Source organism: Neopelma chrysocephalum, unplaced genomic scaffold (genome assembly GCF_003984885.1).
Source record: "Neopelma chrysocephalum unplaced genomic scaffold, ASM398488v2 Primary Assembly neopelma1_22, whole genome shotgun sequence".
NCBI lineage: Eukaryota > Metazoa > Chordata > Aves > Passeriformes > Pipridae > Neopelma > Neopelma chrysocephalum.
The window spans coordinates 6,453,777-6,525,092 of NW_020897689.1; the positions used below are offsets into that span (position 1 = coordinate 6,453,777).

The 71,316-nt window shown below is 38.0% G+C and overlaps 1 long non-coding RNA gene across 1 annotated transcript; it reads left to right on the plus strand.

Moving 5' to 3' along the window:
* The first annotated feature begins 31,836 nt into the window (after positions 1-31,836).
* Positions 31,837-58,682, plus strand: LOC113964442. The gene is made up of 4 exons (XR_003533245.1): positions 31,837-31,868; positions 44,883-44,887; positions 45,048-45,051; positions 58,588-58,682. It is a non-coding gene; the product is annotated as an uncharacterized LOC113964442 (long non-coding RNA).
* The last annotated feature ends 12,634 nt before the right edge of the window (positions 58,683-71,316 follow it).

Consider the following 71,316-nt stretch of genomic DNA (forward strand, 5'->3'; position numbering starts at 1 on the left):
TGACTCAGGGTGGCAGGTGGGTGCCTCAGTGCCCCTTAATACAGAGTTGCCTACTATGATAACCTGATGTTTCCTTTTATGGTAACCTTTGTGGGCTGATGGTGCAGGTTCTCATTGTTGGCCTTGCTCATGAACACCTAAAGCCTTTTAAATGTCCTCTGTGTTTTCGGTCTTGATGTTGGAGGGTATAGGTTGAATTGGAGCCCCACCTTTGTGGGTCAGCAGGATCCAAGGTGTCTTATGCTCAGTGGTATCCATTGTAGGTGTATGGTTCCAAAGACACACATCTCTCTTTGTTTCAGTTCCTCTTATGCTGCTCAGTCTTTTAACTATCTTGTGTAATCCAGCCATCTGCCACAACAGGTCATCAACTTGTGCCCACTTTGTGCAGATACTACCCTTTTCTACAGTAGAAGTGTCTGGCCATCCACTACAAGCTACCAACTACACTGATGCCTCCTTCTTTACCAGTTCCATCTGGTGGGAAGCATCAGATTTCTCAGGGGCTGACTCAGGAGACACACTGGTTTTGGCTCTGAGTTGAGTGCCTACCATTATGGCAGAGACCTAGGGGAATTAGCACTTGCCTGAACTGTGAGGCTACTTGCAGTCTGCAAGTACCTTCCCTGCATGCCCTGTCTGTGCAAACTGGTCTGTGCAGTCAGGTCTGCACTGCTATTTTTAGGACATCTATGGAGGTTTTCAGAATCTTATTAATTGCCCCTCTGACCATCAAGACATGCAGCGGAGTCCTGAGCTGCAGCTGGTGCTTTGTGAAGAAAGCAGAACAGCACAGGCTTCAGCAAGCACAAGCAGGATACCCAAAAGTTTAATATTACCCTAGGTAACATGGGAAAACTATTTACAGAATATCTTCAGACAGAGTTAGTCTTTGAAGCAATCTTGTAGATGGACAGAAGAGCTGCCCTTTCCACAACAGCTCTGCCCGCCCTAAAGGAGCAAGAGACACGAAACCTACCAAGCTTTCTCTCTCCTCCCAAAAGGATGACGCATAGGTATTGTGCATGGGATACCGAGTCCCTAACATAAAAGGAAACTCTGTTGCAGTCCAGACTCTCACGAGGCAGCCCATGACTAAAAGCAAATTACATTCTTAGTCATTCCCTGTCTCAATTTATCTATTCATGTAATTTGTAAAAAGAGAAGTGGACTGTGACTGTTCCACAGACCAAGTAGTTAATTTCTTTGATGGTACTTTGACCAAGAAAAGTGCAGGGACAGCAAAGGACACAGGGGAATTTTATCTATTTCACCTTTTAAAAATTCTGGTAAGAAAGTTATTTCAGGTTCCTTTGTGTCTCTGAATGCCAAACTGACTGTGCATAGGGAGAGGAATTAGCCTGATCTACTTTGTTTTTACCAAGGGACTGTGACTACTTACCACTGACTCCAACTTCTCTCTGCTTCTTAGTAGAGGACCTTCTTTTCTTTTGTGCCTCCCTTTCCCCCCCTTCTCCCAGATGATTTTTCTATTATTATTGGATACTTTGATTTTCCTGTCTGTGGAAAATGAGCTTGTGCAAAGAGTGCACTGTATGGGTTTGATAGTACTTCTAAGGCAGTGATAGTATTTTAATGTCTTGGTTTTACTGACTACTGAGTTTGGTAGCCTTAACCAGTAAAAGAGAGAGGGAAGAGGGCTGCAGACAGCCTGCCATCCTTCTGGATTCCTACAATGTGTATTTCTATCTGATGATGTATTTATTCCCAGTTTCTCGATGAGTAATATTTTACTTGAACAGTGGAAAAGGAGGTACACTTAAGAGTTCTTATTTGAATTCTTCAGATGAGAAATTAATGTCCAACTTTGATTCTCCTGAAGTTGGATGCAGCAAATGCATAAATGAATGGATGAATAAATAAATACAGATAGTAGCAGGTACAAGATTGATCTCTGAAGTATGAAACAGCATCATCTCACAGGAGGAGAAGATCTGTCAGGTTCCATGCTGTAGACATCTGACAACTGAGACATTTCCAGGGCCACACCATGCTCCAGGGCCAGGCACAGCTGATGGGCTCACCAGCTGGTTGCACCTGACACCCAGAGTTCTGCAAGTGCTGCAGCAGTGGGAGCTCTCTGAATTTGAGCTCTTCCTAGATACAGGTTGATGCTGTAGCCTTGCCTTTGTTTTCAAACCTGTCTCTCATCGTACAGCCCCTGTCCCATACCTTCTCCTCTCCTCAAGTCACATGTCCAAAATATGAAGACTTACAGACTGGGTGAAGAAATAGAAAGGCTTGGAAGTGGGATAAAATTCTCACAGCTTTGCTATTATTAATTTTTTGGGGAGATTTCATGGGAGAAACTGTACGCAACATTAGTTCCATCTCTCTCTATGAGCTAATTCTAAAGATTTGATCACATTCTAGAAAAATACTTTCTCTGAATGTCCAAACTTCTTAGGCAATACATATTCTTTTACACATTAGGAGTCCATTTATAGAATCTGTTTATAGTACTGTGTGGGCCAGTGAAAAAGAGTACTTCAGTGTAATTTAAACAAAAAGTATACAGTAAGCTGATTCTATTCAGTGTTTTACTTGTTAACTAGAGCAGGGTAATGGTAAACATTTACTGGAATATATAGGCCACCTACATTAAAAGGTAAATTAATAATAATAATAATAATGGCCAGTCTTCGCGAACGAAGATTTTGGGAAAGGTCTTTTATCTTTCCAGCCTGCGCAATGGATTTTTTAGGTGAGACACAGCGTGCACTGAACTGAGCCCACCCTTTAATCCTAAGGTTCATCTGCCGGGGCCAAGCAAGCTTGGACAATGGCAGTGAGGTCCTCAGGACGTAGGTTTGTTTAGAGTGACCTTCTCATAGATGGATGGCCTCACAGGGCTAACGAGCTCCATCTGCCCGGGGAGACCGAGGAATCGAACCTGGGTCGCAGCAGTGAGAGTCCTGCATGCTAACCACTAGGCCACCAGGGGTCCCAAAAAGGTAAATTAAATTCATAATAAATTGCCTTATTGCCTGCATTTCACATAAGGAAATGTGTGAGAGCAGTTAAATTTGCTGTACAGTTAACTATTTTATCTGTTTAGTTGAGAGGAAAGCTGAAGCACATTGGACTATATGTAGGCATTAATTAACACCTGAAAACCACAAATTTCTTTTTCTAGACAAATCTGTTGTTTCCACAGAGCAGAAAGTGCCTGGGATTCTACAACTGTGGATAAATGAACTTGTCTATGGATGAGGCTCTCTTTTTTGTAGTGAAAAAATAGTGATACTAGAACATAAAGAGGGGAAAATCGATACTAAAATTTGGATCCAGAATTAATAAGAAAAAAATTTTTTTTTGAGAAAGAGGATATGGTTAATGACTTAATATATAATATTGTAAAACCTTGGATTCTGAGCCTTTACAAATGATTTCTTGGTATTTTGTCGGGAAAAAAAATAAAAATCTTTAGCACTTCGTCCCAAGGTTGTTTTCTTGAGGCAATGGTTCCCAGATCTCTTATAAAACCTAAACCAGGGAACATTTTGCTTACATCTGCTGTGCCAAAGAAGAAACCTCTTTATACAAAACTCAAAAGAACTACATACTTTTTATGTTAGATAGTGTCCAACCTTTATTTAAGGTGTCTAGCTTATTCAACTAACATATCTAAAACACAGATATAAAGCGTTCACAGGACAGAATAATAATAATAATGGCCAGTCTTCGCGAACGAAGATTTGGGGAAAGGTCTTTTACCTTTCCAGCCTGCGCAATGGATTTTTTAGGTGAGACACAGCGTGCGCTGAACTGAGCCCACCCTTTAATCCTAAGGTTCATCTGCCGGGGCCAAGCAAGCTTGGACAATGGCAGTGAGGTCCTCAGGACGTAGGTTTGTTTAGAGTGACCTTCTCATAGATGGATGGCCTCACAGGGCTAACGAGCTACCATCTGCCCGGGGGACTTGGGATTCGAACCCGTGGTCGCAGCAGTGAGAGTCCTGCATGCTAACCACTAGGCCACCAGGGGTCCCCACAGGACAGAAGCTGAAGTAAATAATAACACAACTTTCCCCTTCAGAATTAATTAAGCTCCCCATGTCAGTATGAATTCAAACAAACCAATTTTCCATAGTATCTTCTCTTTAAACCTCTTCTCTCTCTTCATCTGATAGTACATCCAATTAGACATCTCCATCAGTTATAATACCCCAGGTTTTCCCTATACCCATCAGCAGGTCTGAGATCTGCCCAGTTCTTGACCCCAGTCAGTTGACTGCTTTCCCATTCCACTTTGTAAGACAGACTGCTCCCTCAAGTCTTTCTCAGTGTAGTTGATGTTCACAGTTCATCCACAGGAGCTTCAGGAAAACATATTAAAGTCAAAAGACTTTTCTGTTTAATAATTGACATACTTTTAAATTAAAATAAGATTAAGAATGTCTTTAACTGTACTAATTTTTCCTCTTGGAAGGAATTACCTTGAACAAAATATCCAAATTCAACCTGTAAATCAGGCAGCTATTAAGAAAGTTTCTTTTCAAATTTATACCAAGAATATGCCAGTAATATGTGGCTACAACCTCATTAACAGGAGCACATTTACACTCACCTATTACAAAGATTGCAACCACTATGCTCAAGTTCCTGATTCCCTTTCTCTTCCTCCAGACCTGGTTAGGTTAGCTCTGCATCAATGCAGAGCAAATTAGCTGGCATTCTGCATTCACTCTTAGAGAAAGCTTCTTGTGACTTAGCTCAGATTCCTATCTCATGCTAGAAAATTGTCTGAATTTCATTTATGCATTTGTTTTGCCTTTATCTAACTCTAGAACCTAAGCTGATTTTAGAAGAACTTTTAACAGTAATTTTAATTAGACAGTTTTAACACATTTATAAGGGCATAGCGCCTTTTCATATGGACAGAGGACTGATCTTAGCATGAAAGCATGAAAGGATAGAGGATTTTTTTCTTTCTCTAAATGAGTACTCAGCAGTCTAAAACTTGAAATTATGAAACAATTTATAGGCTGATTCTTTATCTACAGGTAATGATTCCTGTTAACAATCTATCTGCATTTTCACTTTCTCTGTGTTAGGATTAATTTCAGGCTCAAATATTTGGCTTTATCTGATGAATGTATGATGGACTGAAGTAGTCCTCCCAAACTCTGTTTCTAGTATCATGACTACTGATAAGGGAAGCTTTAGCATTAGAAACACAAAAAAGACATATTTTTATACTGGAACCCCTATATTGCTCTTTAATTTCCTGTGTTAATATTACTGTTTCATGTGGAGAACCAAATGTCGGACTGGGAACGATATAAGGCGTGGAGAGAACTTTATGGAAACTGAACGAACTATGAACTCTGAGTACACCAAATGGACCATGAACTTTGAGTACACTGAATGGATTTCTCACCACGGACTGACTGTTGTCTCCCCAGTTATATTGTGTTATTTGTTCTTACTGTTGTACCCCTGTTTACTACTGGTTTTTCATGAAATTTTAATGTACCACCATGTTAGCCCTTCTTCTCCCTCAGACTTTCCCACCTTAAGTTGTTTACTCCCCTGTTCTCCCCTGCTTTCCCGCTCCTCTGCCACTGATTGGCTAAGATTTGCCGCAGTGCAGAGTGAGCTCCCATTGGCCCCTTTCCCCTAGATACCCCAAAGTCACACCTACCTTTCCCTCATCTCCCAATCCTCACTCTCCCTGGACTGTCAGTCCCATGCTCCTCCCCGGTTCTGAATCCTCCCCTCAGATCTACCCTATTTAAGTCCCTGCCTCCCCTTAATAAAGTGGCATTGCTTCACCAACCTTCATCTGTGTCCGGACCCTTATTTGCAGTGCCGCGTCCCCATCTCCTTTTCCCCTCGGGCCGTGGCAGTTTCAGTTAGTTAAGGAACAGCACCTTTTTAATGAGGATTTTGCAACCTGCAAAAAATCTTTAATTTATCTAATCTCAGATTTCCTCCCAGTTACCCTTGCAGAAAATATGCCGATTTTTGCCCAAGTAAATCTTGTTTCAAAAAAACCAAGTTGAACAGATGGAGAATGTTAGTTATCCTTATTGTTTAAAATCTGGGCTTTAATTCTAATTTGGAGCTGAGTGGCTTCAGTTTCCAGTTATTGATTCGTTTTTTGTTGGAGCCATTCCTTCCCAAATTAAAAACTACACTATCATCTAATATTTTCTCCCCAGCACTGTACTTAGCTAATCATGTCAGGTCCTTGTATTCTTTTTGATAAGAGTCCTTTGTGCATATGCTTCTTCAAGTCAGAAACTCAACACCCTCCTGATTGCCAAGCAAATACGTACTACGTTCCTTTTGCCAAACAATTCAATTCAAACAACAAAGCTGCATTTTATTCAAATGCCAAAATTTCCCCTAAGGACTTCCATATTGCCATATGTATAAATAAACTTGAAAATCTGAGGGAAAAATATAAAAAAAAAATGAGTGTTCATGCAAAATTTTAAGAGATACTCTAATGTCTGAAGTGGAAGCAAATTCTGAAAGCAGAATTAAGACTTTTGTAAGAGTATGAGATATTACTACATTCTTTTTACTTTTCTACAGGGACTTACATGTATGTCAGTTTATCAAAAGATGAATACAGATTCCTCATTCCATTTAGTTTTGAAAAGAACAATAAATGCATGTGAGGTGTTGGAAATGTGGTTCAGTTAAGTGTGATCATTCAGTCATTAATATGGCAAATGTGAAGAGAGAAAGCTGAGGAAGTTAGGCTTGACATATGTCTTTAGAGTATAGTAAAAAGAACTACTTTCAGAGTGAAGATGATAGAATTCAATAAATCTATCATTATTTGGGGATTGGTTCATTAAAAGAACTATCAAGATTTCTTATTTGAGGAGTCCGTAAATTTGGGAAGTGAATAGACTGAATATCAACAAATGGCAAACAAGTACATGCTAAAGTAGGGGTCTTGCCATTTTTCGTATTAATAAAGTGCGTAGCATAGAAAAATTTTTGGGCCAAAGAAAATATAATTATCAGGCAGTCCCAGGGATCTGTATTATCCCTGCACTGCACTGTCTATGCAGAATATGCTAGTGATTCAGATAGTTTGGCCTTTACAGCTACTTCTCCCTTAGCTTCTGGAAATTTAGGTGGATTAGCTCAGGTGAGAGAGCACTGAAAGAAACATGGTTCCTATTTGCAGGTCATCACAAACTGAGTAAACTTTTGTCAAACCTTTTAGTCAATTTAGTCAGTTCCCCATCTGAAAAATGCCTCTCTGTCTGACTGGTTGCAAAAATGTAGATAAAATCTACAGAGGTCCTTAGCATATAAGATGCTCAGACACAATGGTGGTTAGTACCAGAATAGTTCTGAAGGAAATGAAGAATCTAGCTCAAGCTTTTTGCAAAGATTATGAAAAAGTCCTTTCATGATTATTATAGAGAAAGACAAAATGGAGGAGTGATGTAGACAGTGTGTTTCCCCCAAAGTTCTTGCGTGTTCCAATGTGAAGCATTAAGTTCAAGTCAGTTCCATAAGACATACACAGATATAGGCAAAATGTTAAATGTTTCAGCCAGCAGGCTTGAAAACTTCTGACCAAAATATTGTATTTTTTTACTTCCAGCTGTGCGTGTCTAATAACATATTTCATGATGTTTAAATACCAACTGCATCACTCTACTCCTTGATATTGAGTGCAAGAAAAATGACTTAATTTGTTGATGAGCAGCATGTTACAGGCTGGCAGTAACGTCAGTGGTGATTTTACTGGCTCAGTACTCCTACCCCTGCTGCACAATCTTTCCCCCCTCTCTGAACTTGGATGCCTATAGCACATAGCACACCACTGTCTGTGTTCCCTGGTTCAGGATTTCATTTCACTACATCATAAGCTTCTAACACAGCCTTGTCATTGCAATTTGTCACACTTTTTTGTGTGCTCTATATCTGACTGAATTCTCATCTCCCCAGCCCATAGGCTACTAGTCTGGAACAAATCTCTGAAACATAATGGAAAAGGATAAAAAAACCCAACAAACCAAAAAAAGAGAGAGCCAGCTGACACCTCTTCTCCTGACAGAAGCAGACACATAATCATGGGCAATAGTTGTTTCTCCTGGCTTTGTATTGTATCAGATCAGTCAACACTGGTTGTCAGGAATATATCCTGGTACTTGCTGCCACTTTGCCATGTGCTAGGGCTGCTGTTCAGGGTGCCCCAGGGCCAGCATGAAGGCACCCTATGAACAACAGTTTGGCTTCTCCAGGATTTAAAATTCTTTTGCTCCCTTTATCTTCTGGTCTTTCCTCTTGAGCAAATATGCAAAATGTTGCGGAGGAAATTCTTAGGGATCAACTGTGCTGCTTTTCAAGCTGAGCAGCATTTGGAAAGGGAGAAGGCATGTACCTCCAGGCTTTGAAAAAAAACGGGGGAAAAGCACCAGCTGCCATAATCAGTAGATAAGTGACCACAGGAGCAAAGCATGTAGCCCTACTTTGACCCACGTAGATACCTCAAGTTTTAGTGTTTGTGATGTATTTGAATTTGTTTTAAATAACATTACTTGAGTTTGCTACTGTGACCTCAAGCAGGTAATTTTGACCTACATCTCACTTGCTCTGTGAAATAAACACATTCTCATGAGAATAAAATCCCCAGATTCAGATGCATTATAAAGAATTTCTCTGAGGATGCATCAAGCACTTCAGCACTCACTGTAATACATGACAACAGAATTAGGACTTTTCCCTCACCAACCTGACAGAAATAGACACTGCAGCAAAATCAACTCCATAGTAATGGCGCAGCCTAAGATTTCAAATTTTAATTAATTCCTCTTGTACAACCTGTGCCCTCCATGTCCTTCAACCAATATATGACATCAGGAAAGCAAGATAAAACTACACATATATGCAATGTGACTCAGATAATGTTACTAGAAGAACCCTGACATCAAGTGGTTTTAGTTGCATAAAATCTTTCATTACTTTTTTTCCACACGTAATATATATTTTTGGCACTGCTGATCCATAAGAACTACACAATATATTCTGCTTTCTTTTTGCTAAAAGGAAGTCATAGAGGAAAAAACCAGTAGTGCTCTTAAGCAAATTTCTCCCTACTGCTCTGCTTGTCTGCATTTACTGGGTTTATTTCTTTTCTTCGGTTTTTTTTTTTTTTTAGCATCTACAGCCTTGTTGACAGGATTGGGCTTCCTATCAGTGTGACATGCTATTTTATCAAATGTCAGCTAGTCATATGCTGGTAATTAATTTACGTACTGTACATCTGACCCGATTTTGTTTGTTAATTGGTAGGTCAGACAACTCTTTCACTAAATTACTTACAACAAGTAATTTATTTTTTCTGTCACCTGATAAGCATTTTTAAATAGACAATTTCTAACTAAAAAGAAAATTTCCGCTTAGTTGCTAACTGTTGTACTTTGTTCTAAGCGTGTCGACCATATTTGCAAATATGCTGTATACAATAAAAGAGATATTAGCTCCTCCTGTTTGTAAATCAAGACCATCAGAAACTATGCATCTCATCAAGGAGATCCTTACTGTCCAAAAAATTTCTGTGTGTTTCACTGTCTTATATCTTCAGTGTAAAGTAACTCTTTGAGTGAAAAATCACATTATAACCCTGCACTGTATACTGCATGTAACTTGTTCAGAGTGTTTGTCTAGCAAGGGTTATGTACATGGTGAGCTGTTTTTTGCCATTCTCAGACTGGGGAAGAGTGACAACTAGAACAAGTGCGTCCACATCACCGAGCTGCTTCACCCAAGCAAGTCATTCTCAGAGGATTAGGACACACCTTAGGTTGCTGTAAGGACTCCAGGGACAGTTCCACAGTCCCTTAGCATGTTCTGTGCAGTGAAATAGAGACCCTCACCAACCTCTAACAAGGCCCTATTTGCACAGTAAAGATATAACCAAAGAAACCTGTCTTATTTCAAAATGATTTTTCACATGGGTGGTGTTTGCTCGTCAGTTTGGACTTTCAAGTTTGCACTGTGTGTCTTCACTAGGATGGATCTGAGCTACATAACGCACAGGTACATCTCTAGCATGTGAGGTTCATATATGTTTTCTTCCCAGAAATACAGGCCCACTAGAGTGAAGACCTTTACAAATTTAATTTTGGATATAGATCTTCAGGTTCAAGGGAAAGATGATACTTCATTTCTATGTGATTTGAAATAAAAATTAAATTTAATATATTACTTTTAAATGTAATGCACCATACTGGCTTCCAGCTCACAGAGTGACATGTAAAAGATGAATTCAAACTAACAGACTTGTCAATAAATACTACTCTACTTTTTTGAGCAGTTTCTACCTAGAATGAAATTTTCACTTGAGTTCACAATTTGTGATAGATTTACTTTATCTGCTGAGAGGAAATGTTCTGAAATAAGAAGCTGAACTGCTCTAACAGGGAAATTTTTCCTTGGGGCATTGGTAGTTAGCATAGCTGGTTTCTATATTGCCTTGAAACTGTGTATCATTTTAATGATGAATTTATAGTTCATTTCTTGCTGATGTTTTGATATGTAGAAGAGCAGTGCATGAGGGATAAAAACACATTAATCTTTATATTCTTGCTATTATATCTCACTAATTTTCATCAGGTGTGCTTTCTTATTTGGAAGAAGTGCAGAATCTAAGAAAACTGACACAGTGCAGTAGGAGGGCTAAACTAGCATATTTGTTTCTGCTTTATCTATGTAAATTAAACAAAGGTTAGCAAAACATAAGCTCAGTCTGGAAGTTTTTTAATGAAGTTGCAATAAGATCAAGTATTTGTTTTGTGATTAAGCTGAATTAAACATTTTTATTTTTTTTCACCAACTTGTATTAGGCAACCTTAAAACAGAAGTGCCACAGAGTGGTACAAGACCTGCTTCCTAGCTTTATTACTGGTTAAAATTGCCTGAGAGAGATTCAGTATTCAAGGAATTTCCTGTGACATGAACATGACTGCAGAAATAATTTTCGACATTAAATTTGGTGAACTGCTGAACTTTGTTAATATTTTTTGCAGTATTCAATTATTTTAATAAATTGCACAGCATTAGCGGTGCAATGAAGTCCAGAGTCTGAAGACAGAAAACCTGAACAGGTCAAAGAAAAAAAGTTGGCTGGCAATCTTGAGCCTGTTAAAATACTAACTAGAAAATTAGACAGGAAAAACAGTTACAAAAATATTGAGAGTATCTTTGATCAGCTGGTTGAAGAGAAGTAATATGACAAACAGGAAATTACAAAGAATAACTATTTTGACTGTAGTGGAAATAGCAACTTAGGTAGCTGTAGTTCAAACTAGATACAGAATATTTTCCTGGAATTTAAAGGGAAGGTATCCAGATGTCTAAACATTCTGCTCAATGTGGCTTTTATTTCAAGTTTGGCAAGCCTTCAGAAAACTGGTAGACAAGTTTAGCTGGAAGACGTTTTCCAGTGTATTTACATAATTTCATATATATTTTATGCTTCTGCATTACATCTTTTAGCAGTGGTCACATTTAATTTTAGATTCTTTTAAAACATTACATACAGTTGTATGAATTAATTCATTATTGCACATCAAAATGCTTTGCATATTAAATAAACCTTAAAACCTGTGAACAGCTATAGTAAGCATAAGCAAAGATAAACCATGGAGAAAGACATTACAGAGAATTCAGCAAACTGTCTTCATGTAATTTTAATACACTATTCAAGAATCAACTCTGGTGAAAGAAAATTGTTTCTCCTTTACACACAACCATATTTTTGGTACTGTGCATTTTAAAAGTAAAACCCCCTATAAACATTATTTGCAGATTCAACAAAATGGAGGCAAAGCATTTTGCTTGGAGTCTGGCACAGACCAATCATAAACTACAGCAAGATACAGCATGTCTAGACAATAAAGTACACATAGATATGAACTGTAACAGGTGGGATCAGCTGTGTACTCTTGAAGGCTGAATTTCTTAGCAGCTGCTGTTTGATGAACAAAAAGCGCAGTACAATACATTATAGCTAATCCTGCAGGATGCTGAGTGTCCTCTAATCACACCAGTATCAGGTTGTATAGGCGTCAGCATCTCCCTGCTTGTGGCTACCATCTCACCCCAGGGAGCCAGAGAGAACCTGCTGGAGATGCCTCCACTTTAGGCTATGAGTGTTTATCTTTCCTGTTTTAGCTAGACTTTATGCAACAGGAGTCGGTTGTCTGCTTTTGTTTACCCCTTTGTTTCAGGAATATTTCTGTGGTTGAAGCTAAATGATATTGTTCTAAAAATATATGAAGTTTTTTAGACCCAGAGCCTGTGTGCCATTCTGCCCACGAAAGAGTTATGGTTTTGAGGAAAATAATTATCCATATTTTTGTATACAGTGTTTTTAATTAAAAGTGTAGACAGAATGGCTTGTGTGCTGTGTGTATATGCAATTAAGGGTAGAAATAAAGTTTCATTTCTAACATAATCAGCTGGGAGATAGCAAATTATAGTTCTGTATCTTGTTCAGAACATAGAAAAAATCAGTAAAACAGCAGATACAAATGAAAACAAACTCTCTTTTCATTGTTTCTGAGAAAAGGAAAAATCAGACATAAATATATAGAAATAATGATAACTTGTGATTACACTTCATTATGAAGGTACAATACAGACACGGTGCTATCCATTTGATTATTTCAGCATATTTTATAAACATTATTTAACTTAATGTCATCAAGACATGTATTGTTTGCTCTGCTCACACATATCTGATGCGGTAGAGAGCTGCAGACCAGACTTTACTTTTTCATTCTGCACTCCTTGGGTGTTGGATGATCAGCATTCTGGAAAACAGGCTCAGATTGGTTCAAGGTATTACAAAACCTGTGAGGCATTAAAATTCAGTGACTGTGATTCATGGCACATTACTGTGATTAGATGCAAAAAACAACTCCATTGACACAGCATTGTGGCCAAACAATACAAACTAGCTCTTCTCTGGAAGGCACGTTGTGTTAGCATGACACCAACAGAAGATCATGTTAGTTCAAGCTGGATGTGAATACAGCTAAATGGCTTCCAGACGGTAGCTGACTCAGATCCAGAAAGATTTGATGGTTGATGGAAAGGGTATGTGTAGACATGAAGTAATATGGAGCACTCAGATTCTTTTCTGTGCCTTTCCTTGTGCTTTTAACAGTTGTTAGAGAATCTTTCCTCTTTTAAAATAGGTGCATGGAAATTAATAATAAAACCCGAAGTTCTCATAAATATATAAGAAGCAACATATGTCAGAAAACATATTTGTTTCAGTTTTAGACAGAGCAATTTTGTGATCCCATTCATACATCACTGTCTCTCTTCTTCATTACTGCTTAATGATGTAGAAAGATGTACCCCCAGGTACGATGTATTGAAAACAATCACTGAAATTTTGAGATGGAGGTGACCTCTACAAGGCAGGTATTCCATTTCTCTGCTTTTGTGGAAGACCAACAGTGGCTAGACTTAGACCTTAGTATTCTCTGCTCTAGAAACCCTTTATGGCCTGTATTTCGTTCCAACAATTATCTAATCTTGTACTCGGAAAAAGACTTCTTAATACCAAATAGAGATTTTTTTTGTGGGGTGAGAAAATGAAGCAAAGCTAGTCTTTCTCCTTCCTCTATGGATATGGAGAGTATTTGCTGATGTTAGAAGAAATAACTAGAATGTAGGTAGTAGCCCTCAATAGACCCAGGATACTAGAGAAAGGAGTTATGTTAACCATAATATCAAGTCAACCGTCTGACTTATGGAGATTTATCGCAAACCTAAGGGCTAGATTAAACCATAGTCAGAAACCAGACTGTAGTCAGAAAACAAATAATTCACTAAGATCAGAATGAACAGTGGGGGAGGAGTGCAGCAGTGCAGGACAAACAATCTGGTACTGGGAAAGGGCAGGAGCAGGAATCAGAGGCAGGCAGGAATCATTAGCAGAGATTGCTGGAAAGCCGTGGTCAAGACTGGGAAGAGCACATGGGACTGCATCACAGAGCTGGCACAGCAGCCAGGATGACTGGCCAAATCTTGCCTTTTCCCCACCTTGGCCGTGCCCACTGACTCCTTGCTGTCCAAGGAGACTGGCAACCAAGAACTCAGTGAGTAAATAGAAGAGGTATAAACGCATCATGTAGCACCCTCTTCAATCCACTTCCAGGGATGAGTCAAAACTAAGACAGATTGCTTTAGGGATTCCAGTTATGTGGTCTTTCAAGTTCCCTGAATTAACTGAGGATCCAGCCCTGGCAGGAGCAGCTCCATAGCAGGCTGTCATTTAAGGCAGCTGAGGCTCACAGCTCTGTGCAGTAGCTGCAGTGAACTCTTGGCAGGGTGAGAACCCTCTGTCTCAAGTTTCAAGCATGGGACTCCTTCTGTGCAGTATCGATATGACTGCAAAAAATCTGATGTGCTGCAATGCAACACATAAACTGGAGTAGAGGTTCAAAAGGAAATGGTAGTCACTGACTCTCAGTGCTGTTTGGAAAGCCAAATGCACCACAAACTCATTAATTCTTCTACTCTTATGTTCTTTGTGTACACTGCATTATAGCTCAGCATCTTCATGGCTATCCCCATTTTCCAGAATCCCCTTCAGAAAGCAGATGATCATTAGGATCTTTCTTTGAATTTAAAAAAGGTATATCATCAGCAAAAAAAATAAAAGAGAGAATCTGTAGCTCCGAAACAAATACATCTACAAGCTTCCAGAACAGGAAGTCCAGTGTCTTTCACTGATATTTTGACTTGGAATTGTGACTGATGTTCACAAAACACCCTGAAAATGATAAACAGTGTGTTAAAAGGGAGCAATTAACTGAATAATAAAAATTATTATCATCATTTAATGGCTGTCTTGGTTTGAATTGTTAGTTTTTCACCCAATTTAAAAGCTGAACTATTGTATTTGTGTTTTACTTAGAAATGAGTCCATGATCAATCAGCATGCAACAAAACTTGGAAGGTTGTCCAAGAAACAGTAGGAATTGGTTATTCTCCTAATTCTTATCCAGTTTTCCCCAGCTACACAACATTTAGAAATGACTGAAGGCACAGGTATCCTTATTTCCCTTCATTTCACCACAAGGTGAGGATACTACACACCTCACAGGGGCTTATGTTAATGGATAGCATACTTTCTTCTCCATACTATGGGCAACTGAATGAGCTGAACAAAACGAAATTTTACACATGGACAGACAAATATGCAAGCTTAAGAAGTATGCTGCGTGTCTATGTCCATTCAAGGTATATAATTCTCAAGTACTTCTTCTGGGCAGGAAATTAGCACATGTTTTTCCAGACATGAGCCTTGTACCATGGATGGTATGACACTTGATGAAACTTCATGTCTAACCTACAAGATCTACACCAGAACCCTACATCTTTCTGCAAGCAGAGAAATCAGATGCACATCTTCACACAAGTTCTAATCCTCTTGATAAAATGATAAGAACATATCAAATGTACATGGAGCCAAATGCCCTACATTCAGTTGTCCAATAAATACTTGGAGTATAGTTCCACCTTAGTAGACTTGTGGGCACATTGACTCTCATTTAAGCAGTATCTGAGAGGGAAGACAGAAAATACTCAAGTTGGAGGTCTCTGTGCATATATCCCTCTTGACCCTACTATGAGAATAAGAACAAAATCTGCAACATTGTGTGTTCTGGATTTTAACACTAAATTCAGGTCTAGCTCCAGTTATGCTGCTGACTTTTGCTACTGTTGAACATCTAATTTGTGTGCCAAAGGGAAGAATGGTTACTCATATTTGCCATTGGGAAATACTGTTGAGGATCTAACATAAACAGTATTATAAAAATATTGTCATATTTCTTTCTTCTTAAGTGGAGCAATCTTTTAAAACTGACAGTTGCACAAGACATATTTCTTGGTCTTGTTGGTTTATTCTTTTCATTTGCTCTCCACACATAGATTTTTTTTTCCTGACAGAAAGATCTGAAGGCACTTCTTAAAAACAACTGGCTGTGCATAAATTTAGATAATTTGTGTCTAAATTTTGCATGTAATTCCACCTTTCCCAAAGATTTCACTTAACTATTCTGAAATTCAAAAATGAAGTTGATCTGTATCATTATAAGTTTTAACCTCTCAGGGTCAGAGGGCAAGGTCAGAGAATTGTTGATTGGTTTGGGTTTAATTTTATGTTTTTGCAACTCTTTGCAATACAAATAAATATCTAAAAGTAAGATTCAAGGGTAAATAATGCCTGCATTCAAGGACAATAATCTCTGATGCAGTAGACAGAATGGCATGAACTTCTCCACTAGCTTTAATTACAAAACACTGAACTTCCACAGGAAAGAAGAGTGACAGAAAAACTTGTTTAAGAAGCAGCAGGAGTAGGCACCATCCGCACCCCATTTGGAGGGGTCTCATGAACAGCTTTGGGTAGTTTTGGTTGAACCATCGATACTGCATTGAAGAGGTCTGGAGCTCGTGTTTCAAGACAACTGAATGGACAACTGAAATAAACTTTTGTTTTGGTAGTACATTTCTCATCTGCCATAAAAATTTATTTGAAGTAAGTATCTCCATTCTAAATTATGTGCATTTTATTTTTGCAGAGGTCTGTAGACTATTAATGGAGAGAAATTAATTATTCTATGTTCTTCTAAGCAATTTTTCTGCATGCCATTCTTGAGAGCAATAATGAAGGAGTGAGCAGTAATGAAGTGTAAGTTAAGTATCTTCACTATGAGGATTGTACTGAATTAATGCAGATATATGTGAATGAACAGATTGGAAAAAATACAGATAGTCATGTATGACTGTGTTGGGTTTGTGTGGCAAGGTTTTGGTAGCACGGAGGCTTTGCGGGGGTGGTGCTTCTGTGGGAAGTTGCTAGAAGCTTCTGCCATATCCAATAGAGCCAATGCCAGCTGACTCCAAGAGGGACCCACCACTGGCTGAGGCTAAGCCCACCAGTGACTGTGGTAGCACCTCTGGAATAACAGATATAAGAAGGGGAGTGATCTAATACAGTTAAGAGAGGAGTGAGATGTGTGAGAAAAACAACTCTGCAGACACCAAGGTCAGTGAGGAAGGAGGGAGAGCACATACTCCAGGACCCAGAGCAGAGACCTCCCTGTAGCCTGTGGTGAAGACAATGGTGAGATAGCTGTGCCCCTGCAGATCATAGAAGTCCATGGTGAAGCAGATATTCACCTGCATGCCATGGAGGACCCTACACTGGAGCACGTGGATTCCCAAAGAAGGTTTTGACCCTGTGGGAAATCCATGCTAGAGCAGTCTGTTCCTAAAGGACTGCACCCCATAAGAGGGACGCACACTGGAGCAGTTCATGAAGAACGACTCACATTGAAGGAGCTCATAGAGGACTGTCTCCAGTGGGAGGGAGCCTATGCTGGAGCAGAGAAAGAGTGTGAGGTGTCCTCCCCTGAGGAAGAAGGAGTGTCAGAGGCAACATACGATGAACTAACCACAACGCTTATTCCCCATCCCCCTGTGCTGCAGAGGAAGAGGAGGGAGAGAATTCGGGAGTGAAGTTAAGCCCAGGAAGAAGAGTGGGATAGAGGGAAGGTGTTTTTAAGATTTGGTTTTATTTCTCAATACCCTGCTCTGATTCGATTGGTAATAAATTCAAATAATTACCCCAAGTCAAGTCTGTTTTGCCTGTGATGGTATCTGGTCAGTGATCTCTCCCTGCCCTTATCACAACCCATGAGCTTTTTGTTGTCTTCCTTCTCCCATGCTCAGCTGAGGAGGAGAGCAATAGAGAGGCTTTGGTGGGCACATGGTGTCTAGCCAGGGTCAGCCCAGCACAATAACATAGGTTGTACAAGCTCCAAGTATGTAGGAAAACTGCTATCATACTTCATAATACCCATTATATTAGTGACTAAAAATGGCCAGTTAGATCTCCTTTATCTCCTCCAAAGCTGGAATAGGAAATAAGAACATTTTCATGCATCATCATGAGCCCCAGAACTCGAAACCCAAAGACATATTTAAAAACAATGTGTTATTTCATCTGAGTTGCTTCTGTAAAGCAGTGATTTCAGTAAAAATTGAAGTTTCTCTGCACTTTACATGATCAATCCTTGAAAGTCCTTCTACAATCCAAATTGACAGCATTTTAGAACAATTGTTTTTCATTATGGGTAGTTTAATTCCCCTGCTTCTAAATGAAATAATTTTTGTTTATATACGAAGTGTCAACAGATACTGTACATATTGAACTCATAAAAGTCTTGTGTAACACACAGCTAAGTAAAGAGAAGAAAAGAACTGAGGCATATACCAAAATGCTAGTCAAAACTTTTAAATTGTACTTTTAAGGGTCCCACTGCAGAGAAAAGCTTCCTGTTTACTCACTTGAAGTAGTGGCAGTTAACATGAATGCATTAAAAAAAGATAAGTGATAACGCTTCTAAATTCTGCTAATCCTCATTTCTGCTTTTTGTCTGTGACCAGAAGCTATTTTGTCATGAAAGCTCCAAGACTTCAGCAGTTTACATTTAAAGAAACTCTTTTTCCCTTCTGAGCTTTTAGAATATGCAACAGCTACCATAACTATCTGGAGTTTGTGCTATAGAACTAATTTTTTTCCTTTTTTTCCTTCTTTTTTTTTCTATTTTTTTATTTTAATCTTTGAGATCAGGAAAAATATAAGGTTTGTTTTGCATAAATTCTTTGAAAAGATATCTCTTTGATTTTAGTATTTTTTGAGTACTATTGATGTAAGATCAAACCTTCTTTAAATGGTTAGGGATAAAATATTGAAGTAATACAATACAGCAGTTTTGGGACAAGAACTGCATAAATCAGCTAAAGGCTCTTTAAAGCACATAACTGGCTGGCAAAAGCAGACCCATTTCAAAACTGTCATAACACCAGCTTGTTTTTCAATTCTATAACTCAGAATGTCTGGATTTCAATAACTTTTTTTTTCCTTCAGGGTACAACGCAAATATTGTAACAAAAACCACCATATATTCTCTGTGTGTCTGAGTATAGCTATTATATACAGACCAGATCATCCTTGTCTCTTTTCTATAGGCAGGGTGTATGTACAGTCATTTAATATTTATTTCCCCTAGTAGTCAAAATGTACAAAGTAGCCACAAAACATAAAAGACACAGACTCTATCTCAGGTTGTTAAAATCTACGGCCTGATCCTGCCATGAGTTTAAGAGGAAGGGGCTCTAGTGGGGCCCCATTAGTTCCTGCCTGCCTGTGCAGAGCTCACTGCAGGGTCACAGATTAAGTTACTACTTTAAGTAGTGGTATTAAATGCCCACTTAAAAACACCTTGAGATGAATAAAAAGTGAGCTTTTAAAACATGGATAGAGTGGGCTTCATGCATGTGCATAATAATTTGCAAGCACCATGGTTGCAATCTGGTGTCTGTGCTGCTGTATTTGCTCTAACCTGGTCTACGTGGCTGGGACATGCTCTCTAAATTAAGCAGAATGTTAAACTCGTGCATATGATATAATTAATGAAAGCGTATTTTACTGATTACAGCGGATTTTTTTCAAATAATGGTTGCTTTCAGATCTATCATGAGAACCAGCTGAAAGAAGGCCAAATTTTTCTTCAGGGTCACCAGGGAGAACCGGAGTTGTTAATGTACGTCCTATGACACCCCAGTCTCCCAAGACAAGGTAGCAGACAAAAACAAGGTGGGACTCAATGACCAAAGATAAGTAAATATCATGAAATCAGAGACAATACATAACAAAATACTTTTTCTCAAAAATTAATTACTGTGACTTTATAATATAATTAAGTTTTGATTAGTTAACAAATTATGATGGGCATCATATAAAAATATTCTGCCAATGTTACCTTGTGTAAAAAAAATGAAACCTAGATAAAAACACTGAAAACCCTGTGCCAGTTACAACCTTCTTTTGTGAGCATTTCATAGATTAAATTATTAGTAAGAAGTGATAGACAAATAAAAAATATTAAAATCACATCAAACAGTATTAACGTTGGATATCTGACTTCATGTATGTTAGCCTACACAGGAGAAAAAGCATGAAGCATGAGCCATTTACAAAATCAATTTTATGAAAAAGATATATTTTTCAGAACTCTAGAATACAATTATTTGCAGCAGCTGCTCAGCATAAATTTTTGAACAATATATAAATATCAAGATAATTATGAATCGGTCATGGAAAATTCAGAAAAGGAGAGAGGATATTTGTCAGCTAAATTATTCATTGTAAACATTTGCTTAATTCCACTGATTATTTAATTAGTCATTTAATCAGCAAGTTTAGCACCTGGAGGATCCCCTCCATGAGCAGAAGTGGCAGCAGAGGCAGCAGGGCTCAGGGAGAAATGGTTCCTGTGTTTTGCTATGAAACCAACCACCTGAGCTTGTATCCATCTACAGGGCCCTGCTGAAGAGCACCCTCCAGCCCTGCAGCAGTGGTTCACCATCTCCCTAAAGACACAAGTTCAGTAGATAAAGTACTGGCTGCGTGATTGTTGCATGCTGCTGACCAGAGGTACTGACAGGGCTTATTGACACCAGAAATGATTGATGGAAGATATAATGAGAACAAACTGGCTCATTCCCAAGTGGAAAAAAAATACCCCCAAAGTCTGAAGAATTGAGAAGTTCTTTTAATTAGCATGCTACTAAAATGGCAAAACTTGCATGCTTCCCTCTCCTGCCGACAATATCACTCTCAGCTGACTGACTACAATTTTTATTTTTTTCAGTTCTGACATGGTAAACACATTTACCTTACAAAAATCTATTTGTCTTCTATATACGTCAAATATTCTTCTGTTACATTGATGCAACTTGCATTACTGTTATTGCAATGGGAATTGTACTGATATTACAGGAGAGTTGGCTCAAGGTGATTACTTATTATATTTTCAGTGAACAGAAATCTGGTCTGCAAGTTCTAATTATTCTGGTAAAAATTGTCCCTGACACAGTGCCCAGGAATCCAGTTAAGTTACACCGGAGATTAATTTTTCTTATTATAGTTTTTTAATTGTAAAAAGAAGCACAATAAAGTTTATTTAAATTCTACAGTAGTTCCTCTTTAAAAGGTCAGTTTAATATTTAATTTGAAATTGGATAAAATTTGTGCATGTGTGTGTGGGTGACAAAGTAATGTTTAAACAATCAGACCTGACACATGCTGACAGATACTGTCTAATACCCCTGCATGCAGATTGGACTGTGAGTCACAAGGCTCAAGGTCATGCATCTATAACCACCCAGAAGGCTTTCTTCTCCACTTGATGCACAAATTTAAGTTCCATTAAAGCTAATGTAAGATACAGATGCTTACTGGAAGGAGAATAGACCAATCTTCAAAAATGCTGTATAATCAGTAGTGATGTGATTCATAGCTATCATTCCTAACCTTTGTAAATTATTTTTCAGTGATTAAATAAAAGTCATGCAACAATAAACCTGTTATCATACATAAGAAAATCTCTTGGGGATATGATAGTAGAACCAGTCATAAAAAATGAGGAAAGGATTGTCTTGCTCGACCCTGCCCTCCAAATGTAAACGTGGGTAACACTTTTTTAATTCTTTTGGACTCTATGAAAACATTGACTTTCCAGCAAAATCTTTAATCTGAAAAACCTCAGTATTTTGATTAATATTGCCATTGTAATATCACATGAGAGATTCAGTTCAGGTGCAGATTTTTGTGTCACTCAACTACATCAAGATTACGCTGGCTGCTGGAACACTCCATGCTTCTTTCTCTTCACTCCCCAAGAATACCCATTTGAACAGACATCAACTGCTGAAGTCCTACTTGGTATTCTGTGAAAAATTTTATGATTTCCTTCCTCCTTCCCTCCCTCCCTCCCTTTCCTCCTTTTTTCCTTTCTACCTTCCCGCTCTTCCTTCTCTCCCTTTTCTCCTTTCTCTCCCTTCCTCCCCACCCTTATGGTAGCTACAGGACCTGCCACATTAATACCCACTTTGCTCTCTTCTCAGAAGCAAAACACGCAAAGCATTGGCTTCCTTTGTGCATGTGGAAAGGTTCATCTTAGTACACAACCTCTCTGCCTAGACTCAGCGCATTCCATTTGGATGGCTCTTCAGATCCCTCCTCGGGGTACACTATAAATTCCTGAGAACTACTGGCTGGGAATGGACATGTACAGAGGGAGACTTGGTGAAATTTCCTGAGTCATTGGTTGAGAAGGACTAGGAAAAGCACATTTCCTGATTTTCACTTCCTGATTCTAGCTGGGGGAAAATGGGGTTGGGTGGGATGTGGGGTAGATTTACAAAAGTCTTGGTCATATATTTGCAGAAATAATGTGATTTTGGCTGTGCCTGCAATAGAGTTTGTTGATGACTTTCTCCATGCCTGTAACTGACTCTAACTTACAGTTACTGAAAATCTTGACAGATACTTCGTAGGGGCAGCAACATGATTTTTTAAGAATACAGGCTCATTTTATGGTAAAAAATGCCCCACATATGCAACACCTACTAGATAAGCTCTCTGGATCCTCTGATCTTCATTTCCCTGCTAAGGTGGAGTTTGGCTGCCTTCCCTTTTGACCTTGCTTTTCAGCTTATATCAACACTTATATCTCACAAAAAGGAAAAAATTAGAGACTTGCTTTTGTTCTTCACCCCATGAAAGGAGACTTTCTCTTTACATTTCAAGAGGGCTCCCTCAACTTAGTCTTAAAGGAATTCGAAGATCAACTCTTCCTCTAGTCACAGAAAACACAACAGAGTAATCAGCATTCTGGGAAAGGAAGGGCAGAAAAATTATGGGACAATTTAATGGTGATTTATTGAAAATTGGTAACTGGCAACAGCACTTTATGGAGGAATCTCTGGATCAGCTCTACATTTTATGCCTACTGTGGTTATGAAAGAGGAAAATGAATGGAACCTGATCCCAAACTGAAATGGAAACTTCTTGTTACGCACTGCCTTTGGGACATTGGTATTTCCCACAGCGAAACCTGTTATTTTCCTAAAACATACCCCCAGTTTTTTAGGGGGCGCATTGTATTTACAGCAAATCCGGACAGAGTACGGGATTTATAGTAACCACTGTTTTGTATCTTTAACTTGTGTGCTGTTTAGTGTTTGCAAATGAGGTGTCCTGATCTGCGACAAATGCTCATGAAAACATTGTGAAAGCATCTCTCATGTAGCTCAGCCAGTGCAGCTCAGTCTTGACCCATCACAGCTTCACTATTTCAGTCCCAAAGCTCTTTGCAAGAGAAATTGAAAATCATGTAAAATGGCGCAATTGTTTCTTCATATGCTTAAATAAGGACTAGGATGAAAACAATAAATTCGTTTTCACTTGTAACCCAACCAAGTGAACTCTAGTCATGAGAGGCAGAATACTTACAGTTCCTAAGAAAAATATAGTTGGGATAAGAAAGTCCTGCAGTTAAAGAACACCTGGGCATTAGTGCTATTAATTCCCATTTAAAATGGCCTATTCAATGTAAAATAGATACTAGCAACACAACTGAAGACCTGAGCATATTGATAATGACGAGTAGGGTCAGGAGAAATGAGAAAAGGAAATATAATGAAGACATTGCAATCAGAAAGGGTATTAAGGGAAACCTTGCTTACTGAGGCTATTGGTATCAAACTACATTATTCACAGAGACTTTTGATTAGAGACAAATGTCAAATGTAACATACATTTCTGAGTGGCAAGTCGTCATTTGCATTTCAAATAAACAGTTAGTTCCTGGCTTTCGTGCAGCAAATGGTACTTATATTGAGTAAGTTTTTCCACATTCACAAAACACCTTTAAATCAATAATGCCAAAGATGAAGTAAGACTCTTGAATATAAAAATTCATTCAGACTTAGAAGTCATACAAAATCCCATGCATTTAGTAGTCACTAGTATTTCTAAGAACAGGGTGGCAAGAGGTATACTAATCAGTACAGATTTCTCCATTCTCCAGTTTTCTTACTATCTTTCCTGCTGGTGTTTGTCAGTATTCTCACCAAAAGTGCCTTCAGCCTTAGAACACTATGCTCTACCACTTGAGGGCAGTGGATGGCTTTCTGTGCTGAATTTGAATAGGCATTTTTTTATTTTATTTCACTACATATGTACTTTTCTTTCTAATCTGGGTGTCAGTTCTCTGTTTTCCTCTGGTCTTTCCCAAATCCTCCACTCTTTTGTGCTTTTTTAAATTCTTCAGTATTTCAGTTTACAAACTTCACCCAATGGAACATTTCCCTTCATTTAAGACATGGCTTTCAAGGTGCACCTCTCAATCTCAATGTACCAACAAAGAAAGAACCAAAAGAGAATTAAGTCAGATTGGGCTTCCAAGAGTTGTTTAATAAAGCAAGTTGTTTTAAGCTATATTTTAGTGTGATAAAACTTCTCAAAGATAAATTTGATGTTCTTGTAAGTATGTCAGCAGAAATATGTGCAATTTGTCAAAAATTATTCTTAGAACACTTCAGTCTATATGGTAAAGAAAACCAGCATAATTCTCTCTTTTTGCAATGAATACTTTAAGCATGTCATCAGCACTGTTATGATTTGATTTAAATAAAAGTTGAGTGAATAACAGTTACATTAATTCATGCTGTAGTTTTAATTGAGCAGAGTGTTATGTGATGTCATTGATTCAAATTCTGATGAACTGCATGTCCTAAATGTCTGGTAACACTTTGTCAAAAGTTATATAATCACTGTTATTGCCCTTAGTACTCATTGTTTGAACATGAATAAAACTGAATTATTTTGGTATTCATGTGGTCAGAAATGCAGTACTACAGATATCTTATTGTAATTTTCCAAAGCATTAATTGGTGCTGCTATACAAATATGAAAAGCTAAGTTACATATGGAGACAGAAAGAGCCATGAATTTAAATTCCTAATTAAAGAAATTTTACTTTTGATGCCTAAGAGTGGCTGCACACATGTAAGGAAAATTCCAAACATCTGCAGTTTTCAGTAAGACAAGTGGAAGAGCTTCTATTTGACTGCATTTACGGTTTGTACTACAAGCAGATGTTGAAGAATACATCTGGTGCAGGTAGCTTGGTTTGCAAGCTGCAGACTGAGATGCAGATTGAGATGCATATTGAGCTCTGGGTAGAAGCCCAAGATAGGAGGCAGTGAACTGCCTGGACAGACATTGGGAGACACAGCAGGAGCGGAGGACTCACAACGAGGAGAGAGACTTGTGCATGGGTAGACTGTGAGGATATAAAAGCCCAGAAGTTCCTTTGTTGCGGGTCCTCCTCCAAGGCACCAGCTCAAGCTGTTTCTGTGTTACTGTGCTCTGAATAAATTGCTTTACGGAACTAGACATCTGAGACTCTGCTATGGGAAACATAGGGTCAAAGCACTAAGAAAACCTGGTCTGACTGTGTGTGAGTGTGGTGTGTAGGGAGTCAAGCAGGGCACCAGTCATCTCACTGGAGCTGCCCACTGTGGAGGGGGTTTGGCCCCAGCAATTTAAGCCTCTGGCACTTGGAGTGTGATAGGCACAGAGTCTTGTGAATGGTCAGACTGGGAAGTTTCCTTAACACACACAGTTCAATAACCCTTTGCCACAAGTTGTCCCAAAACTTAGCTTGCAGGCCCCGGGGTCCCATGGTACATTATGGCATTGGCTCTCTACAGGCAGCCAGTTTTCAGCTGACCTTGTCCTTCTGACCTTGTTTCCTGCCTTTTAATGGGTGTCTACTTAAAGGATTGCAGAAAGGTCAAGACCTGCTCTGAGCACAGCTATCTGCGGATAAGGAATACAAATGTAAGTTTGGCTCTTTTAACTGGTCAGTGCTATGCCTGCATGGAGGACAGGGCTCATTACCTGTCTGAGTTCTCCTTCCTATATAGCACAGAGACTTGTGTTAACCAAGAAATAGCTTCAACAGTAGGGATTCAACATTTTCCCTTCACACCAAAGGAACTGGACCCTTATCCCTGTGGTTCATGCCTAAGATGAAGATTTCCACAATTATCAAATGGCTTCAACATCTTTGGTTTTTTTGAAACATGTTAGTGATGTTTAATTTTCAGGGATGGGAATTCAGTTTGACAGGCACTTCTCTAACATTTTTTCATCATGGACTTCAAATGACACATACAAAATAACTGGCCTTTTTTGAAACCTTAGCGCACATAGGAATTTACTTGGGAATTTAAGAACTTTAAAGTCTCATTAAAAGAACTTTTTCAGTATGTTTTAAGGAAGGGGGGAAAAGCACAGATAATTTAAAAAAAGAAGGTCAAAAGAGAATAATCCTTAAATTATATTTTTGTGCTTATAGCAATTTTTAATATCTGCAAATGAAGAATTATACCTCATTTGATGTTTTTAAGGCCATGATTAAGAGTAAAACTGTCAAAGGTAGGAATATCTTAAAATGATGTTTTTACAGTCACATTGTTCTGAGAAAAATGTCAGATGAACTACTTTGTGCGTGGCTGGCTTTAAGTGTATAACTATAAATTTAAGTGTTAGATTACATCAATATTGGTGTTTTTCAGATGTGCTTGTAAAGACATCATTTTAGTACAATCCTTCCTTTAATGCTTTTATGATCACTCCAACATTTAATAAGTGTGAGGAATTTTTCTTCATCTGATGTCTGCAACCATCTAGTTATATGTGAAAATATTTTCAGCACTGTACTGTGTTGAAATGTATGTATCAATAAATAAATAACTACATATACGCAAATTAAATCAGCCAAACAGAAGTCTGACAGATATTTTTATTTAAGCAGACTTCAAGGTTTCTGCAAAAGTCTTTTTCCTCCAGTTCAGACTTTGTTACATCATTTGTGCAATTGTCATCTCCTGACTTGTAAGCCTAATCTTCATCACTGCTGAAGATGGTGCTCAGCTTACTGCCAAGCCTACGCATGTTTTACATAGCACTGCAGTATGCTTCCCTCCTTACCAGCATGCCTTGTCTGGCTGCCCATCCAAACTGCACTTGGCCAGCTAGGTCCCACATATGGTAGAGTCCTTCATTACCCAGCAAAATAGCTGTTAACACAGGACCTCTCAAACAGAGCATTGCTGGACCTATAATGGACATGGAAGAGGGTGGTAGGGCAGGGAGAATTGAGAAACAAAACGTTATTCAGAATCTTCAATTAAAAATTATGTTGTAATGGACAAGTACAAAGTTTCATACCAAAAAGAGGGCACAGTTTGTTTTTGAGTCTTAGGATTTTTGAGTGCTTGACATCTCAGTATCACTGGGCCCTTCAGCATAATTTATCTTAATATGTGTGTCTGTGTGCAAATAAGCATGCATGTGTATATATGTGGATGTATGCAAGTATAAAGGTACCTATTTTTTTGAATTTTCATATTTTCATGCCTTTCTTTGTGATATTTGAACAATTGTATGTCTTCCTCAAAAAGAGTGGGAATGAGCCAGCTGGTTATGATTGTTTGGGGTTTTTTTTGAGCCAATGTTTTACTACTTAGGTTTCTGTACATTTCAGGCAAATCTTTTTATTTAGAGAATGACCACAGTACTTTCTGGATAATGTAAAGATGCAATGCAAGCTTTCTAGTATTCTGAACAGCATTCAGTTTTGCTCTTCCATTTTTTCTAAAAAATCTCAATGTTTAGAATTTAATTTTTACTCAGTTTTTGCTTTTTTTTTCCCATGGTCTCTTTAGGTATTGACCTCAATTTGGCTCCTTTTTTTTTTTATTCAGCCTCACAGATTCTGTCTTGAGATGGGCCCTTTATAAATTAATAAAGTAATAAAATGAATAAAGCTTGATGCAACATTTCTCAGTGATTGCTGTAATGTTAAAAACATCAAATGAAACATTAACTTCATTTGATGTTTTTATAGCTAGATATACTGAAAAAACATCAAATAAGGGTACCCTGAATTTCACTTTTTCACTTGGGACAAGAATGTTTTATGTATGCTGTCTGTCTAAAGACTGCAATGGAAACCTTGTAACACATACATGTTACCATCTGCATCATCTTTTTCCATTCTTTTTTGCCTTCTACCACATTTTACTTTGTTTTAACTTTTGCATACTTCTTCTTTTTGACTCAGTCTATTTTCATTCCTTCATTATTAAAAATTAAAAGCATTCCAGGGAGCCTGTGTGTTCTTCACACTCCTTTTAATGTTGTTGAAGCTCCTGCAGGACTGGATCTTTTCAGGAGGACTAATCCCTGGTACTTTATCCCACCTCTTTTCCCACATGCTTATAACAAGTAAACAAAATAGCAAAGGCCCACTTCCCATCCTGCAATCCCCTACAGTATTAAAGGGTCAGTATATTTCCTTGAATGATTTTGGCCTGGATTACTGAGAGCTCTCTGACAGTGTTTCAGGATGCCTCGGTTGGTTTCATGGTCTAAAAACTATTCCCAATAGGATGATTTTAAACTGGAGGAATATGGGATAATTTAACTCTATGGATAGATTTTGTATAGCAGTTCTCTCCGAGACATTGAACAACCATTGCCATCTTGGTTATTAATAAGGAAATAGTCAATGGATTATCTATAGACAGATCAGCAATTTTGTCTTCAGAAAACCACTGTTTAACTTTCTTTGATACAAAAAGCTGACATTTGTTGAGGCTTTGTTATAGCTTCTGGTATTTTTGGGAATAAATATATCCACATCTATTACAATAAGTTCAACCACCTTTGAAGCATCTTAAAGAACATCAACAAAAAATTTAAAATATTTTTACATAGTTGCGATACTAAATATAAAACATTTCATATTTCAAAGGTTGGGGTTTTTTAATGAACAGGAAGAAATTCTAGAGGTTAGATTATTTTTTAAGATAAAGAAAAATAGCTTTTGCTTCCTTTTCTTGTAAATTTCCTAATTCTCCTAATAGAAAGCTAGGAGAAACAGATTAATCACATTTGCCAATTTCCAAATTTTTAATGGGAAAATATTCTTGCAAGTGAAGAATTTTCTTTTGTCATCTCAGACTCCACAATGGGGGGTAGATGACTGCCTTACTTATCTTTAAAAGTAGCTCTCTTTGACATTAAAATTATATTGCAATCACTAAGGGTTCTGCCTTACATCCCTCTCTGTTAGCAGCAAAATCTTATGGGATATTCAAATAGCTCTCCCTCTTATTAGATATTCAAATTACAAGCCTGTTTTTAAGGTCAATTTAAAATTCTAGTGAGAAACAATTTTTGAGAAATGGACATACTGCCTACAAATATTTTGTTAAATGGGACAGTGTGAGAGAGAGAGCTCAAACTCATGAGGGGATGTGGAGGGACAAGTACCGATCTCTTCACTACCATGAAATGGCATGGAGTTGTGTCAGGGGAGGCTTAGGCTGGATATCAGGAAAAAGTTTTTTACCCAGAGGCTGTTTGAGCTCTTCAAGAGGTTCCCAAGGGAAGTGGTCACAGCACTAAGCCTGCCTGAGTTCAAGAAGCATTTGGACAACGCTCTCAGCCACATGGTGTGACTCTTGGGGTGTCCTGCATAGGGTCAGGAGTTGGACTTGATGATCCTGATAGGTCCCTTCCAGCTCAGTGTATTCTATGATTCTATGATATGAGACATTGGATTATTACATTATTGGGTCAGAACCAACTCAACTGCACCTAGGGGGAGGGCAGGGACTTAGGTCAAATCTCACAGAGGAGACGTAATGGCCTATCCCACATGGCAAACCTTGCCACCTCACCAGGTGACCCTGGAGTAGCTGTCAGTCAAAAGGCAGCCTGGGAACACGCCCACACCTCACACCCTGGTACCCCTAAGCCAGCCTCTGATTGGCTACACCACCCCTCACTCCAGCCTGGAGCCCCAGAGTGGACAGTGGGCCAGAAGTCCCACCTGGAGGGGTGGCCACAGGGGGCCAGAGCACAGAAACACAGCAGCACATGGTTGGCTTGAGAATTGCTTCTTGCCTCATGAAAGCTGGGCTTCTGCTGGACTCTCTAGTGGTGGCTATTATGTTCTCTTAATATCTTTTCTTTCTTCTCTCCTTTTTCTTCTTTTAATCTCTTTTCTTAATATTTTGGGTAACTTAAAACCGGTGGGTTGGATTTTACTAAATTGTGTGGGTTAGCATGTGCTACGTCAATGCTTTGTGGAATGCTTTGTTTTGGTTGTATGTTACCCTTTTAAACTTTTGCCAAGTACTCTTATTTTCTCCCATGTTTTCTAAAATTATCAGTAAAAGTATCTCCTGAGAAAACGTGTCCATCATATTCTCTTAATGCTGCCTCAAGGTATTAAAGAACTGAGGGCACTTCAAAATGTTTCGTGGGTGACTTTTTGGAGCCTTGTATATTTTTAAAAGTAGAACCCTCAGTTAAGCTCATAGTTCTGGTGCTGGGGTGTTACATATGACTCTGTAAGTGCTAGATCAGTGGCTGCCTGTATGTCTCAATGTTTAATATCGTTCCCTGGAAGACCCACGGTCCATGTCAAATTGCAGCTTTTGAATTCATTCATTCCAGGGCATGACTTTGTAAGTAATGTGCCCCAAAGTCCATGCCCAATAAACAGTATGGAAAAACTGCACCAGGTTATGCTTCCTTCACCCCAAGTGTTTTTCCAACACTATCCTGCAGGCTGTGAATGCTTCAGAACTCCCGCATGCTTTCATAACACTCCCAGTGTCAAAGTACATGTGATTGGTTTCTTTATGTCCAAAGACATGTTCTTCATGTCTTCATGTGTTTCTCTGATGGCTCGAAACACAACTCCAGTGATTTCTGAAATTTTTGGAGCATACACATAAACACAATGCACAATGTACAATCCCCACAATGAATGAAGTGTTAGTTTGATTTTAGGACTACAAGGACCTAACAAGAAGCCCAGAGAAAGAACTGCAGTCAAATAGTTTGATGAGAACCTATCCAGATTATGGCACCAATCTCTTAGCTGGAGACTAATGGTTGACAAGAGAAGACTGACAAATATCTACCTAGAGCTTTCATGTGGTCTTACATGCCATCCTTATCTCCATATTGGAGAGAAATGGGTTTGATGATGGACTATTTAGTGGATAAGGAATTGGCTGGATGGATGTAGACAGAGTTGTGGCAACAGGTCTGTGTCCAGGTGGAGGCCTGTGATGAGTGGTGTCCCTCAGGACTCTTGCCTTGCTAACGGTGCTCTTCAGTATCTTTATCAATGACACACACAGTGGGATCAAGGGCACCCACAGCAGATTTGCAGATGACACAAAGCTGACCAGTGTCAGTTGACAGAACAGCAGGAAGGGATACCATCCAGAGGGACCTGGACAAACTTGAGAAGTGGGCTCACAAGAACCTCATGAAGTTCAATGAAAGCAAGTGCAAGGTGCTGCACTTGGGTTGGGACAATTCCAGATATGAGTACAGAGTGGGAGAAGAAGTCATTGAGAGCAGGCCTGCAGAGAAGGACTTAGGGGTTCTTGTGGATGAAAAGCTGGACATGAGCCACCAGTGTGCACTTTCAGCACAGGCCAAATGCATCCTGGCCTGCAGCTGAAGAGAATTGGCTAGCAGGTCGAAGGAGATGATTCTGCCTCTCTATGTGGTCCTTGTGAGACTCCACCTGGAGTACTGCATCAAGCTCTGGAGTCCTCAGCACAAGAAAGACATGGAACCGATGGAGCAGGTCCAGAAGTGTGCCACAAAGATGATCTGGAACATATCTATGAAGACAGGCTGAGGGAGCTGAGCTTGTTCAGCATGGAAAAGAGAAGGCTTCGAGGAGACCTCATTGTGGCTTTTCAGTACTTATGGGGGACTTAAAAAAATGAGGGAGAGGGACTTTTTATAGAGGCAGATAGGGGCAATTGTTTTAAACTAAGAGAGGGCAGGTTTAGATTAGATGTTAGGAAGAAATTGTTTTCTAGAGGGTGGTGAAGCACTGGAACAGGTTTCCCAGATGGGGGAAATTGTGGATGCCCCATCCCTGGGAGTGTTCAAGGCCAAGCTGGTTGGGGTTCTGAGCAACCTGGTCTAGTGGAAGGTGTCCCTGCTCATATCAGGGGAGTTGGAACTGGATGATCTTTAAGGTCCCTTCCAACCCCAAACAATCTATTATTCTATGACTAATATCTGTCCCTCTGCATTGAGTTTCTGTGGCCAGGTTTTGATAGCTGGGGGGCTACAGGGGTGACTTTTGTGAGAAGCTGCTAGAAGCTTCCCCCATATCCAGTAGAGCCAGTGCCAGCAAGCTCCAGGACGGACCCACCGTTGGCCAAGGCAGAGAGCCATTCAGGAATGATAGTAATACCTTTGTGATAACATATTTAAGAAGGGGAAAAAAAAGTTACTGGGTAGATGAAAATTGCAGCCAGAGCGGAGTGAGAACATGTGAACAACAATGTAGACACCAAGGGCAGTGCAGAAGGAGGGGCAGGAGGTGCTCCAGGCACCAGAGCTGAGGTTTCCCTACAGCTCTTGGTGCAACCGATGGTGTAGCAACTGTGCCCCTGCAGCCCATGGAGGACCACGGGAGTGCAGAGACCCACTTGCAGCCCATGGAGGAGCCCATGCTGGAGCAGCTGGATGCCCAAAGGAGATTTGTGAACCCATGGGAGGCCCATGCTGGAGCAGAGTCCTGGCAGGGAGAGAGGAGCCCACGCTGGAGCCGGTTTTCCCTGTTAGGACTTGTGGTCTTGTGGGTGACCCACGCTGGAGTAGTCTGTGCTTGAAGGACTGCACCCCATGGAAAAGTGCACCCCACTTGCACCCCATGACCCACACTGAAGCAGCTTGTGAAGAACTGTTGCCTATGGGATGGACTCATGCTGGAGAAGTTTGTGAAGGACTGTCTCCAGTGGGAGGAACCCCCCAGGGAGCGGGGGAAGGGCTCCCCTCCCTGAGCAGTGGCAGAAACAACAACTGACTGTAGCCCCCATTCCCCTCCCTGCACCACTGGGGGTGAGGAGGTAGAATTTGGAAGGGGGAGGGGTAGGGGGGGAAGGTGTTTATAAGATTATTTTGCTTCTCACTCTCCTGCTCTGATCCTGTTAGTAATAAATTTAATTAATATCCCCACTTTCAGTCTGCCCCTCCTCTTCCCCTCATGAGGAAGTTGTAGAATACAATGAGGTCTCCCCTCAGTCTCCTCTTCTCCAGGCTGAACAGACCAAGTGACCTCAGCTGCTCCTCATACAGCTTCCCCTCAAGGCTCTTCACCATCTTTGTTGCCCTCCTTTGGACATTCTCTAATAGCTTTATGTCTCTTTTATATTGTGGTGCCCAAAATTACACACAGTACTCAAAATGACAAGATGAATACACACAGTTCTCAGCAGCACAGACTAGAGCGGAAGAATCACTTCCTTCGACTGGCTGGCGATGCTTTACCTGATGCCCCCCAGGACATGGTTGGCCTTCCTGGCTGCCGAGGCACTGCTGACTCATATTCAACTTGCTGTTGACCAGGACCTCCAGGTCCCTTTCCATGGCACTGCTTTCCGGCATCTCATTCCCCAGTCTGTATGAACGTGCTTTCTTTGGATCTAAATGTTTAAGAGTCTTACTTATTCAGACCATTAGCTTAAACCAATTTTAAATAGTTTTGCCTATCTGCAGTTTCTCCTCTACTAACCATATATTACAAGCAATTATCTGGCTTGCAAGAACTATTTTCAAAACTTTTGAAAGTCAATCTTGCCTTTGGAAAAGCAAAATTAGTCAAGTTCTGTCTTTATATCCTCTTTATATACCTTTTCATTTCATTGTGAACCTTTTCTACATCTAATCTAGCCTTTCAAGAAGACATGACATATTTCATAATTGTTGTTTTCAGGCTCTTGGCAAACTATTCGAGATATTGCTGCCTTGGTTTTAACAAATTTGTGTTTGGAAGATTTTTCTTGAAGTCATCATAACCAAAGACTTAATTATTAAAAGGAAAACAGAGACTGAAGAAGAATATATAAGTCTGTGTGTTCCCTGACTGTTCCTTGTATGTTGTCCCAAGGGGTATGCTCCCACAAACTGGAAAGCGTGAAAATAATATTTACATTCTCTATTATTTTTAATTAATCGTTTCATTAGAGAGTGGAATTTATATGCAACTCAGGAATAACAATACTGTGAACATTAGTTGAGGCAAAATGAAGTCAAATATATATTTATACCTTTTTTTTTTAATTGGATAGATGCCAGAATAGTAACCATCAATGCTTAACGATGAACAAGGAAACTGTGTTTCCTTGTTCAAGGAAATTTTTTTATTTCAGCTGAAATTACTTTTTGAAAAGGTGTACTCAAAGAAAATAAGAATTAATCAAAGAGTAATGTGAGGTTAAGTCATAATTTCAAAGCTCTTTGGGAGTTTGGATGTGGATGAAACATTAAAGGAGACATGAACGAGACAAGAAGCTAGAGGTTTTTCTACCTGTAAGAATATATTTCTCTATTATTACAAAAATTTATTTGAGTGTGAGTAAAAATGGATTCAGATTGGCTTTATAGGTATTCAGTAATGATAACTACACACAACTGATGGCACACATCTGGATTTTCTCTACAGAACAAAAAGCACACAGAGTATAGCACAATTCGAAGGCTAAAAAGAATCTGAAAACTGGAGAGTTTAAGGTCATGAACAGTTCATTATAACTGCAGTCATTACTCTCTTTTCTGTGGTTTCTTTTTCACCTTCTCACTTCTGATCCTTTTGCTGATCTTCCTTCCTTTTACTGTATGCTTTCTAGAAGTACTCATTACTGCTGTTTAATGTGTTAACAAATATTAATAGGTATCTCAGTGGTAAACTACAAGGCAGGATATAGCACAGACAAGTAAGATTTACGCACCTCATTTTAAGAAAAATATAATTGAAAAGTATAATAAAATTAATGAGTAGAGGTTGATTTTTCTGCCAGTGTGTAGCTGAGTAATCATGCCACCCATGGGATCAAAAAGGTATCTTGATTGTGAAATAATGCCTTCAGCCTTTGACTTTCTATTGCAATATATAATAATGTGTCCTTAGAGCACAGTACACAGTGTCTGTTTTCTCAGAGCATGTAGTATCCATTTTGTGCTAATCAGGACACAGTAAGGATCTTTTTGGTCTGCAGGGAGTATTATGACCTGAGGAGAGTATCTGTATCAGGTATAGTGGGGGAGGAGAGAAGATAAGTTTTCCTTTGTCAGAGACAGTGTGATGAACAGAGTAGGGAATTGCTTAAGACAGAACACATCTGTGTGTTTGCACAACAGTTACAGATTAGGTGGTATGGAACTCCACTTAAAATAGTGTCTGTCACAAAATATGGAAGAAAACAGGAAAGGTTAGGACTGTTTACACTGGTGATAACCTGGCATGGATCAAATGGGTTTTCAGGTTAAAGAAGGTAAGAGTGGAGAATGGTACAATTGGTAAATGAACCTTTAATATCGTTGAGTTCAATCACTAACCAAGCACTGCCATCTTCACCTCTAAACCATGTCACCAGGTGCCGCAACTAAATGTCTTTTAAATACCTACAGGGATGATGACTCCACTGCTTCCCTGGGCAGCCCATTCCAGTGCTTGACAACTCTTTTGGTGAAGAAATTTTTCCTAGTATTCAATCTGAACCTCCCCTGGTACAACTTGAAGCCATTTCCTCTTGTCCTTTTGCTTGTTACTTCGGAGAAGAGACCAACCCCCAAATAGCTACAACCTCCTTTCAGGTAGTTGTACAGAGCAATAAGGTCCCCCCTGCGGTTCCTTTTCTCCAGGCTAACCAAGCCCAGTCCCCTCAACTGTCCCTCATAAAACTCCAGAGCGTTCCTCAGCTTCAGTGCCCTCTTCTGGACACCGTCCAGTGACTCCATGTCTCTCTTGAAGGGCCCAGAACTGAACACAAGATTCAAGGCGCAGTCTCACCGGTGCTTAGTACAGAGTGACAATCACTTCCTTAGTCCTGCTGGCCGCACTATTTCTGATCCACACCAGGATGCCATTGGCCTTTTTGCCACCTGGGCACACACTGGCTCATGTTCAGCTGGCTGTTGACCAGCACCGCAAGGTCCTTTTCCTCCGGGCAGCTTTCCAGCCGCTCTACCTCAAGCCTGTAGTGCTGCATGGGGTTTTTGTGACACAAGTGCAGGACCTGGTACTTTGTCTTGTATAATCTCACACAACTGGCCTCAGCCCATCTATCCGACCTGTCCATACCTCTCTGCAGAGCCTTCCTACCCTTCAGGAGATCAACGTTCCTGCCCAGCGTAATGTCATCTGCAAACTGACTGTGGGGGCACTCAATCCCCTCATCGATTACAATTATATGGCGACCGCTTTGAAGACCAAAGCTTGTTGTTGTTACACTTACTGCTATTTTCCTTTACCTCTCAGTATTCTTAAAAACCTTTGCTTTCTGTACCTTCTCCTCCCTCTTTGTTGTAAAATGGAGACTACCTGTTTTGCTGGAATGTCTCTGGACTTCACAGTAGTTGCCTAACAATGAATCTCCTCAGAAACAGAGGATGTCGCCCTTTCTAGTGACATCAAGTCGCATAAAGAAGTTTTAATCTTGGAACAATCTGAGAAATTGAGGCACGCTTTTTTCTTTTTTTTTTTCATTTGTAAGAATAAGCCTTTAAAGAAATCTGAAGTTGCACCCCTCATTACAAATAAAAGTACATTAAACATAAACTGTAACATTTGAAACAGCAAGATTGCACTTACATTGTATAATCGCTACACAAAGGGCCAATAATCACTTTGTTCAAAAGAGATAATGCAGCATAATATAAGTAGTAGTTTAAGCAATTATCTGGTAGAACAGTTAATCATCACCCTCAGTTCACAGCCTTTTGTTTCTCAGGAATACACATGTCAGATTGTAATTAAATGCATTCACACTATTCAGCGCTGTGCAGGCTGCCTGAGTGAACAGTGGAACCTAGCTGGAAAACACAATACAGACAAGTTTAGACACAGCTTTTATGGCTATGTCTGCCTGGCATGGGGTCCTTGCTCACAAATTTGTTATGTAAGGGTGAAACCACATGGCAACAATTTATTTATTAGAGAACACAATTTGTAGTAAAAATGATGGCTATAGAAAATTTATTTTCACAGTCTTTTTTACACTTTCAAAGCATTTTGTTACAGCATGGATTATCTGTCTGGAATAAATATTCTTACTCTGAAACTTGAAGTGAACTGCTCTTGGAAATAAGGAGATTAATTCAAAATTGGCCTTGAAAAAGAGTTAAAACTTCAAGGGACACACACTCCCGTACAGAAAAAAATCCCCAAAACAACACAACAACAACATACTCCAGACATTTTTCCAAAGTAGATCTGCAGATGCAGTTGCAGTTTTTACAGTAGTCTGTGGCTGATTGAGAGAAGGGCAACTAGAATCTGAAACAATTTGCATTGTACACAATGATCTGGGGGGGGAATTTTTCTTTTTGTGCAATGTGGTTATTCCATGGCTTTCCTGAGACACAATTCCAGCCTCTCTAATGAAGACAGCTGAGACATCTGTAGCACAGCACAGTCCTCACCATTGGATGATTGTAATTATGGTTTCGAGACATGGCAACAACTGATTCCCACAGAAGTGTTCCAGCCTGGCTGTGAGACAGCTGTGTTGTAATTGTGTGCTCTCGGACCTTTGCGGTTTTCCAGGCTGCATACACAAAGCTGTCTTAGACAGATGAGTACCAAGCTTGAGCTTTTGCCTAGTCCACATTTGAGTGCCAAACTATGTTGAATCATAACTGTAAATGATCTGTGTACAGTAGAAGACCACTTGCTAGCAACAAAGAAACCAACCTAATTTCTCAGATGGTGGTAGAAAACCAAAACAAAATCCTGCTTGTACAGCTTCAGTTGAGAGTTGTGTATAGTTTAATGCATAAGTTGATTTTTACCAGCCTAGGACTGACCCTATTGATCCTATATTTCCTGCTATATTTCACACAATGTTGGTTATAGCTTTCTAATCCAGCTAATCACGTAGTTATATCTAATTTAGTAGTATCTTCTAACAAATTGAAAACATAAATTTAAAAGTATAGGTAGGAAAAAAATACCTAAACTCCTCCCAGCTCCCTATATTCAATCAAAATAGCTAAATATCTGATTTTTTTTTGCAGTGAGTTCAGGCATATGCAATGCATATGAACATCTGTAGCAGTTCCCTTTGTTTCATAAAGCTCTTCCTCTAATCTTCTCTCTTCCCCATCTTCAACAAGAATCTGCAATGAACAGCCACAGAGGTACCTCAGCAGGAACATACACTTTCTATAGTCTATGACAGTCTTATGTTCAGGTAGACAAACCAACAAACCTAGAAAGCTCTTACAGGCATGCAGCAAGGTATTATTGTGGGTACCCAGCTCAACCACTTTGTCTGTATTGCAGGTGTCTTACTGCAGTCAGAGAGTACAGACAATTGCTTGCATTTATAAAAAACTATGAATCTCATGACAACTTCACCATTCCCTGGCACAAAGTAGTGCTTAAAGAAAACATTACTTAGCATTATTTAATTTTTTTTTTAACTTGAGAACAAAATATTCTAAAATCTAAAATTGATTATTTCAGCAAATACCTTAATTTGATTTTAGCAGTTTGGGAAAAAGTAAAATAAAATGCAAATGAATAATTGATGATGAAATAAGGGTGACAAGCTACTTGGCAGACAAATGTGATGAAGCACAGCCTGCAAATCTGACTTATTATATAACATATTATGTTATACACATTGAACTTCTTTAGTCTATTTAAATATTAAGCCTTCATATGTTTGCAAGTTTCCCAAGGGCTCATTAAACAACTTCTGTTTAACATCTTAGACACTGACTCACCTTGTGTCACTTCTCATTTCTGAATTCTACTTATATTGGAGTGAAGGAAGAGAGCATGAGGAGGAAGGAATATAGTGGATAGTTCAGTGTGCTGTGATAAATGTTATACAACAGGATGAATGATGATGGAATCCTAAAACAGAGACAGCAGTTAAAATTAAACCAGTTGAAAAACTTAAGCTCCCATTTCCTTGGAAAAAAATGGCTTTATTTAGAAATGAAACTACCAAAGATTTAAAGGGCTCTTGCTTTACCAGCTTCAGAGGCAAATGTGTTTTCCAATGTAGCAATCACAGAGAGGCTGTCACCTTTATATATTCATATCCTATAAAAGGGAACTTCATTCTGCTCTTCTGGAGCTAATCCCATGGCAACTAAAAGTAGAGTCATCCCACTGAACTGAAGTTGGATCAAAACTTTGTAAGTGTATTTTTATTGCATACTGAATCCAAAACACAGCACTGTACCAACTACTAAGGAAGAAAATTAACTTTATCCCAATCAAAAACAGGACAATCCTCAATATGCAACTTCAGGTGGCCTGAAAACATATGTGGTTTGTGTGCATTTTCAAAAGAAACATTTCCAGTATATATTTTCCAGGAAAGAAAACGCCCAAAGTCAGAGGGTAGTGGGGCTACCTTCTTCCCAGAAATAAAATCAACTCAGTATAAACTCTACCTCAGAGCTCAAGGGATTAATTATACAGGAACATAAACTTTCCTGTACACGGATATTGAACAACTTTCTTCCTGAAAATAGATCTGATTCTGGAAAGTGCTGAATGACTTTATCCTTCAAAGGATTGCATACTGTGGGCTGGACATTTTATTCAAAAGCACCAGTAGTCCAGCATGACCAGAATGCCTTAGACCTAAAAACATTAGAATTGGCAAAAGTATGCCAGATGTTATTTAAATTTTTTACTTTGTCCTAACTCTTCATTTATTTTATGCTTATTATTTGACTTATTTAAAGGAATAGTTCCCCATGGTCAGGTATACATCTACAACACTCAGACTTTTGAAATGTTCTGATTTGATTCCTTCGGAAATCAAATTTGTTTCACAGCCCATATTTAACAAGCTTGAATTTAAAAAGTGATTCTGCCAGCTGATAGCTTAAAAGATTTTTCAATACTCTTATCAGTATTATCTCTTATATTGCCAGTGACAAAGAAGGCTGCATGTCTCAGATTTGTGGGGAAGCACCTTTGTAAATCCACAGATCTTATATAACCCAGGCCTCATCAAGTTGCTCACGCACACAGGCAGGCTCATTAAGCAAAACCAGGTTTTGCAGCTACTGCATGTAGCATGTAGTAGAAACATAATAACCCAACAAAAAATATTACTTCTTTCTCGATCTAATATATGCCTTATCAAATATCTGTTGCTTTTATAAATAACTCATGGTTGTCCCTTCTCCCCTAACATATGCATGCAACTTCCACATTAGCATTAGTAGGGCTTACATGACTGTTGAACTGTATGATGTATATTCTATTTATAAAGCTTGAAGATCAGAAGTTAGCCTTAATGAGGCCAACAAGCTATGCTTTTCTATTCTTATTAAAGGTAGCAGTTGTATAAATTGTTTTCTTCAATCATTTTAGAGAAGCAGTTTAAAGTAAGTACCGTGCTAATAGTGTAGCCCTAGGTGATTGGGACATCTGAACATTTTAAAATTTTGATTAAATTAGTAAGGGGGAGAAGGAATTTTTAAGAATATGAGCTCATATTCATTACAGTAAGGATTATTAAAACATGGGAAACTCACTAAGGTAAAAATCATTATCTTAGCACAGCAAATTTAATTTGTAATAAACAAGCTCTTGATCATTAATTCTCTCCACTGTACTTCATTCTCTGCATTTTTCAAATTGGATATCTTCTGTAATAAAGACTACTGGAAAAAAAAAAAGTTTCAATTTTTTTCTATAGATTTTACCTTGTATTGAGTAGATAACTGGATAGTTACAGCAGAAAATAAAAGCAAAAATACTGAGCAAGCAATGTCTTAGCAAAATCTTTTCTTCTTAAGAAATATCAGAAGACGCAGATGACAGTGATGAGGGGAGGGTGTTATTGTTATTCTCACTGTTTTGATGTCATTACCATTTTATTTCCATTGTTCTGACATAATCACTTGTTTGTTCTAATTGCACCAATCTCAACAGGATGATATTTGTGTCATTCATCAACATGAATAAATAACTTATGTTTAACTCTGTAATTCATACATGTCAAACATACATACAGTAAAACTTTAACACGTTATAGCATTCAATGCATACATTATCCTATTGCAGTAAATCTTTATTTTAAAATGTATTTGACAGATAGATACACTTAGATGTAGATAATTTGGTACACGTGAAAACTGTGGGCATTGCCAGTCATGGGATGAACCTTTCTTTATGTGACTATATTATTCTGCTTTTACCAAGGTTTTAGCACACTATTTTCAGGCTGAAGCATTACTTCTACTCATTTTCTGTGGATCCTCAAGAGCAGCAGATCAGTGGGAAGTGCAGGGACGGATGGCCATATGCGTAAAATTGTTTTTTTGTACAAGCTCTTTTTCATGCAAGACCTTTCTTGCTGTTGTTACTCAAGCTATGTATTTTGGGATGCTGTGCTGTCTGTTGGGCACTCTGCCTGTTGGTCTACTTAGATATATGCATGACCAATTGCTGCCCTGAATTAAAAGATATGCAATGCTCCAGAATTGCTGGCATAAGGTATAAGCCCAAAACCTAAAATAAAGAGGAACGTTTTTCACACAAGTTTCTCTGTAAATTTCCTATCTTTGCCTGACAGACACATTAACTAGTGGAAATAAAGTATAATGCACTGTATCACAGCTGTGTGTCATTCTGGGCATTCTTGTCTGTGTATACTTGCATTTTCTTACTCTCCCTGCCTATATATTCTCTGCATAGTTCATATACCTGAGTGACTGCCTCATTCTTTCTGTATATATGTATCTATCAAAACCCAGATATTCACATGCTTTAGTCCCATCGTAAAATTTCATAGCTTATTGATATTATTTCACTGATGGCACCTCTACTAAAAATTTTGTTATAAAATAAGTGAAAACAGAAAAGACGGTGCAGGCTACAGTGTGTTTCAAATACAGAAATCTCCAGCAACAAGGAAGAAAATGCCGTTTGCGTTTACAGTGGTCTTTTTAGTAGATGTATACTAGCAATTAATTTGATCTATAGTCTAAAAGGCATTTTATAATTAATTTCTCAGCATTTACCACATACAAGCCATCACTTTAGAGTGCTATGTCATTAACAAAATCCCATTTTTTCATAGAGAATAGGCATACTGATCTACATTTTCCCATGCCGCCTAGCCAGAATGGACTCGAGGGATATTATCTTATTCAGAAAGAACCTTTCAAGGTTGAATAAAAGAAATGGTGCAGGGTCCCTGGGAGAGGGAAGTGATCATCATTTTCACCTTCAACTCTTCTTTGATGTGGCAGAGTCAATTTTTAATCAGCAGCCATCAGACTGGGCTTCATTTCGCCTTACAAAGTCCTATTACTCTGCCACTTTCTGGAAGGAGGTGATAAGGACAATGCTCTTCTTTTTCTCTTCATAGAGCCCCGCATATGATGAGTCCCTTTGGAGAGGTTTGATAAAAAAAAAAAAATGAGTGAGTATGTAGGGATAAAGGTCACCTCTCTGCTAGAATTAACTCTTCAAGACAACAAACTTTTGATTCCAGTGTATTTGTTTTTAGCAATTCTTCTGTATTCCTCTGTATGTAGTTTTTGTGGTCAGCAGTAAAAAGACAAGAGTTAATCCCCATGAAGCTTTTGATCTAAATGCTACTTCAGATTATTGCCCTCCACAGAGAAAAAAAATAAATTGAAAAAAACCCCTCCCAAATAAATGCACACGCACCCCTCGCCCCCCCCAAATACATACCACAGACACTCAACTGCTCCAATACTAAGTGGACATTCTGAAATGAGCAACACGAAGGAAATTACATAATATGAAAATACACCTATTTTTATCAAAGCATCTTAGAGTTATCCTTTATTGCAAGAATACACCATGGATCCTCACAGATAAATGACGGCAAAGATATTCCCTATAATCATTGAAATTGAAAAAAAAATCCCCCCTCTGGAGGTGTTTTTTATGTTAAATAAACCTAAATTATTTTTTAAACTATGCATTCATGCAGAAAAAAACCCTCTATAATCTCTTAGTATCATTTATTGTAGTCAGCAGTCTTAATTGCCTCCCTGAAATGGATCAGAGTTCTGGGAATTACACATGAAAATGATGTTACTGCTCTCCAGTCTTCACATTCCTTGATATAATCTCATTAAAAATATCAAGCCTCTAGGTGAGGGAATACATATGGATGCTAAACGCATTTTAAGCAGGAGCACCTAAACTGATGACCTAGTTATTACAGAACAAAGCAGCCGAAGATGAATTTTAATGCCGAAGTAAAGCATTTTTTGGTTATTACTATAATTATGATGTTTTTGGGCTGAATTTTCTTATTACCCCTAGAAAAAAAATTATAATTCTGAACCAATCAAAACAGGGAAATGATATTTTTGGTGCAACATAAACACTTATTTTCCAGTAGACCACACAATTTTTAAAAAAAGAAAAAGAACCCAGTATAGCCCGACAGTTTCATTAGCTATAATTACCATAAAGAGATGGGAAAAGGCATATGCCAAGTTGCAATTTTTGTTTCAAAAATGCTAACTGTGTTAAGAAAAAAAGAAAAAAAACTCTAGAGAAAATAGACTCATCTCTTCCAGGCAAATAAATGGCAAAGGAGAGGAGAAGTTATGCTGAATTCTACACATGAAATAAATAGATTTTAGAGAATTGGATTTCCTTTTATAAATTTCAAAGAATAATTCTGCAAGAACTTTGTATGGAGCCTGAAATATCATATGTGCTTTGTGATCTGTTTTGTTACAATTAAAAAAATCATTTTTTCTTTTGTGCAGATTAATAGAGGCAGTATATGGACTGGCCTCCAAAGCAAGCAGTTAAAAATATCTGAAATATTTTTATTATCAGTATTATCAGGTCAGCTGTGTGTGAGTCCCATGGATTATGCCCAAGACACAGAGCAATATAAATTAATTTGACGAAAAGTATGACTGCTATGTGACACTATGCTTTGGAAACAAATGGTCATGAACACCTTCTCAGTGACTGAAATAGATATATATATATAAAAAAAAGAAGTAACCTAACTGCATATGAGGCAGTATTGTTATTTGCATATGATAAACTGAGATTTCAGAGGTTTATAAGCCAAGTGTTGAAACTTGTTTTTCAGAAAAAAACCCACAAAAATAATAATAAAAACCCTTTTTCCCCACCCCCCTTCTTTAGTAGTGTCATTAGTTTGTAGTCAGAAATGGCCTGCTTGGGGGATTGGTGACACAAGATAGTGAATTTCATGTCATGGCTGCCAGTTCAGATCTGTCATGTGTACATGAGAATAATTATTCTCTGATGGCTGTTGAGTGACTTGTGTTATAAGTAGCAGTATCACAAGGAGTGATAGTGTGCACTGTAGTGGAAGTCTTGGCAGGGAAGGCTAAGGATTATATGAGAAAGAACACTGAATTTCCTTTTTCCTCTCAGGAACTATTCCTCTCAACTAGGCTGCTAGTTTGCAGAAGCTTCCAGATTTACACCTTGGAGAGGTTCTTTTGGATATGGTACCATAACTAAACAGTGAAGAAGCCTTCTCTCACCTGACAACTTCTAATAGTGTTTCACATAATCTAAAAAAGAAGGATCAAACTTCATCTGAATTGAATGGATCAGTCCTTATTACTTTGCCTAGACCTATGAAGTTGTGTGAATATTTTACTGCACTTTCACATGACCAGATCTCATTCTGTGTTTGGATAAAGCAAAGGGAAGGCAAAGAGGTACCTCAGACAGAATCACCTGAGAGGGATTAGCTACGGCAATTATATGAGCTGAGATAATAACTTCTCCCTAGCACTTGGCTATATGAGCATTTTTTTAACCTTTAAAGTTTATTGTGGTCCTATTTTTTAAGCTTTAGTTTAACATTGCAAGAACTACAAAGACAGAGTATTGACAAAAAGTCTTATTAAAGATCAAGGTCAGCAGACCTGCCAAAAGGCAAACTTTTGATATAACATTCCTCATATATAATCTCATGATTTTGAGTTTCTATCATGGTTTCCTCACAGAAATATAGCTCAGTGGGATCTGAAGCTGAGGGCAAGACTCATATACTCAGTGGGTGACGCAGTGGGGTTCAGATCAAACAAAAGCTGTTAGGTAGCTGCTTAAGCTTTGTAACCTCTAGGATTGCAATACCTCTGGTCATTAAGATACTGTCTGGTCATGAGCCTCGGAGCATTATATGGTACAGACTGTCTGCAATACATGTCTTACTCTTGAGACTTGTTGCCTACTGCTGTGCCTACAGACTGGGGATCTGCCCATGTCAGGTCTGCAGACCCAAGCACCTAAAGGGCTCCTTATGTGCTTGAAAGGCATTGACGAGATGTAGGAGATAGAAGCAAATGTAGTGGTCACTCTCAGCCACTCTTCAGATTCCAACTTTCTCACTGAATGTAAATTATTTTAATGTCCTACATAGTCACAGTCTAAAGGAGATCTAAATCTAATTTAATTTGTAGTCCAAGTCTCTATGCACAGCACAGTCTTTCTGCTGCTGCTGTATTATTGCTCTGGACTACTGTCAGAGAAAACTATCTACAGAGATGCTTACGAATTTCCTCCACACATTTCAATCAGAATTCAGCTGGTTAAATCTTAGAAATTAATTAGTTATTCTAGAACATTTTTATTTAAATAGATTAGTAAACTATTACAAGAACAGTGGAGCTGGTAGAACAATGTAAGCTATAGTGAAGTCATAAATCAGTAAGGTTATAACCTTTCTCAGATAGCACATGTGCAGCAAGAAGTATATATTTGTCCACAACTGGAAAGACTTGAAGATCTATCAGAAGTAAAGCAGGAACAACTGAGGTACCCATTAATCTCAGAAGAGAGACAAACTTCTAAGCTGTGTATAGGGCTGTCATTTAATGCTCATTTAATGTAAAGTGGTAACCTCTGACCATTAACAAAAGCATGAATGCTGTTTTCAGGAATGTGAAGTGTCTGTCATGCACTTTGAAAACGAAAACCTTTTCAAACAAAATTTACATGAAAGTCAAGGTTTATGTTAAAAGAATGTTGCTCAGATTGAAGAGTACTCAAAATTTAGAAAATGTAAAAGTTAGGTAACATAAGCATGTGTAAAATAACATGCAAACCCTAATGATAGGATCACATACTTAAATCACCCTCAGTGGCCTCATTTTATCTGTTGTCCAAGACAATCCTTGGGAATGGAACTCTTCACCTTTTATATTCTCACTGCTGTCGGTTGACCATAGACCTTACTGAATGCACACTGCCCACATTCTGTTCTGAGGACACAAAGGTTGAGTTCCATAGTGATTTTTCTGTGGCTACTCATTAATGTTGCATATTAATCAAAATATTAACCAATGTGTTTCCTGTGATCAGAAGTGATAAGTTGTTTAACTATTAGGGAATTCACTATAGAGTGGCTTCATCTATTTTGGTCAAAGATAGATACACCAAATCCTCTGCAAAGGTGAGCAAAAGAAATTAAAGTCAGAAATACACTGTAACTTTAGAAGACCAGTTTGAGACCTCAGAACCCGATTTTTAAGGCTCTCCACCATTACATTGCACTTCATACACGTGGTACACAGGCCTACAAGTTAATCAGTCCTGTAGATCACATACTAATGTTTTTCCTTCCCAAAATGAAGAATACATAACTATGGATTACATTTTGAAAACCTGGTTCAATTAACTTGACTAACATCACATAGCAACTTGAAGCCACTTCATCTTGCCCTTAGCAACTTTGCAAGAGAGGCAGAGCCAACACCAAACTCAAGATAACTCTGTTACTATTGCCATAGGTGAATATTTCTTTCTTTCTTACTGGAGTTACTGGGTTTTATTTGAGAACCAAATTGATTAACACTGTTACGCCATTTGATAGTCTTTTACACTTGCCAGCACACTTTGTCTCAATTACATTCCTAAGGTCTTGACTTCCCATCCCTACAAGGAGGTAGCTGCTGGTTGTGTCAATTCTTACTCTGAAGCTGCTCACCATTCCAATCTTGGATGTCACCAATAAAGATCTTTCTGTGTCCCATGATGTTCATCTTACTCAAATTCCATGAACTTTTCTTCTGCCACGGCCTTCACTTTCTTATTTCAGACTCCCTTTTTTTTTCTGCAGCCAGTTCTTCCTTTTGTAAACCATCCTTTTGATTCCTAGGCCATGGGTTTTCTGGGCTAAAGAGTCTACATGCAGAAATGCAACGCATGAGCAGCCTTTTAATGGATAGTTCTATCTCATGTCTCTTTGCTAATTGGAGGATTTAGAATGTGATGCTTTTGATTAGCAAGGTGAACTGTTTTCAAAGTTTACAATCACCACCTACCTGCAACTAATGAGTGATAAGCTTCTGCAAAATTGCCAAAGTGCCAAAGTTCAGTTTGGGGCATTGTCTGCTTACTCCCTGTTCGCATACATCCAACTGTCTTCCACTTATTAACATTCAGTTTTAATTATTTTTTCACCTATGACACAGTGCATGTTAATTTTTAAGAGGTTTGTAAATTTTTGAAGTTTGGGAAGATTTTTCTGGAAATTTAAATCCATTATTTGATAGTGCCTTCCTATCGAATGCAATGTCTTTGTGCTAAAGGAAGAAAAATGTTAAAAGAGAAACTTTTCTATATTTTTTAGCATCAGAAACATCAGAACTGTTAGGCTGATATCCAAGTAGTTCAATATTTTCCGGTTTGTACAGATGAAAGATCAAAGTTCCAATTAGCCATAATAGTATATGTTTGTGATGGGTCAGTCTTTATGCCTCAGAGAGAAAACAGGAGTAAAGAAGGTCCCTTTTAGTAGATATAAGACAAATTTGAATCCTAAGGGAGGACTAACTAAATAATAGCAATAACAGAGTTCCTCACAGTATATTTAATAATTATTACTTTGACACTTCTCTCACACCTTTGTGACTTTTCCTAAGTTTATTTGTTATAACTTCTAGCACTGGAAAATATTAGTTAGAACTATTTCTAACCTAGGATCACAACTATTTCCAGAATACACTTTACAAATAAATACTTGGGTGTTGAAAGCAAGCTATTAGTTGGTCATGTAGCCACATATCCAATGCCTCACAAAATATTTTGGGGATAAAAAGCTGACTTCTGAAGTTTTAAAATACTAGTGGATATTTATCTCTCTTCCTGTCAGAATCACCTCCATATTCATAAGTAGCCAAGCCCAATGTAAGTAAAGATTTGGTGATAGAGGGGATCTGTCAGAGGCAAACCTTCGATTTTTATTGAATTGCTACTTCCAGCTTTCCCAGACAAAAAGAAAAATATTAACTTGGTGGGGGGTTGTCTTTTTTCCTGAAAAAAAAAAGGAAAAGAAATTGCTAATATTTGTTTACCACCAGTGGAGAATGAATGTATTCCATATTTAGACAATTTGCCTTTTGTGCACTTTTGTTGACAATACTCCTACCTGGGTTTGAGATATGCCAGATCTTAATGACAGCAGTTTCACAGTACAGGGCTAGTGGCATTTCCCTGTTCCAAATACCTTAGATTAACCTCAGACTTACTGTATCTTCAGTTCCCAGTGTAAATACCTTCCAATATTGCAACAGAATATGTGTTGTTAAGACTGTAATTTCTAATCATACATAGTTTTTCTCATATGTTAAAGTTGTTTTCATCACTGTTTTCATATATTATCAAAGATTCCTCAGAAAAGAAAATGTTTTGATGCATTTTGACATCTTCTAATTCTTGGAAGTGTTCAAAGCCAGGCTGGATGGTGGCCTGAGCAACCTGCCCATGGCAGGAGGTTTGGAGCTCAATGATCTTTAAGGTGCCTTCCAACCCAAACCATTCTATGATTCCATGATTAAAAGTTCATTTCTTCACATTACTTTTTAATTTAAAAACTTGGTGAATGTCTGTTTTATTTCAGATCATTTTATCAGAATTTCTTATAGCAATCTTCTCTGAATGCCAAGTATAAATTGAATTCAGCGCATTCATTAGACAATAATATATTTAGAATGATGTTGCACCTTTATTTTCACAATTTAAAGTTATTAATATATCAAAATGATCTTAACATTGAAAACTCATTGTGAAACAGATGTAAATACTGAAATGTTCCCTTATTTACATCAATGCCTCATATTGTGGATTTAATGAAATGAATTATTTTATAATGACAGAACCTGTATGTCTCAAAGTTTAGTCTTGAAAAGACATTAGGAACACAGTCTAAATCACACAAAAATATTGACAGTACTTTAACCACTCTGTAATTTTTAGAACTTTGTTATGCTACTAATATTTGTTACTTGCAGACTTGGAGAAATATTTTTAGCTAACTCACTCACCTTTCCCCTAGGAAGAAGTATGGGATTTAGGTCAACAGTTAGGTAGCTTTCTATACAGTAAAAAAAATATTAGTACCCTATTTTCTTCCAAATCCTGAATATACATAAACGACACTAAAAGAAACTGAACCATACCCTTTTGAAGATTTAGAGGACTGTTGTTAAGTGCCTGGAAAGGAGAAAAGAAGAAAAGAGCCTGAAAGAGAGAAAGAAAGCAAGCCAGAAAAGAGCCAGCCAGGCTGACGTGAACATTCAGATGGGATGCTACCCTTGGAAGGTTAGAAAGTTAGTAATTGGGCTGTCTTTCTGTCGTGTATGAATTATGAAATAAGCCAGTCCTTAGCTGCATAAGGACCTAATATTTATTTGAAAAGTACTTTATAGAAGGAAAAAATAATGGGTTCAGTTTATTGTTATGTAAATATTTTAGGTTAAGATATCCTATTGCAATGCAAATGTATACTATTGTTTCTTCCTGTAGGATAACTTTTGCAAAGGCAACTGATGGAGTCAAATAAGGTTCTCTAATTTGGCTTTGATGAAGACAGTCAGTCAGTCAAGTTCTGCCTCTAGAAAACAGTCGGAGCAAGTACAGATGTCAGGTGGAGAGTTCCTTGTCTGATGACCTCCATGCTACTGAGTAAAAGTCAAAAGCTGCTTCAAGTACCACTTGTAAGGATCATGGACACTGATTAAACTCTATTGGGAATCTAGAAGCTAAAAGGGCTAGTAGAGCAACAGACTTCCTTTGCCTCAGAAAACATAGAAATTCCTAACTCTGTTTAACTAGCAAGGTAGATGTGCTGGCAATTATGTAAAAAATGTGCATTTTTATACTCCACTTTGCACTAATTGTAACAATTTTAATAAAATATTGTCCTATAATCTGTTAGAATGTTAAGATCAAGCATATGCGTGGTGTAATTTGGAAAAGAAGTGTACAATAAATGATGTGAGTATGTGCATTGCCATATAATCTCCAAATCACTCTGTCTTCCCAAAATAGTTCTATAAATGCATATTTATGTTGCTTGAGTGTTGACTGACAAAACCTCAAGGCAGGATGTAATCAAGAATATTGCAGAGTTCTGTATGAAACAGAATGGCTTAATCATTTATGAGATCTGGCAATGCTGGAACAGTTCTATAGTTATAAAACCTAAAGCTTCACTTAGATTTAAATATGATCTGTAGTCAAATTACACTATGAAAGACGGACAGTGAAATGAAAAGGTCAGTACTGAGCACTGTGTATTTTCTTTTTTTTTTTATATTTAATCCAACTAATATAGTGTTTCTTGTGCTATGATAAGAATGTTTGATCAGCGAAAGCATGTTTTAATGCCTTGAGGTGTAAAAGATGTTTTCTAGACAGACGCAAGACAACGAGGATGATAATTTGGACAAGATGTTTCTAAAGGACCAACTACCAGCAAAGTAATCAGCTCCTGGGCAAAGAAAACACTAGGGGAGGAATGACACAAAGTAAACTGACAATATCAACAGAAGACAGCAGAGCTGGAGGACATTCTGTGTTACATGGTACCATCCCTCTAGTGATGTGTAGACAAAGATATAATCATGCTACAATTTGATACAAAGCAAAATAATCTTATAGCACTTACTTGAATGCTTAAGGCAATTATAGCTGATTACAGTAACTAATTAATATGTCTGTACTATTAAGCAGTTAATTGACATTTGATTATCAATTTAAGGCCAAAACAGACTGTAACAAATAAGTCTAAATAAATGTAATAGAAAGTTTATTAAACCCAGACTCTATTAGTTTATATATTACTTAATTCATACTATGAACATGGAATACTAAAATATTTACACAAATATAATAAATACATGAAAAAATAATTAACTGAATATTCTATTTAAATTCATATACAACTGCATATTTCAATAATAACATCCAAACTTGAATAGGAAAAAAGCAAAAGGAGTTTAGTCTTTGCTTTAAAACCGTATTAATTCAAACATCTCCATCAACAACTGTACTGTATATGCATGATGTCTAATTTTTAATGAAAATGACATGATCTGCATGCATGGTCAACATAAAAGACAATTTAGCCCTTTATGTTTATAAGAACACAGAATCACTGGCTGTGGGTGACAGCTAATTTCCTCTAGTCTCTTTATGCCCTGCAGCTATTAATGCATGTTGATCTTCAAGTATTATTGGAAAAAATTAAACACAAACATAAAAAGAACAAAAAGAAAGCCATCAATTTTAGGCTAATTTCAACAAAATAATTTGAAATGCACTACTACAGTTAAAGAATATATAATATAATGCTGGGCTAACAATTTTGTATGAAAAACAGCCTGGTATCACACACATACAAAACTATTATAAAGTACAGATGTGTTCTTAGATTAGGAAAAAAAGTTCTCTTTTAGTGTATTTAAACAAACCATATGGGATTCATTTTAGTTATTTCAAAGCTTTTTTAGATATTTCTTGAACAAATACTTCAGGCATATGATATGAGATGTGAAAAAACTCTCTAACATACTTTTATTCTTTGGTATTAAAAAGGTACAAGGCAATAATTTAAGAACTTAATACCGAATGGATTAACTAGAAACCAAAGACTAGTAAAATAAGAAAAGAATGAAGCAAAACAAAACTTTCCTCTTGGTTTTACAGCCTTTGCCAAATCATTTCCTATTTTTTGTTGAAGTTAAATGAGTGTGGTGTATTTCAGATCTAAGTTCATTTGCTTTTACTTTCCAATAGTCTGTGCTTTCCTCTAGCTGTGCAGAAAGTTGTCCAACATTTTTTATTGTTTATCCTTGATTGTTCAACATTCCTCCTTATTAAAAATTCCATTTTCCCCTTTGAGGAAACTTTTTGGGTATTGTATTGCAGGACGTGTGTGATAAAGTTGTGATTAGCAGACAAAATCTCAAGCAAGTTAGTATCCTTTTACCCTTGTTTTTCTTTCTATTGAACTCAAAGACATATATTCTGATTACAATTAGCTACCTGTAGTTCAGACTGTTGATGCTGATTTTGAGTTCACAATTGTGGTTTTGCTTGTGCAAGTTATTGATTGTGTAGAGGTGTACACTGAAAATAAACATGAATTAGATATAGTTGATTGATACCACATATTCCTGTGGAACCATACGAAAAAGAATGCAATTCTCTTAGAAGAGCTGCATGGTTCAAGAAGTTTTTGTGCCTTAATCCTAATCAAGTGAGCAGGGATTGTTAGTCTGGAGAAAAGGAGACTAAGGGGAGACCTTACCACTCTCTACAACTACCTGAAAGGAGGTTGTAGTGAGGTGGGGGTTGATCTCTGCTCCCAAGAAACAAGTGACAGGATGAGAGGAAATGGCCTCAAATTGCATCAGGGGAGGCTTAGATTGATTATTAGGAAAAATTTCTTCACTGAAAGAATGCTCGGGCATTTGAACAGGCTGTCTAGGGAAGTGGTGGAATCACCATTCCTGGAAATGTTCAAAAGGTGTGTGGATGTGGCACTTGGGAATATGGTTTAGAGGTGAACATGGTGGTTCTGAGTTAGCAGTTGGACTTGAGGATCTGGGAAGGCTTTTTCAACCTTAATGATTCCATGGTTCTATCATTATGTTACAGTTTCCAATCTTTTCTGTGAAACTCCAGTATACTTCACACTGCATGGAGTGACTTTGCTTCTGACATGGATATGTTTAATCAAGAGTGCCATACAAGAATACACAGTAAACTCTGTTGCCAATTTGAAAATACTCTGAAGTCCAATATGTAGATTTTGGGGGGCAATAACACAGTGATCTTTTCCACATCAAGGACAAAATAAGTGAAGTATTTTACTGAAGAAACCGCAGAAGCAAAGGATTGTTTGGTTTCTAAGACTAGTAATAGGACATAGAGCTTATGCTTCTGAATTAATTGCACCCAATCTTTTTTTCCCATCAAGCAGTTTTCTGAGATATATGTACAATTAGCACTGCTCTTGGTCTATTTTCTAGTCAAGAGCTGACCTGCTCCCAGAGTCCATAACAGTGTCGCTGTTACTATCTGGCATTCCAAGCAAGATGTCATGATTAAATGACTTAGCAAATTCAAGCTGGCTTTCCAGAAGATGATTGGTCTTTTACTAGTGGTATGAAAGGAGCTGCAAACCCCTTCATTTCTGCTTCATTTACTACATCAGTTGTTTAAGGAAGCAGAAGCTTGTTCATACCAGAGGTATGAACTTGACTTCCTTTCCTGATGGTGAATGAGTAGAAAAAACCCAGACATATAAAACTGAAAACTAGGCCTTATCAGGGATAGTTAAGTTGTAAACAAAATACTAAAACATTAATTAGCATCCTTAGGAACATTAAGAGAATGGCAGTTTAAAGGATATATATGTTTGGTAAGTATTTGCATTCTATTCAGACTGCATACAGAGATATGTGAATAATCCCCTAATTTCACTGCAGTTAATTTGTACTTGTCTGAAAGAGTGTGGCTTACACAAAGTAAATAACGACATGGTGATGTGCGTAAGTTCTTAGGACAGGAGTGCATGGAGATTCAGATTTTGTATGAATCAGGACACTCAGTATTTCACAGAATATGCTTTGAGCTCTTACAACTTAAATATTACATGTTGAAGAATTTAATTTCTAAAAATCATTTTCTTGTTTTAAGACTTCCATGGCACATCTTTTTTCAGTTCAATTTAATGTGAAATTTTGCTTGTTTGATCATATTATAGATGAGCCTAATATATATAATCTTTAATAGGTAACGGTATAGATTTCTGTGGGTTGGATACTTTCTATTAGCAGTCACTCAAATTACTAGATTTAACATTGTCATTAGTGCTAATTATGATTCATTTTGCTACATGAGGAAACTGGAATAGAATACGATGAATCACGCCTTTACAATGACATGACATAGTCTGTTGGCAAAAAATACAGCATACAGTTTAAATTAGTTTAATTTTTATTCCTTATGCTAATCCTCAACATTTCAATCAACTTAATAGCAATAATTTTCGCTCAGCCCACCTATTTCCAAAAATAAATACTCAAAGCTATGTAATCCCATTTCCAGAAGCATTTATAGAATGTGAATGTAACCATGCTGGTCAGAAAGGGGCAGTTCCTTCTCTCATTTCACTTAACACATTTTATTTGCAAATTAAACACTGAAAATATGTCCTTTTTTACCACCACTTTATATTTTTGTATTCTGGTTCTGTTGTCTTGATTGCTGAGGTATTTTAAAGGAAAGAAAAAAGAAGTTAAGTTAGTGTACCGCGGCCCCATATCGAAAACATATTGCTATGCATTCAATTGCAATATTTCTCCTGAGGCCATAACACTATTTTCACCAAGAATAATGCTATGCAAAATAACAGGAAACATACTGTGAATAATGTCTTACATATGGAACCCTTGGTACTGTTAGTAAAACATTGGTTATGTGCATGCAAAATTAAATGGCCATGAGGAAGAGACGACATAATAGTTTGTGGATTTACGATGTATTAGCTAATAGCTTTTTTATTTTACTTTAAACACTAATATTTCTACTTTAAAAATATTTCTAAAATTATTGCATATATTCCTACTGTTACACATGGCAAAACAAAGCTGAAAGTACCTTTAAAAAAAACCCCAGCACTTAAGTGGAGTGAATGTGAGGGACAAACTAGCAAATAGCAAGTTGACAGTGATGCTAGACTTCACCTAGAGTAATTCCAAGACCTTGATAGGTCAAAATGGTTGATCTTTTTATTATCCTATCATAATGGGTTATCAATTTGGTTTGCCTCAAAAATGCAGGAACTTACCCTTCATCCTGATATTACTACTGTTGTGTCACAGTTTATTTAAGGTCACTGTCAAGATGCAATGACTCCTGCTCTCTGAATCCTCCCTCAGTAGCCCAAATTCTGGCTGAGGGGTCATCAAATACTAGATTTTTGGACACCGTAGCTCTTCCTAAACACTAGGTCTCTAAATGACAATGCAACAATCACTTCTGAAAGCATGAATAAATGTTGGTGCTTCCAAGGCTCATCATTGTGCCTTTTGGACAGAAATAACATAGCTCCATGGAATCCACAAGTTCCTTTCCCAAAGATCGAGCTAGCTGGGTGCATAAAACCTAACAACCTCTGTTTCAGAATTTCAGGAGAATTTTTGAAAGTGTTCTGGCAATTGAATACCCTAAGAGGCATGGGTTTATAGAGTCAGACAGTCATGTTTTGCATTGGAAGGGAACTTTAAAGATCATCTATGTAGTCCAATCCACTTGCTCTAGGCAGGGACATCTTTCACTAGATCAGGTGGCTTAAACTCCTAGAACACTTGATTTTAATAGGTCATCCATAAATTCCCTGGGAAACCTGTTCCAGTGTCTTACCACCCTCATCAGAAAAAGATTTCTTTCTTATCTAAACTGACCCTCTTTCAGCATAAAACCATTGCTCCTTGTCCTGTTACTACAGGCCCTGGTATAAAGTCTCCCTCTGTCTTTCTTATAAACCCTCTTTACATATTGAAGGGCCACAAAAAGGTATCTCTGGAGCCTTCTCTCCTTCAAGTTGAATAACTCCAACTCTCTCAGCCTATTTTCACAGAGGTATTTCAGCCCTCTGGTTGTTTTCAGCAACCTCCTCAGGACCCACTCTAACAGGTCCATGCTTTTCTTTTGTTGGGGTCCCCAGAACCGGATGCAGTACTCCAGGTGGGGTCTCATGAGAGATGGAAGAATAACATCTCTCAGCATGCTGACCATGGCTTTTTTGGTGCAGCCCAGGATATGTTTGGTTTTCTGGGCTGCAAGTGCACATGGTCAGCTAAGTCCAATTTTTCATCCACCAATATCACCAAGTACTTCTCTGTGGCGCTGCTGTCAATCAATTAAAACCTCAGACTGTACTGATGTTGGGGACTGCCCTGATGCCGGTGCAGGACATTACTGCTATAGCCTGGCAAGGTCCCTTTGGATGGCATCCGTTCCCTCAAGTGTATCAACTGCACCATTCAGCTTGGTGTCATCTGCAAACGTCTGTCATCTGTTATTGATGAAGACATTAAATAGCGTTAGTCCTGGAGGAACACCACTCATTTCTGTTTCCATTTGGATATTGAGCCATTGTCTGTAGTTCTTTGGATGTGACCAGGCATATCTCTCCAATTTAGCAGCAAGAGTGTTGATGGAGACTCTATTAAAGGCCTGACAGGAGTCCAGATAGATGACATCTGTAGCTCTTATCTTGTCCACTGAGCCACTGCATATTAGAAGGTCACCACATTAGTCTGGCACACAGTGCCTTTTGTGTAGCCATGTTGTCTGTCTCTAATCACCTCTGTCACTCATATGTTTTGACATACCTTTCAGGAGCGTTCCGTGTTCTTACCAGGCATAGAGGTAAGGCTGACTGGTTGCTTAGCCAGGTCCACCTTTTTACCCCTTCTAAAAATAGGTGTGATGTTCCCCTTTTCTCCAGTGACTTTGGACTTTGCCTGACTGCCAGGTTTTTTCTGTATGGTGAAGAGTGGCTTGGCAACCACATCAGCCAAACCCCACCGAGTAATTTAGTTCACCACTTAGGAAACACTGACCATTATCACAAAGTCTCTTCACACTTTCTAGACACCTACATTTCTGATACGTGAGCCGCAGTTGCATGTGATTACCTTTCAGTAAGGGTTTTAGTATGAATAACTAAACTATATCTAGACAAAATATAATCAGAAAGCTATATTGTGTTGACTGTCATATCAGACTGATACTCGTTATTTCTCCTAGGTTCATTTCTCATCAGTCACACTAAAATGATTGCACAAAGTCACAGGTTTGTTCTTTATTGCTAAAATCAAAACAGCTATTTTCTTGAGATATCATAACACTTTCTTGCAAAACCAGTGTCATCTCTTCTGAAAATATCATTCTGAAAAAGCTCACAGGTCTGCTCCCTTAAGGATGCACTTTGTAAGTTTTACACCTTCTGCACATTCTTTAACCATATTGGTCAATGCCTTAGGCATGACTCTTACTGGTTGCAGAAATAGCTTCTGAAAATCTTACATCAACTTACCGTAACATCACCACAATTACACTGTTATTAAAATTTAATACACAATCATTGATAAGAAGAATTTTTAACAGATAATCCAAATGTTCTAACTTAAGAAATATTGTCTTCTGTCTTCCTTTTGCCTTTTTTTTCTTCTTGCACAAACAAATAAGGTCACAATAACCTTTTAGTATTGAGGGTGACTTCTATATTTAAATACATGAATAACTCCATCCAGTTTTGTCAACAAAACTTCTTAGACATAAATGTTCCTTCCTTGCATTTCTGTAGAGCCCAAACCTCGAGAAGTTAAATAACTGCCTTAGAAATAAATTCGTTCGAGGTAGATTCTGGAAGCATCCTTGGTTTTGCACCTTTTTATTGTAAATCACATGGTGTTTACTGGTACTGTGAAACCTCAAATACATGAGGTTACTTGTCAAAGAAGAGGTCATTCTTAAAGTGGAAAGACAGAGCACTAAATGCACAAGTCACAAAAATATTACTCACAAAATGCTCACAACGTTCAAGAGAACAGAGTGAGAAGAGAAAACAAGATACTTATTCCTCAATCTAGTGTTATAATTACAGTCTTTTATCAAAAAGCACAAAGCCAGAATGTTCAGAAGTAAATCCAAAAGGGGTCTGTTTCACTCGAGTTTTGTGTGAAAAGACTAGGACCCTAGGAACATTTGCAGAATATTTGGTTGTATAGATAGAGCACTTAATTTTCAAATAGTCTTCTGCAGTGGGTTTCTGTGGCTGGGTTTTGGTAGTGATGGAGGCTTCAGGGTTGGCTTCTGTTACAAGTTGCCAGAAGCTCCCCTGTCTAGTGGAGCCAACGTCAGCCGGCTATAGAACAGACTTCCTGCCGCTGGCCAAGGCTGAGCCAATTAGGAGTAATAGTAATGCCTCTGTGATAACATATTAAAGAACAGAAAGGTATTGTGCAGTGAAGAATTCCAACCAGGGAAGAGCAGAGTGAGAACATGGGAACAACAATGCAGACACCAAGCTCAGTGCAGAAGGAGGGGTAGGAGGTGCTCCAGGCACCAAAGCTGAGGCTCCTGCAGCCCATGGTGCAGACCATGGTGTAGCAGCTCTGCCCCTGCAGCCCATAGAGGACCACAGGAATGCAGAGACCCATCTGCAGCCCATGGAGGAGCCCCTGCTGGAGCAGGTGGATGCATGAAGGAGGCTGTGACCCTGTGGGAGGCCCAAGATAGAGCAGGGTCTTGCCAGGGATCTACAGCCTGTGGAGAGAGGAGCCCACACTGGAGCAGGCTTTTCCCAGGTAGAACTTGTGGCCCCTGTGGGTGATCCACGCCAGTACAGCTCATTCACAAAGGACTGCACCCCATGGAGAAGTGACCCACGGGACAGCAGTTTGGGAAGAACTGTTGCCCGTGGGATGGACTCAGGCCAGAGAGGTCCATAAAGGATTGTCTCCCGTGGGAGGGACCCCACGGGAGCAGCAGAAGGACTCCTCTCTCTGAGCAGCGGCAGAAACAACAACTGACTGTAACCCCCATTCCCCATCTCCCTGCAATGCTGGGGGGGAGGAGGAAGAACATGGAAGGAAGGAGGGGTGGGGGGAAGGTGTTTTTAAGATTATTTTGCTTCTCATTCTTTTGCTCTGATCCTGTTAGTAATAAATTCAAGTACTATCCCCACTTTGAGTCTGTTTTGCCCATAATAGACCTCTCCCAGCTCTTACCTCAGCTCATGAATCCTTTGTTGTTTTTTTTTATCTCCTCTGTCCATTTACAGGAGAGAGTGAGAGAGCAGCTTTAGTGGGTACCTGGCATCCATCTGGAGTCAACCCACTACATCTTCAGACTAGCCTTTCACGTTTCTAGTTATGTGAAAGATGATAACAAATAGTCAACTCTATGTGAAGTCAAAATTATTTGTAACTGCCATTTAATTATCAAAGCATAATCTCATAAAACACCAGTTCTCTCCATTGTCCTTGATTTTAAAATCCCTCATTTTACATATAATAGATTGTGGACTCATATGTGCCATGTACACGTTATGTGTAGACTAAGGAGTTCCGATACGGAGACACAGTACAAAGGCTTTTCAGCCTGGGCTTGGATCACTACCTTTACAAGAACAATGGTGCAGTGGTGAGGTCTGGAGGTCATCACAGAATGCTATTATGACCCTCTCATGCCCTTTTTCTCTCATGTTCTATGCATGGTGCAATATGGGCACTGATCACCAAGAATGGTAATGACCAGGATGAGGTTTTAACACTTCCCCTCTGAAGGATTTCATCCCACACTTGTAATGATGCTATGAATAATCTCTGGAAGAGTCCTGGTTTTGACTGGGATGGAGTTAATTTTCTTTTTAGTAGCTAGTACAGTGCTGTGGTTTTTAGATCCAGTTTGAGAATAATATTGATAACACATTGATGTTTCAACTCCTGCTGAGTGGTTCTTACCCTGTTAAAGACTTTCAGTGTCTCATGATCTGCCAGTGAGGAGCTGCACAAAAACCTATGAGGTAGCACGTCCAGGAAAACTGACGCAAACTAGCCAAAGGGATATTCCATACGATTGAAATTTATACATTCCTAGTGTATAAACTGGGGGAGTTTCCCTGAAGGGGTGGCCAGTTGCAGTTTGGGGATGGGATGTGTATTGGTCAGTGGGTTGTGAGCAGTTGTACTGTGCATTACTTGTTTTCCTTAGGTTCTGTTACTCTCTCCTTATAATTACAAGTTGTCATTATTATTATTATGCTTATTATTATATTTTTATTATTATTTTGTTTAAATTTTTTAATTGGTTTTGTCTCAACCCACAAGGTTTGTCTTTATAGTCTTCCTATCCACATGGGGAAAGGTGGCAGGGAGTAAGCAAGCTGCTACATGGCACTTAGTTGCTGATTGAGGTTAAACCATAACAGGGAGTTGGCTCTGAAACAGGATGTATTTGGATATCAAAGAGGTAAAGCTGCAAAGATTGACCATTTTACTTAATATTTTAATGAAGAAAAAAGCACAGCTGTGATACAGGAATCCATCTTGTGTTTTTGACAAATCTGATCTCAGGTCAATGTTGCAGTCACCAGGACATGAGGGAAAAGGAAGGGTAGATATCTGCCTCTTCTTTGTTTCACTAAGTACTTTAAATATTGGGCTACATCATTACTCTTCTGTCTTTGTCCCAATAAATATTTTATTTTGTTATGCAAAATCCAACAATGTAATAAGAGGCCCAATTGGGGCTCTTAACCGGTCTGGCAAAAAGAGACACTCTCACCTGGTTTCTCTTTCCTCCTCTCAGTGAAATTGGTAGGAGAAAATAGGAAAAAATGGAATAAGAAAGCTCATGAGTAGAGACAAAGATAGGGAGATAACTTACCAAACACCATTATGGGCAAATCAGACTCGATCTGGGGAAAACTAATTTATTGCCAATTAAAATAAATTTGTGTGGTGAGTAATAACAACAGAAAACAAATATGAAACCCATATATCTACTTCTGCTTTCCCAACCTCAACTTTTCCAAACTCCTCTGTCTTACACTAAGTGGCACATGGGGAGTAGGGAATGGGGACTTGCAGTCAGTCCATAATATCTCTACTGCTCCGTTGTTTTCACTTTTCCTGTGCTCATCATGGGCTCTCCATGAGCAGCAGTTCTTCAGAAATTAGCACCTACTCTGGTGTGGGATTCTCCACGGGCCGTAGCATTTATATCTACTCCACTATGAAACTCCCTTTTCTTCTCCTCTTCTCACTTTAGTGTTCCCTTTGCTGTTTCTCACTCTTTTTTTCCTCTACTTTTTTACCTTTATGGCATTTTTGCCCTTATTTAGGTATGTATTCTCAAAGGTATCATCTTCTTGGCTCATTGGTTTAGCTGTGCCCTGTGGTGGGTGGATTGGAGCTGGCTGAAGGTCGAGCACAGAAGAACCCTGGAGTCTTGTCACAGAGGCCACCCCTGAACCCCCCTGCTGCAAACACCCTGACACCAATACCCAACAAAAATATCAATTCAAGTCCCCGCAGACAGAATAGGAATGCATACACTAAGATACTACTGAATAAAATGGAGATAAGGAAAGGTTAAACGGGGAAATGTTCAAGACTGTGAATTTTCATTGAGAAAAGATTTTCCTAAATCAATTACTAAGAGGTTACACATTATGTACTCTCTTTTATGAGTGTTTCCCACCTGCAGGTACGTATTTTTTCCAATGCACTCAGCATGCTAGATCCACATAAATCACATAAACTTTAAAGTATATATGATCCTGACACTGGAAACAGACTTATAAGGAGAACATTAATGTGCAAATTTCAAGCATACCTGATTGCAAGCTATTAGTCTGGAGAATTTTAAAATTTCTTTGGAGAGCTTCTGATTTCTGGCAGGCTGGAAGGCAATGCAGCTGCATCCTGCCCCTCTGCAGACTTTCTGAATAAGCCTCTCAGTATTTACTGTGTAGAAGACACATCCTTAATGCCATGTCCCAGGCTTCACTAGTGATGCTCATGCAGCAAGGTGGAGGGAGGCTGACAGTGTTGCTTGCCCAGGCAGGTTTGCTTTTTCTTTGCCCTCTGACATGACAACCTCTCCTTCTGCTTTGTTCAAGGTGGGATCTCGTTCCTTGCTCTTAGAAGTCTGGTCCTCCAAGTTCACCCAGCAGGGATGTGACTGCAGCAGCACAACTCTGCTTCCACACAGGGCTTTGATGACCTTGAAACCTCCTCTCTTTTCCATACTGTTAATGTGTTTCCTTTCCTCAGATTTCAACTAGAAAATCAAAGCAGTATCTTTTCCCAGTCAGTGTTAGGATCCTGTTCTGCTTTGAATTCACATATTCTTTCAAACTTAACAGGTCGCTATAATTTCAAGATTCTTGCCATATTTTATGGATGATGTATAGCAAAAATATTCCATGCATGGATATCTCAACTAATTTAAAAATTATATCCTGGTTTTCTTTCCTCAGAGAGGCTAAACATGATACTAAAAATACACTACAGATATGACAATCATGTTTATTTCAGTCTTGCCACCTCTTTTACCACCTTTCTGAATATTAAAAAGTTTCTCATGTACAGACATACATGGGTGCTTACAGTCCTACTTATACTTTTTATCTTGTTATTTATGATTGTTGATCAAAATATAGCTTTACCCATAGATTTTACATAACTTTCTTTGTAAAGTTGGAAGCTACATTCTAAACTGTTCTTAAAAGGATATTGTCTTTGTACTAAAGCAAAGAGGGCCTAATTTGGAGAAACGGGTGTGTATTTCTTCTGTGCTGGGACTAAAAGAGCTGCTAACTTATTCAAGAAAGAGTGTGTCTGAAAGAAGACATGACTATTCTTTTTAAGGTACAAAACTGTGGTGAAAGGATCAATTTCTGTTAAGAGATAATGCACCCATAATAACAAAAGCGGTACAACCTTGTCAAGATTATATATATTCTATAAATTATTACTTTTCTAGCTTCTAGAAAAATGGTATCTAACATTAGGATCCATAGGGTTGAGTGTCACCATTGCTTTTAGAATAGTGCCTGACAAGTCTGACGTGGTAGTAATGGGGCAATAATACCATGGATCAAGGCAATGGGAGTAAATTTCAGTAAAGACCAGGGTAGGTTGGCCTCTTAGTCAAAATGCCCTATATCAGAAAGAATTGATCCTAAAATGAAATCAACCTATGGTCAGTAAAAGTGTAGCTTGACTGATAAAAAAGTGTAGCCTTAAAAAAAAAAAAGGGGTACATCCATTGGTATTTGTTGATAAAATAATAGAGATTAGAAAAGGAGTATTGATGTCCTAATTACACTAGAAACTTGTCCTGAGCAGGTCTCCATGTGTGTGGGGAAGCATTTCTAACATGTGTTAAATTTCATATTCTTATGAGGACTCATAACTAGAATCCACCTGGGAAAGATATGTGTTGTCTAGGATGACTGGCAATGATAGACACCCACTGCTTGTGAAGGACTAGATTTGACCTACTACCTACCTACCTTCCAGGCCTTGGACTGGGTCTCCCAGATAAGGATGAATTACAGCCAATGTCAGTACCAGGTTCGTGAAACATGCCAGATAGACAAGAAAGAGTTTTCTGTGTATTCACAGAACAATGACATGATGGACAACTGCAACCTCTAAATAGAATGCAGCACTGCCCTAAAGTGACTGTCTCTGGGGACAGGAGGCTGTCTCGCCTTCTTGTCTATTCAGCAATGGGTTTGGCATGCTCTTATTGCAGTAAATTAACATTTTCCAAGGAACCGATTTTTTGAAATAGTGTTTATCTAAAAATATACACATGTCAAAAATTGCAGTTCCCTATTTGCTTTTTATACTTTTATTCTAGATATTAAGTGAGCTCATAGAACTTAAATTCTTTTTATAGTTGTTCTTACTTTGAGACATTGCATATTATTCAAGGTGCTTTTCACAGTCAAATTATGAACTGTTGAAAAAAAGATTTCTAAAGTAAACACTTACAGATTCTTAAATCTAGTAGCAGTGCCAGTTACAGATGTTGTACTCAAGAGAAAGCAATCTTCTGTTCTGGTGGATACTAATTAAGCTATAGTGTTCATGGTATGGTAAATATTAGTGACCTCTTTTTTCCTTCTTTTGTTTAAATCTTAACATGCAGATTATGATAGGGCAATTTAGTTCACACTCTTCTGGCCGTTTTCTTATCATTATCATGCAATGTAATAAGATATTTCATTACTATTTAGTCTGAAACTTTAGCAAAGAAGTTGCTGAAATTACCTCTACATTTATACTTGAGTTACTGGACTCATTATTTCAAACATCTTGGTCTAAATCAATATCAGTAATGATTCATTCTTTTGATTAAGAAGTGACTCCATCTGTAGATGTCAGATAATTACTGAGATGACCTATAATGAGAACATTTCACAACTCTCTGACTTAAATTTCTTATTCCCTCAACAGCATAATGACTTCCTCCTAGATCTTTTTATAGTGTGTCTATGCTCCTGGGGTTTCTTTTCATGATCAGTCACTATCAGTGGTTGCTTCTATCATCTTTTTTTTAGACAAAGAAAAATAGTGTCTCCATTAAAAAAAAAAAAAAAGTGGTTTTTCTAGGGTTATATTTTTTTCCCTGTATATTTCCAAATTTTATTCTAAAAGCTCTGTTACGCTAGAGAGTGCTTAAAGCTGACATGGACTGCAATGCTAAAGGATGATAGAGGATACTCTTTGTTATTCATTTAAGTAGTCTTAGGGGAATCAATGTGTTTTTAAATATAAAATATTAAGATTAGAAACCCAAGATATTCTTTTGATCCCAACAGCTGGGAATATGGTATTTAAAAGTTTGTAGGAAGAAATGATAACTTTCACTGTGAGGCTTGCTGCAGTACTTGAAATTTATTGCTATAGCAAAATATAAAGAGTACTTTGTAGTTAAGTCATAAATTCTATGTTATTTCTTTTGATTCTTTTGTGAACCATTTCCAGGGAATAGAAAACTTACATCAACATCAGACTCTGCCTTTTGACTCAACACATAACATTTTTTTACTCATATATATTCACAGATATTTAATAGCTTGCTAATATAGTAATGTAAATAGATTGTGACTATCTACTTTTACTAACAGTCTCTGCTCTCTGCTGTCCTTCTTACTATTTTTACCTGTTGGTTTAACAAATGGATTGATTCAATATTGGCCTTTAATTGGGTTTGTATGCCATCCATAGCTGCCAGCTTCTTTACCAAGAGATTCTCCTGTGCATTTCTAATGCCAAAAAAAATTAGCTACTTTCTTTGCTTTTTTTTTTAGGGCGTTAAAACTGGAAACCAATAGGTCAAATATATGTTAAATGTTTAAAATACAAGTATTCAGGCAATCAGTGTAAAGAAATATGCTCCCTACTGATGACTGCATTTTTTCTGAGCAAAACTTCAAGCTCATTAATTACTACCACTTCATTCTTTTCCCAAGGTTTACATTCTGTTATGTGACTAGACTTGCTTAAACGGTTGGAAATAATGAAGACCAAAATGACAGGCTTATTTCCCAGCTTCCTTTTACAGTAAAGAAGAAGAAATTTTGTCTAACAATAGAACTTGAGTACAGTAGGTCAAAAACCTCAAATACATTTCTATAACGAAATACCTGTAACACTGCAAATTTACTACATCAATAGACATCTGCTTTATTAGTATAAAAAAATGGAATCATCGTACCTTCTGGATGTACATATGAATTTTAGACCTTACATTAAAAAATACATGCATGAATGAGACCACCAAGAATTCTAATGAATGAAACCCATCTAACTCAGGAGACCTGGTCTCACTGAATTGGGAAAGAAATCCTAACTGTGATGACAACCCCTTTTGTAATGGGTTTTGTGTGTATATATGTGCACGTCTGTGCTTTTGATGACAGGAAAAAGAAAAGAACAATGATGATCAAAGAGAAACAACTCAGATAAAATTCAGTGACTACTGAAACAGTAAAAACCAGCAAATATTCACAATAAGAATCAGACCTTCTTGCACTGATGTTGTAGTCTGGTGAGTCCTCAACTACACTGGATTCTATCCTTCTGCTCCGTTCCCCTATGTCAGAAATCACTTGCCACATTTTATATTATCTAAGTTGTTAACAGCTTCATACTAATGAGAATACCAGAAGTGTTCGAAAATAAAACGTTTAAATAGATGGATTAGGAAAATTGATTAAGTAGTTTGAACAGTAGAAGGATATGGTATTATAAAAATAAATTTAATATAATACCGCATCTTGAATTTTCTGGAATGCATTTCATTTTCTTCTCTGGATAATGGGATAAATAATAATGTTTTGTGTGAAAATGAACATCCAACAGAATACAGCGCTGGTTTTGATTAATCCATTTACATTGTATAGACACTGCTAGTACCTTTCAGAAGTATCCCCATGAGTCTTGGTTGGTACCTCACTTGCTAAGAAAAAATTCTTAATTTTCAAGATAGAATTGTTCTTCAAGAGCTTCTTATATATGTCTGTCATTATAGAGTATAGTAATTGTTAAAAACATTAATTGGGTTCATTTCTCTTAAGATTTGCTTATTTGAAATTGACCTAGATTTTGTTGAGAGACCAGCATTAAGAATTTTTACCACAAGATATTTTGCAGATCTGGCAAATTACACTGGTGATTTGAACTCTCAGAAACAGCTGAGTATTTCTCAGTATCATAATGGTAACACTATTTAAAGTGAGGACATCATGAAAGTGTGTCTGTAAGAAAACAATAAACAACAATCCTTTTCTGCAGTATAATGTTGCTACAAACCTTCAGAGTTTACTACATTATTGCCTCCAATATAGTATGTGCCTTTAAAAGCCAAATGTTCTACCTATTGGAAAGAGTTAGACGGAACAAGTGCTGATGTAGTTTGGCCTTCTTTAGAAACGTTCTTCCATGAAAATGTTTGCTACGTACAAAAGATAAATCTCCCATTCCTTCCTTCCATTCTGAAATAATCAAGGAATGCCAGTCAACTTCTCTGTAATTTTTGAACTCCGATGTTTAGTGAAACTATCTAAAAAAAATTTCAGTGCATGTATGTAAAATTTTCACAAATCACTAGTAGTTTTAGCAAGATGAATCCAGCTTTCCTGGGAGTAACATATGGATGAAAGCCCAGCCAAATTCTATTCTTCTGTGATCTACTGCTGAGAAAATGGTGCTCTTCAGATAGGTAGGACTAATTTTTACAGTCCAGAAGATTATTCCCTTTTTCAATTTTAATCTGAGAGAAAATTATGCATCAATTTTTAACATACAAAAAAAGTTTTTCAGAATGAGAACAAAATGGGCCTCATTTCAGTCAGAAAACAAAAAGTACAAATTGAGCCTTAAAAAAAAATCCCTGTACAAATTGAGCGCTGACTTATTAAGCAGTCTCCATTTGTCTTGATACAATAAATACCTCCATTTCTCTTGATACAATAAATATAAGGTTCTCAAGTAACGTTCTCATGCACTTTTGAACAGCTCACCTGACCTCCTACCCATTTATTCATTTCTGCAGCAGCTTACTCTTTAAAATCTGAGATCAAAATAAATGATGTTGAAAAGATTATAACAACTTGATACTGAAATGTTTCCTCCTCTCTGCAAGTGAGTCATTTCTCCTTTCATTAAATCTCAGTTAGGTAAGAGTCACTCTTGAAACAGCTACAACATTCTCTTTACATAACAATGAACAATTTAAAACTTAAAATTTCAGTGCTTGAAGGTTTTGATATAGAAATTTAGTACCTCAAGAAAAAGAATTTCCCATTTTCCCAGTGAAACCCAGCATACCCTGCTGCAGTTGCCAAGGTTAAATATATTAGACTGAGTGGATGTTATCATTTAAAGGCTCTAGAGTTTTTTCAGGTCCTTTTTTTATATTTCTATGTTTTCTTGGGAGCTTTGTCTATTCAAACAGCGTGTAAATAATAGCAAGAAATAATCTTGATAAATTTTCACTAATTTTCTCTGTATCTGTTTACAAAATAGCTGCCAAAGATAAAATGTCTAACTTGTTTAAATGTTTTATTCTATTTAAAACTAATTATCTTAGTTTTAACAAAAGAATTGTAGAGTTAGAAATAGCAAATTAGGTGGTCTGGATAAGAATCTCTTGATAACAACCTGGGCCATAGTATTGAAGAGCCTGAAAAAAAAATTCCCCATGCTCTGAATAGTTTTGGAAATAGAGAATAGAGCCTCTTTCCACCACCATTTCCCAGATGCTGTACCATGCTTAGTGAGGTTAGATGGTTAGCTAGTGGAAAGTATGTTTGAAACAACCTCATGTTTTCAGAAGGAATTCAGATCCTTATGCTTAATCTCATAAGAAAATTATCTGGTCTTGTAAATCTTCGTGGTAAATCATAATCTGCTTAATTTTTTTCCCACTTTCTCTCTCCTCTCTCTTTTCTTTGCCCTTTCTTTTCCATTTGCTTAAGAAAAGGCTTTGGCCTTTTAAAAACATCTAATGCATGGATTGCTCTCTTTGTTGTTTTTAGGTACTACCAGGCAAAGCCATTATCACTGTAAAGCCTGGTGGGAGTTAAAGAGAACAAGAGAGAGGAAATACACACTGCATTTTTGACACTGAACAAAAGAAAATTTCAGAATTACTTTGTGGTGCTAATAATGAATTTTCCAATTGTAATAGCTAATTGTGAAGATAAAGGTAAATGATGAAACAAACAAACAGGTGTAAGCAAGTTTTTCTCATATAGATTCTGCTGAAATAGAAAATAATCATGCTGTGCTGAAATATGTTCTGTTATCAGCTGTCAGCAGAGAATTATTTCAATACTCTCTATGTCACAGTGTTTTCTGGAAGAGTATTTGGCACTACTATAGTACCCAAGAGTTATAAGCTCAAGTATAGAGAAGTTAAATTCAGAAGCTTAAATTATTTGGGCAGATTCACTACAGCGTACATAGGAAGTGTTCAGTGCCTGGAATTATGACAGCCATCAGTGCTCCGAACAGGTTGACAATTAATAAGATGATTATGTTTAAAAAATCACTTAAGAAAAATGTATATCTAAGTTTTCTTTTTCTCAGCCTTTGGCATCTCTCTGTGATAGATATTGCATAAGCTATTGCATAAGCTATATTTATAGGTAGGCTTTATGAACTTCAGCACTAATTTTTCTCTTTTCTTTGCAGACAAGACTACTGTTTCTATTTTCAAATGAAGCCATGAAGAAAATTTTGCCTTCCTCTTGCACACTGTTGGGCCAAGAATATTTCAGAACTGAGTTCTGATTGTTCTTCAGTCTGAGGGGTTTCAAACGGTATCTTAAGTTCTGCAGATGGATATGCTAAACACCAAATAAATCAAGTTCAGGACTGTGCTACATTGCTTGACTCTTCTGTTTCAGTCAATCACTCTGTAAACGATGTAAGATTTAGTCAGAAGATATGTTAGCAAGAAGCAGCATGAGTGCTCTAACTGCAAGAGAATCCTGGCTGAGGGGGGGAATCCAGCTCTTGTTCTTACTACTACAGAAGAATTTTGCATTAGCAAGTCACTGGCTTGAATGCTGTCATTCTACATTAAGCACATTGTGAGCATATCTACAGGACTAGACAGTAGATACAGGGAAACATTCACGAATCCTTCATAGTCTTATCTGGAAGTCAGGATTTGAATCATCTTGCTCAGCAATGCGATAAGGTCTTTGGATATGTTGCAGGAGTACACATCTCAGGACCTAAGCATGATTTTAAAGTGAAAATTCAAGTGATCAGTCTACTTAAATGTCTAGCTAGAGTGTTTGTGATAACAAACACATTAAGTGTCTGAATTTGAGTAAAAGTAATTTTAGGAACCCTCACCACAATGGGACTAAAATGCAGAATTTAGAATTTAAGACATTTAAATCAAAGGGCGTTTGCGAAAAGGTAATATCTGAATTCACAATTTCTGTGAATGCCTAAAAAGTATTAAATTTAGCTAATCCTAGTCTACAGTCTTACATGTAAGTAACAACTATACAATAGCTTAAATTTTAAACAGGTATTAGTTTTGGAATTTCGCTGGCCAATCTAAGAAAACATTTCAAATCCTCTGAAATTGTCCAATTTTAACTATATGGATCTGCTAAAGACAAAGGAAAATATGATATTTTGTATCATGGCTGGGCTTCGTGAATGAAGATTTGGGAAGGGCTGTACCCACGTTTGTTACAAGCACGCTGGTGGCTAAAAAGGCCAATACGAGACAGGCCCATCTGGTTGCAAAAGGCACAGCAGAAAGACTCCTTAGATGGTATATTCTGCAAGGCACGATTCTTTCTGCGTTGCCTTTTCTCCTCGAGAGTAATCCTGCGTGCGTTCTCAAAAGCATCAGCAGCGTTATAGATGGTGTGTCTCAAGACCTCCCGATTGGAGGCCAGAGTAGACCAGTTATGTAGATCAATATGGCCAAGGCTGAGATGTTGTTTCAGAGAGTCCTTGTATCTTCTCTTTGGGGCTCCTCCCTTGCGGCGACCAGTGGCAAGTTCACCATAAACCAAGATCTAGGGAGGTGGTGGTCCTTCATCCTGGAGATGTGTCCTGCCCAACACAGCTGTGTTCTCAGCAACATGGCCTCAATACTTGTGACTGCTGCTTGCTCTAGAACAGATGTATTGGTCACATAATCTGACCAGTCGATGTTTAGGATTGTACGGAGGCAGCGTTGATGGAAGTGTTCTAGGAGTCGCAGGTGATGGTGGTAGATGACCCACGATTCAGATCCATATAAGAGAGTAGACAGCACTATGGCTCTGTAAACACTGATCTTTGTACTTTTCTTCAAGTGTTTATTTCACCAAACTCTTTTATGAAGCTTTCCAAAGGCACTATATGCCTTTGCTAGCCTGTTGTCTATCTCTCTGTCAATCTTACCGTCCGAGGAGATGAGGTTCCCTAGGTAATTAAATTACTGGACTGATTTGAGTTCTGATTGGCCAATGGTGATGTGGGAATGGTGGGGGACTTCCTGAGGTGCAGGTTGATAGAGAACTTCTGTCTTCTTTAAGCTGACTTCCAGCCCAAAGAGCTCAGCAGCATCTGCAAAGCAGGATGTTAAACGCTGCAGAGCTGCTTCTGTGCGGGTGACAAGGGCGGCATCATCAGCATAAAGCAGCTCCCGGACAAGATGGTTTAAGCAGGGGCCGTGCCATGCACCCGCATGCCAGGCCAGGCAGGGGCCAATATATTTTGTATATTTGTGATAAAAAATTCCCTTGTTTGTGAACAAAGTTTGAAGAATCATAACGTGCACAGCACTATATATGTTCACGTGTTGGTATGCATATACCAGGCACCTACAGTTAAATACCTATGTAATACACATCCAGGTAATGAAAACTCTTT